A 72,089-nucleotide genomic window follows, 5' to 3' on the forward strand; every position below is an offset into this window, starting at 1 on the left:
ACATGAGTTGTCCGTGCGGTTGTGATTTGAAATGTGGGCATGAGGTGCCATGGATATATAATGATTATGATAAAGGCACGTGAGTTGTCCGTGCAGTTGTGAAATGAAATGTGGGCATGAGTTGTCGTGAGAAAATGAAGATTTTATTATTGGCACGTGAGTTGTCCGTGCGGATCTTATATTAATATATTGGCACATGAGTTGTCCGTACGGTTGTGAAATAAATATGGGCACGAGGTGCCGTGAAATTATGAAAGTGGGCTAAGACCCGTATTTAATGATTTTGAGACGAGATGTCAAAGAGTGACTTTTATTTGAATGAATTATATTTGAAAGATTTTTATTGAAAAATTTATATTCAAAGATTTTACTTGAAAAACTTATACTTGAAAGATTTATACTTGAAGCTCCTACATTTTAAAAATATATATTTGAGGTATTTGATTAATTGGTGGTACTCGTGTTCCTTATTTTTTTGAGAAATATTTACGGTGTTCTTGTGGCCTTGATGTTTATATCATTGATTGATTCTTGTTGCCATCATTACTATTTGTTTTCCATTATTATCATATATTGCTATGCTACACAGTGTATTTGATTAGTGAGTATCTTGACTATATCTCGTCACTACTCCACCGAGGTTAGTCTTGATATTTACTGAGTATCGATCGTGATGTACTCATACTACACTTCTGCATATTTTTGTGCAGAGCCAGGTACTAGAGATATTGGACTAGAGCAGAGTTAGTGTGTTGATCGCAAGGATTCAAGGTAGAGCTGTTTGGTCGTCGCAGTCCCTTGGAGTCTTTACATTTTATTGTACTGTCAATTATTATTCGAACAATATTGTATATTCGATCCTTGGGATCATTTCATGTATTCAGTTAGAGTTCGTGACTCAGTATTACCAGTCTTAGGAGGTTATTTGAATATTTCCGCTATTGGATTTGAGACATGTATTGAATTCAAAAAATAAATGGCTTGAATTGTTATTATGATCGGCTTACTTAGTCTTAGAGACTAAGTACCATCACGATGCCTATGGTGGGATTTTGGGTCGTGACGCAAACGTGAGATAAAATCATCTCAAATTTAATTTCGATATTAATCATCTCTTATCCCTTGTACCAAACGAGCCTTTAGTACAATTAGACAAGTATCACTAGGCTTTTAATGAAAACAAGGAAAAAAACATATTGTTATGGAATAATATGAAACAAAGTAAAATAAGAGAAATTTAGAGAGATAATTAATAAACTTTTTTTCATCTTACAAATGGGAAGGGAGCCTCCTATTTATAGAAAGAAATAAACTTGGTCCCCAAGTAATAGCTTGATCCTAACTAGATAGTCTCATAGTAACTAGGATAGTTCCTACAATTACATTGGCCTCTAAGTATTTAGCTTGCTCTCCAAGTAACTCTATAATGAATGGACATACATAATTAATGATATTTATAACACTCCCCCTTAGATGTCCTTTAATAGATGATGCGCCTCGATAAAACCTTACTAAGAAAAACCCAGTGGGAAAAAATTCTAGTGAAGGAAAAAGAGTACACATATCTAATAATACGCATTTCAAGCTGCCTCATTAAGAACGTTGCCAGAAAAACCCACTGGGATAAACTTTGGCTAAGGAAAAAAGAGTGCAGCCCGTATTTATCTCCCACTGATAAAAATATTACTTTATTTCTCAAAGACGACACCTTTCAATCTTGTACAACAACTTTTCCAATATTGAGGTCCGTAATGCCTTAGTGAATAAGTTCGCGAAATCACTTGAATAAATTTTTTGAACATTTATTTCACCATTCTATTGAATATCATGCATCTCAAAAAGAACTTTAGTGGAATCTGCTTTATCCTATCTCCTCTGGTATATCCTTCTTTCAATTGAGATAAGCAAGCAGCATTGTCTTCAATATTATTGAAATCTTCTTTTCAAAGAAAAGTCACACATCTCCTTCATATGCAAATAGATTATTTGTAGAATAAACTTCTGGTAATGTCCTGTATTTGCATAACTAATAAAACCTTGACAATATTTGTTAGGATAAAACAAATCTACATCATTGATTTTCTTTTGCAATGTATTATCGATCTCATTCAAATATCTCCAAGTGAGAGTAATTAAAACTATACCATGCTATTAAATTGCCATGTGCTCATAGCTTTATCAAGATAAATAAGTGTACAAATCGCACTAGATATGATGCTCTAGGCCGAGAAATATTTATCATTTGATGAGGTCTTAATAGAGCGTTTTCGTAACCATTGGAGTACTCAATGGAATGTCTTTAGAATTTTTTATGATTTTAGATCTTTCCAAAATCATTCATTTCAAATTATTCAGTAGATAATCTACTGCTTTCGAAACTCCTCAAGAATTCAAGTAATTATGATACACAAGAATGTTGTCGAATCATATCCAAATTATTTTATAAATACATAAGTATAAAGTGGGACATTTTTGTACCCTTAGTTTTTAAGGCAATTATATCACATACGTCCTGATTGTTTCAATCGTAAGAATTTCTAAAGCTTTATTAAATAAATTTTACGGGAACCATTATATGCTTCAGAACAGGACTAATCCTTCAAGGGTTTTATATAAACTTTGTTTTCTAGCTAGCAATATTAATAATGACAACAATCCACGATACACATATTATATTTTTCATATATTGCAAGACTCTACCTGAAAGCCATTGCATCCACCGCAAGAGAATTTATTTCCATATAATCAATACCAGGACATTTGTAAAATATCTTGTGCCATAAGTCGTCTTTAAATCTAACGACTTTTATTTTATTTTTTATACAAACACTTAACTGTGCCCCATAGGCTTTATACTTTCAGGTGTTGGGACAATGAGCCAAAAACTTCACATTTTTAAATTGAAGCCAATATAATTGCATCGCATTTTTTTTTTCTTTTTTCCCTTTTTTTGGCCAATCATTTATCTGTCCATATTCTCTGACAGATTTGAATTCAAGATCCTCGTTATCATTTATGAGCGCTACATTATTTCACAATGTCATCGACAATCATTTATTATCTGTTCCAACCTCCTTTTTTCATAAAGATATAACATAGCGATATCTTCATTCATATTTTCAGGTACCTGAACCTCTCCTGATATTTTATGAAGTGTTATGTCACGTGATCTTCTAGATCACTGCCTCCTTATTATGATCATTTTGATCATTTTCTTATCTTATTTATCAAAAATTTTATTTGAAACCGATTTATCTATACGCTTTAAGCGTACTATAGACTTTGTCATTCTGACTTATTCTAATAAGTGCATTTGCAGTAAGAATATAGTTACCTTCTTTGGGTCAGCAAATGCGTCTGCCATATTTTGCAATATATTGCAGATGAATTATCTTTTTATGAATTTCAAGTTTATATTATCTTTTCCGAGGATCTAGATGTACAAATGATAATTTATTCCATATAACTTTTTCTCAATTGTTTATCATGCCCCCCCTCATGTTAGAAAACTAACTTGATTCCTCAACTTTGAAATCCACCTTTGTGCGTTATGGTATTAATCAAAATATACACAACACATCAATAATAATAAGATGAAATTATTTGGTTCCTGACCATGGACCGCTTGTGAGGGAGAATATAATATACGTTAGTATATAGCGTATATCAAATTGATATATATAACTTTGTTCTCATAAGAAATAGTTTAGCTATTAAGTGGAGGCACTCAATAAATTATTTTGCTAAACCAACTGTGATTTAAACCAACTTATTAAGATGAATTGGCTTGAATAAAAAATCTGATAATTATGCTCTAAATTAAATTATTGAGCAAGAAACCCGGCATTCATGTTGTGTGTTACATAATAAACACACATGTAACCATTTCATAGATGTATCTTTATAAGGTTTACATGGCAGGTGAATGGACCCATATTCATCTTTGATAAATTCCATAATTTAAGGGATTCGATCCCAATTTTAGTAGGTATAATAATCATGAGAACATGCAACACAAGAGAATTCATGAAGAATCTTTTTTAACACTTACCCATGTGAATTCTCTTTTATTTTTGCACATCATACTTAAATTAACATGGCTAAACCAATTATGCCAATTGGATAAATTATCAATATTGATAAACTTCAGGTTTATACTATGACATGTGCAATTATCAATAAACTCCAAGTTTATTATGATATGGGTTTTTATATCGATAAACTTCTACTTTATTATGACATTCTTTTATTTGTGTAGTACAAACTGGAGAATAAAGCGGGTAGTTTTTCACATACATATTACCCAGCTATAAGTTGTAGTAATAGAAGATATTAAATCTTTCCTTTATTTATAGTCTCAATATAACCAACCGCTTTTGCGAATACTTTAGAAACTAAATAAGTTTCTTTGATACTTACTACGACACAATACCTTATTGATAATCAATTTTATTTCTCCAAAATAGTATAATTGGCTCTTCCAGAGCTCTCAATTAATTTTGTACTACCACATATTCATCAACATTCATATGGTGGATATCTCTTTCGAGGAGAAAGTTATGCCATTATGGTTATGGTCAAGATCATTATACGCAAGATATGTTGCTTCCATTACTTTTGCCTGTAATAACCACATTGCCATAATATTTTGGTATAATCATAATAGGTATGTGATCAATGATCATCATGCCATAATAATAAAATTATTTTCTTATTTTATCTCAAATCACCTTCTAGAGGTGAGTGTGGTATATTCACTATCACTAGCACGTTCATATTCTTCCAAGAATGAATATATATTCATACATCACATGTTGTCACATTCACATCATGAATGGACCATAATCATCTATATATGCCTTACAAAATTTCATGTCAAATCAATGATAAGCATTACTTCACAGAGTGAAGGATTATTTTGAGAATCTTTATTGTTCTCATTACCACAATGATGATGATTATAATTTCGTCTATTGCCACGTCTACATCTATTGATACCTTCACAGTAATAATTTTATCTTCTTTCAGACTTATCATATATCGCTACCACATTCTCTTGAGGCAAATTCAATGGGACGAGTTTCCTTATTTTTTATTAAAAGAGAATTATTTTGCATCATCTATCATTGTCACGACCCCAATTCACCCTCCGTAGAATATCGTGATGGAACCTAGTCTCTAAGACTAGGTAAGCCTAATAATTTTTCGGAAATGCTATAATATAAAACTAAAGTCAAATTCTCAACACATGAAATAAATATAAAACTGCAAATCAATAGTTACAACTCCCAAAACCCGATGGAAATAAGTCACAAGCTTCTTGTAATGATCCGAATGGTCGTTTTGAGCACTAGCGCGTTGTTCGGTGGTTTGAAGCCTTGAGCAATTTCACTTCAGGTATTACGACTTGTACGTGTGGTCAGGATTAAATTTCGGGAAGTTCTGAGTAGATTTGGAAAGGAAATTCTAATTTCGGAAGCTTTAAGTTGGGAGAATTGACTTAAGGTTTGACTTTTGAGTAAACAACCTCATAATTGAGATTTGAAGGTTCATATAGGTTCTTATAATAAATTCGGACTTAGGCGTATATTCGGGTTGAGTATCTGATCACCCGGGAGTATTTCGGCGTTTATTACGGAAAGTTAACATTTTGAAAGTTTAAGACTTTCATAAGTTTTTTTTGAAGTGGATTTTGATGTTATCAATGTACGTTTGAGATTTCGAGCCTGGGAATAGTTCCGTATGGTTATTTTGGTCTTAGGAGCGTGTCCGGACATTGATTTAGAGGTCTGTAGGTCACTTCGGCGTCAATTGGCGAATGTTGGAAATTGGATGATTTTTGGAAAGTTTGACCGGGAATGGACTTTTAAATATCGGGGTCGGATTTCGATTCCGGAAGTGGGAGTAGGTCCGTAATGTCAATTATGACTTGTGTCGAAAATTTGGGGTCAATCGGACTTGATTTGATGCGTTCCGGTACAGGTTATAGAATTTTGAAATTATAAGTTTGATTCGAAGCGCGATTCAGGATTGTGATGTTGTTTGACATGGTTTAAGGCTTCCACTAAGTTTGTATTGTATTTTGGGACATGTTGGTATATTTGGTTAAGGTCCCAAGGGCCTCAGGTGGATTCTGGATGGTTAACGGATTGAATTAGGCCTTATGAAAATGCTAAAGCTGTTGTCATCTGGTGTAACCGCACCTGCGAGGTTTTGGCTGCAGGTGCGGGGCCGTAGAAGTGGCCCAGGGGTTGCAGAAGCGAAGCAGGTCATCCAGGGGAAGGACCGCAGGTGCGGAGTTTTGGCCGCATCGGCGCAAGCGCAGAAGCGAAGAGAAGCGTTGGGCGCAGAAGTGGGAGAAGGCTCAGGAGCTGAAGGTGGCTTGCACCTGCGATGTCGCAGAAGCAGGGAGTGTTTCCGCAGGTGCGAGGCATCATGTTTGAGTGATTTTACGCAGAAGCGGTGGCGTGGTCGCAAAAGTGACGCTGCAGGTGCGGTTATTGTCCCGCAGGTGCGAAAATATCACTGGGCAGAATCGTTTTAAGAGCGGGATTTGGCTCTTCTTCTCTCATTTTTCACTTGGTTAGGTGATTTTAGAGAGATTCAAGGAGGGATTTTCATCAAGCAACACAAGGTAAGTAATTCCCATCTATTACAAGTTAAATACATGGATTCTATAAGGATTTAAACATGAAAATTAGTAGGAATTTGAGATTTTTGGTAGAAAACCTAGAAATTGGTATTTTTGGATTTTGACCGCGAAATTGGACACGAAATTGGGAATAAATCATATATTTGAGTTCATAGTGATATGGGTAAAAAGTTTTTTCGAAAAGTTTTGGAATCCGGGCGTTGTTGGCCCGAGGGTTACTTTATCAATTTTTCGAGCTGAGTTGAAAATTATTATAAATTGATTTATTATGAGTATTAGAGTATATGTTCATGGAATTTCACATTTATTTACTAGTTTTGGAGCGACGGACACCTGTTTGAGTTGTTAGAAAATCGTTGGAGCCGGTTATGGAACTTCGGAACGAGATAAGTCTCTTTTCTAACCTTGTAAGGTGGAATTAACCCCATAGGTGAATTGATTTAATACGTGCTTCTATTTGTGGGGGTTGCGTACGCACGAGGTGACAATAGTCCGTATGTATCTACTAATTATGATTATGTCCGAGTATTCTTTGACCCAAATCATGTTATACTTGTGATGTTTGCATTCTACTTGTTAATTCAATTGCTTATATCATATTGGAACTTGATAAAGGAATTGTAAAAGGTTAAACTTTATTTACTTGAGTTTTGGATGGGTCACTTGACCGTTAATCAGAATTGGTGTTTCTTTGAATATTAGCCTCCTAATAATCTTGAATCGATTATTTATAAAGTATTTTCTCTTCTCGTGGAGCAGGCCGAACGCCTCAGTAGTAGATAGATGCATCTATGGTTCGTGCCGTTTGAACCTTAGGAGTGTAGAGTTTATATATTTGTATGTTAGATCGGGTCGTACGCACTCGGCATAATTCGTGCGTAATAATTCTTGGAGTCCAATTATAATTAATATTGTTTCATTGGCTTGAGAGATTAATTTGTTAAATGATGGAAATTAATTTAGGATTTACTATCAGTGAAAGCATTGTTTATTTATTTCTTGTTATTGAGTTTTCCACTGTATTTACATAATCCATGCTTAATTATAATTTCGGTATTTTATTTTTAGCCCATAGTAAGTGTCGAAGTTGGCCCCTCGTCACTACTTCTTCGAGGTTAGACTAGATACTTACTGGGTACACGTTGTTTTATGTACTCATGCTACACTTGCTATACATTTTGTGAAGGTATATATATGTCTAGTGGTCTTGTGGGCGCAGAGGGGCGGCTATTGCGGGGAATTAGGTGAGTTGCATCCCATGTTATGAGTTTGCATCACACAGAGTCTCCATCAGAGTTATTTATATTCTCCTTTCTAATTTGTATTCCAGACAGATGTTGTATTTTATCATATTTCCTAGTTGACGCTCATGCACTTGTGACACCGGATTTTGGGGGTTCCTATTGGATGTTTAGTATAGTAGTTCACGTAATTATCATTATTTCACCCTGTAAATTCTATTTCATACTATTTTATTAATTGAAATTATTATTTCAAAAGGAATAAAAATGAGTAATTAAGTGGATCAATCATCGTTGGCTTGCCTGACGGCGGCGTTAGGCGCCATCATGACCTATAGTGGATTTTGGGTCATGACACTTCTAAGAGAAAACACTATGTGTCTCTATACATCAGAGTCTAAAGAGAATAAGGAAAACAACATAGTAAGGATAGAGATGGACTCCGAGGTCTATGGAGGCTGGCAGATATACCTTGAAGTCTCCACGTGCGGTCCAACTCACTGGTATCTGGTCTGGTGGGAAGAACCTAGATCTGCACAAAAAGATGTGCAGAAGTCTAGTATGAGTACAACACTACGGTACCCAGTAAGTGCCAAGCCTAACCACGGTAGAGTAGTGACGAGGTCAGGTCAGGGCCCTACTGGCTTAAAAGAAAAGTAAGGCAGAAGATATAATAATATTTTGAAATGACTGAGAATTTAAACAATAAGAAGTTTCAGAAAATATCAGCACAGTAAATAGAGGTAAACAATTGGGGCACTCCCGAGGTACCGCCTCATAATCCCAAATGTAAATATACACGACAAGGGCGATCTCCCGAGGTACCGCCTCGTAGTCCCAAAGTAAATATGCAAGACAGGGGGATCTCCCGAGTAAACGCCTCGTAGTCCCAAAGTAAATGTGCAGAATAGGGGGATCTCTCGAGTAAACGCCTCGTAGTCTCAAAGTAAATATGCAGTACATGGGGATCTCCTGAGGAACCGCCTCATAGTTCCAAAGTAAATATGTAGTACATGGGGATCTCCTGAGGAACCGCCTCGTAGTCCCAAAGTAAATATGCAGCAGATAATCGAAGGAAACACGAATTTACAGCAAGAAATCTTGTAATTAAAGATTTAATTCAAATCAAGGAAAACATGTAATTCAACTAAGCATGTTGCACAAATTGCAAGTAAGAGTTAAGGCACGTATACATGCGATACTAGGCTAAACATGATCACTACATATGCTAAGGCAACTCAGTTAAGGAATTTAAAAGAAGACAACCCAGCAAGAATCGAAAATTTCCATAATTAGCCCGTGTACGCACTCGTCACCTCGCATACACGGCGCTCACGTATCACATATAGTTACAATGGTACCAAATCCTAAGAGGATTTCCCACACACATAGGTTATACAAGTCACTTACCTCAAATCTCGCTCAATCAATTGATAAGGATGTCTTTCCCTCGATTTTCCTACTCTGAATGGCCCAAATCTAGCAAAAAGCAATTATATATCATGAATACAACTACAAGAAACTAATTTAAATAATGAAACTACGATTTAAGCAAAGAATCGCAAAATCGCCCAAAAAGGTCAACCCGGGCCCACATCTCGGAATCAGGTAAAGGTCACAAATTATGAACACCCATTTGACCATGAGTTCATCCATACCAAAATTACTAAAATCTGACACCAAGTCGCCACTCAAATCCTCACATTAAACTCTCCAAATCCCTAGCCTCAAACTTCCAAATTCCACCTTAAACACACATAATCTATGTGGGAAAATCAATGGGGAAATAAGATTATTGATCAAAAATAAACACAAGGGACTTACCTCAAGAAATCCCTCGAAAATGCTCTCGAAAATTGCCAAACTCGAGCTCAAAATGTCCAATAATGATAAAAATCATGAACCCTTGCTTTTAAGTGTTCTGCCCAGCATTCTCGCTTGTACGGTCACATTAACCGCTTCTATGGAACCGCTTTTGTGGTCCGACCCTCGCATATGTGGAGGCCATTAAGCTGCCTAACCGCTTCTGCGGTCATCACCCCGCTTCTGCGGGCGCGCTTCAACGCAACAAAACCCGCTTCCGCGGACCGGCCTCAAACTCCAGCGTCCACTTCTGCGACCCTCCAAGCTCAAGTGTGAGTCCGCACCTGCGGAACACCCTCTGCGTATGCGCTCCACATATCCCAGTCCAAACCTTCGCGTCTGCAAAACACAGCCCGCACCTGCGATCAAAGCTCCGCGGGTGCGGTTACACCAGCAGAGTCCTGCTTCAGCCATGCACCAAGTCCGTTTTCGATCTGTTAGCCATCTGGAATCCAGCCAAGGCCCTCGGGACTTCAACCAAACATACCAACAAGTCCTAAAACATCAAAAAAATGCTAAAAACACAAATTGCGCATCGATTCAAGCCTAATGAACTTTAAAATTTCAAACTTCTATATCTGATACCGAAACTTATCAAATCGTGTCCGATTGACCTCCAATTTTGCACACAAGTCATAATTGACATTACGGACCTACTCCAACTTCCGGAATTGAAATCCAACCCCGATATCAAAAAGTCCACTCCTGGTCAAACTTTTCAAAAATCATCAAATTTTTAATTTTCGCCAATTGACGTTAAAATGACCTACGGAACTCCAATTCAACAACCGAACATGCTCCTAAGACAAAAATTACCCTACGGAGCTATTGGAACTGAAGAAACTCCATTCCTGAGTCATCTTCACACAATTCAAACTATGGTCGATTCCTATGACTTAAACTTCCATTTCAGAGAATATGTGTCCCATTTCACTCCGAAACCAAAAACAAAACTTACCGGCAAGTCACAAGACCCAAAAATGAAATAGAGGAAGCAATAATTAGGGGTTCGGGGCTAATACTCTCAAAACGACCGGCCGGGGCGTTACATCCTCCCCCTATTAAAACACACATTTATCCTCGAACGAGTATAAAGACATACCTGAAGTGGTGAAAAAATGAGGATAACTGTTGCGCATATCATGCTCGGTATGCCAAGTCGCCTCCTCGACCGGATGACCCCTCCACTGAACCTTCACTGAAGCGATGTTCTTTGACCTCAACTTTCGAACCTATCTGTCCAAAATGGCCACTGGATCTTCAACATAAGATAAATCATTATCCAACTGGACTGAGCTGAAGTCTAACACATAAGATGGATCGTCATGATACTTCCGGAGCATGGAAATGTGGAATACTGGATGAACTGCAGAGAGACTATGTGGTAGTTCAAGTCTGTAAGCTACCTCTCCAACCCTCTCAAGAATCTCAAAAGGCCTGATATACCTAGGGCTCAACTTGCCCTTCTTTCCGAACAAAATAACACCCTTCATGGGCAAAACCTGGAGCAAGACCCGCTCCCTAACCATGAATGCAATGTCGCGAACCTTTCGATCTGCATAACTCTTCTACCTGGACTGGGCTGTACGAAGTCGATCCTGAATCAATTTAACTTTCTCCAAGGCATCCTGAATCAAGTCTGTACCCAATATCCTAGCCTCGCCCGGCTCGAACCAACCCACTGGAGACCGGCGCCGTCTACCATATAAAGCCTCATACGGTGCCATTTGAATGCTCGATTGATAGCTATTGTTGTAGGCAAACTCCGCAAGTGGCAAGAACTGATCCCAGGCACCCCCAAAATCAATCACACACGCACGAAGCATATCCTCCAATATCTGAATAGTGCGCTCGGATTGTTCGTCCGTCTGAGGGTAAAATATTGTACTCAACCTGTCACGACCCGAAATTTCCCACCGACGGGACCGTGATGGCGCCTAACATTTCACTTGCCAGGCAAGCCAACATTAGAGAATCATTAAACTAATTCCTTATTTCCATTCAGTACATAACAATAATTAACTAAAATGAAATATAATAAGTGTGGAATATCATAAAATTATATTAATTACTACCACCAGGATCTGGAGTCACAATTCATGAGCATTCTAGAATTTACTACAAGTAATAGTCTGAAAGAAATACAACTGTCTAAAAGAAAAAAACAGTAGGACATAAAAAGATAGACGGGGACTTCAAGGTCTGTGAACGCCGACATATGTACCTTGAGTCTCCGGACAGCGAACCAATAGCAAATATCGATCAACCAGAGCCGGTATCAAATTCTACACAGAAAGTGCAGAGTGCAGTATCAGTACAACCGACCCTATGTACTGGTAAGTGTCGATCCTAACCTCGGCGAAGTAGTGACGAGGCTAGGACTGAACCAGTCCCTGTACAATTTAACAGTGTATACGCAAATAACAGGAATGAAGAACTAAACAGAAAATGTCGGGAGGGGAGACATACTGAGGGGAATACAAGATAAAGAACTACAACAGAATGATCACCGGAGCAGTCAATATACCATGAATCAACAGGAATAGTGAATTCAGTAAAGAAAACTGCACGGCATCAAGATTAATCTTTGCGTTCGCGAGAGGACCTTCGCGAACGCGAAGAAGGATATGACAGACACCAGAATCTGTAGAAACTAGATTTTTCCCAAGTCTAAAACATCCCGTGGCCTATCCGAAACTCACCCGAGCCCTCGGGGCTCCAAACCAAAAATGCACACAAGTCCAAAAACATCATACGAACTTGCTCGCGCGATCAAATCGCCAAAATAACACCTAAAACTCTAAATTTAGCAGCAAATCAAATGAAATTATCAAGAACACTTTAAAACTTCTAATTTCTCAACTGGACATCCGAATCACGTCAAATCAACTCCATTTCTCACCAAATTCCACAGACATGTCTTAAATATCATAATGAACCTGTACCGGTCTCCGAAACCAAAATACGGACCCAGTACTAATAATGCCAAACATCAATCAATTCTTAAAAACAATTAATTTACAGACTTTTAATTTTCATCAAAAATTCATAACTTGAGCTAGGGACCACCGAATTCGATTTCGGGCATACGCCCAGGTCCCATAATTTGAAACAGACTTACTAGGACCGTCAAAGCACAGATCCGGGCCTGTTGACCAAAAATATTGACCAAAGTCAATTAAAATCAACTTTTAAGGCAAAAATTCTTATTTTCATAAGTTTTCAACATAAAAGCTTTCTGGAACCTGCCCGGACTGCGTACGCATATCGAGGAGGGTAAAAATGAGATTTTTAATGCTTAAGAGCACAGATTCGAGTTCTAAAACATAGGATGACCATTTGGGTCATCACATTCTCCACCTCTAAAACAACCATTCGTCCTCGAACGGACATAGAAAAATACCTGGGCTGGTGAAAAGGTGGAGATATCTACTCTGCATATCGGACTCGGACTCCCAAGTAGCTGCCTCAATCGGCTGAACTCTCCACCGCACTCGAACTGAAGGGTAACTCTTTGACCTCAACTGACGAACCTGCCAGTCTAGAATGGCCACCGGCTCCTCCTTGTAAGTCAAATCCTTGTCCAACTGGACAGAGCTGAAATCTAACACGTGGGACGGGTCACCTTGATATTTCCGGAGCATAGACACATGGAATACTAGATGAACTAAGGATAACCCTGGAGGCAACGCAAGTCTATAAGTTACCTCTCCCACTCTCATGAGGATCTCAAATGGCCCGATATACCTAGGGCTCAACTTGCCCTTCTTCCCAAACCTCATAACACCCTTCATGGACGATACCCGAAGCGATATTCTTTCTCCAACCATGAATGAAATATCACGAACTTTACAGTTAGCATAACTCTTTTTCCTGGACTGAGTTGTACGAAGTCGGTCCTGTATAATCTTGACCTTGTCCAAAGCCTCCTGAACTAAATCTGTACCCAATAACCGAGCCTCCCCCGGCTTGAACCACCCAACTGGTGACCTGCACCGTCTACAATATAATACCTCATAGGGAGCCATGTGAATGCTCGACTGGTAGCTGTTATTGTAGGCAAACTCCGCTATCGGCAAAAACGGATCCCAAGAACCTCCAAAGTCAATAACATAGGCACGGAGCATATCCTCCAAGATTTGAATAGTACGCTCGGACTGCCTGTCCGTCTGAGGATGAAATGTTGTACTCAACTCAAACTGCGTATCCAACTCACACTAAACTGCCCTCCAAAAGTGTGAGGTAAACTGCGTACCTCGATTAGAAATGATAGACACATGCACACCGTGAAGACGGACGATCTCACAAATATAAATATCTGCCAACCACTCCGAGGAATAGGTAACTGCCACAGGAATGAAATGCGCTAACTTAGTCAGCCTGTCCACAATGACCCAAACTGTATCGAACTTCCTCTGAGTCCGTGGGAGTCTAACAACAAAGTCCATAGTGATACGCTCCCACTTCCACTCAGGAATATCTAACCTTTGAAGTAAACCACCAGGTCTCTGATGCTCACACTTTACCTACTGGCAATTTAGGCACCGAACTACATAGGCAACTATGTCCTTCTTCATTGGTCTCCACCAATAATGCTGCCTCAAGTCCTGATACATCTTGGCGATGCCCGGATGAATAGAATACCGGAAACTATGGGACTCCTCAAGGATCAAATCACGAATTCCATCCACATTAGGCACACAAATACGACCCTACATGCTCAAAACTCTGTCATCTCCAACAGTAACCTGCTTGGCACCACCGTGCCGCACTGTGTCTCTAAGGACAAGTAAATGAGGATCATCCTCCTGCCGATCTTTGATGCGCTCAAATAAAGAAGACCGAGCAACTGTACAAGCTAGAACACGGTTGGGCTCAGAAACATCTAACCTCACGAACTAGTTGGCCAAGGCCTGAACATCCAATGCAAGCGGTCTCTCACCAACTGGAATATATGCAAGGGTACCCATACTGACTGACTTTCTACTCAAAGCATCGGCCACCACATTGGCCTTCCCGAGATGATACAGTATGGTGATATCATAGTCTTTCAATAGCTCCAGCCACCTCCTCTGCCTCAAATTGAGTTCCTTCTACTTGAACAAATACTGCAAGCTCCGATGATCAGTGAATACCTCACATGGCACACTGTAAAGATAGTACCTCCAAATCTTTAGCGCATGAACAATGGCTGCCAGCTCTAAATCATGAACAGGGTAATTCTTCTCGTGAACCTTCAGCTACCGTGAAGCATAGGCAATAACCTTGCCACCCTGCATCAATACCGCACCCAGACCAATACGAGATGCATCATAATATACTGTATAAGATCCTGAACCTGTGGGTAACACCAATATCGGTGCCGTAGTTAAAGCTGTCTTGAGCTTCTGAAAGCTTGCTTCACACTTTGAAAAATTTTCATATAACTTCTTCTCTCTCAAGGTCTGAAGCATAGTCCTCAGGTATTGCTCATGATCCTCCCAACTCCGGGAGTACACAAGAATGTCATCAATAAACACAATGATGAAGGAGTCAAGACGGGGTTGGAATACACTATTCATCAAGTGCATGAATGATGTTGGGGTGTTGGTCAGCCCAAAAGACATCACAAAAAACTCGTAATGACCATACCAAATCCTGAAAGCAGTCTTCGGGATATCTGGCTCCCGAATCTTCAACTGATGATAGCCTGAACGTAAGTCGAACTTAGAGAACACTCTGGCACCCTGAAGCTAATCAAATAGGTCATCAATACGTGGCAATGGATACCTGTTCTTCACTGTAACTTTGTTCAACTGACGATAATCGATACACATTGACATAGAACCATCCCTTTTCTTCACAAATAAGAGAGAAGCACCCCATGGTGATACACTGGACCGAATGAAGCCCTTATCGAGAAACTCTTGCAACTGTTCCTTTAACTCCTTCAACTCTGCTGGGGCCATACGATAAGTTGGGAGAGAAATAGGCTGAGTGCCCGGTAACAAATCAATGCCAAAGTCAATATCCCTGTCGAGCGGCATGCCCGAAAGATCTGTCAGAAATACATATGCAAAATCCCTCACTACTGGAACTGACTCGATGGTAGGAGTATCAACATTAACATCTCTCACATAGGCCAGATACGCATCACACCCCTTCTCCACCATTCACAGAGCTTTAAGAAATGAGACAACCCTGCTAGGAACACGATCTAAAGTACCTCTCTACTCTAGACGTGGTAGACCTGGCATAGCCAACGTCACTGTCTTGGAATGAGAATCAAGGATAGCGTGATAGGGTGACAACCAGTCCATGCCCAAGATAACATCGAAATCCACCATACTAAGCAATAATAAATAGGCTCTAGTATCAAAAACACTAAGAACAATCAAACATGACCGATACACACAGTCAACAATAATAGAATCACCCACGGGTATAGATACATAAATAGACGAACTCAGGGTATCATGGGATACACCCAAATACAGGGCAAAATAAGATGACACATAGGAATAAGTCGAGCCTGGATAAAATAAGACTGATGCATCTCTATGACAGACTAGAACGGTACCTTGATGACAGCATCATATGCAACTGCCTCCGTCCTAGCTGGAATGGCATAATATCTAGCCTGGCCTCCCCCTCTAGGGCGACCTCTACATGTCCGACCTCCACATCTAGCTGGCTTTATGGGTAGGGTGGTAGCTGGTGTTGTAGCCATAGCCTGAGGACCTGGTGGAGCATGCGGTGCCTGAGAAATCTGTGGAGGTGCACCCGTCCTGAATCTGGGGCAATCCCTCACCAAATGACAAGTGTCACCACACTCAAAATAATTTCTCGGAGGATGTGGATGCTGCGACTGGCTCGGGGCTAATCGACTGGACTGATCGCTGGAAACAACCTATACAGGAGGTACACTAGACACTGGCGATGCATAATAAGGATCCTGGGGCCTAGTAGTGTCCGGAGCACTACTGGCGACTGGAAGTGCTAAATGAACAGGGCGACCAATATAACCCATGCCCTGACGAACTGCTGCTGGGGCGCGAGTACCACTGTAAGTTCCAGACTCTCGAGAGCTCTTGGCCTCTCTCTCCTCTCTATCCCAAGTCAGCATACCCTCAAACCTCCTAGCAATCCCTACTACCCGCTGGTACGCAATATCCATCTCCAACTCTCGGGCCATGCTCAATCTGATACTGGGGTTGAGCCCCTCAATAAACCGACGAACCCGCTCTCGAACAGTAGCAACCAAGGCTGGTGCATGCCTAGCCAAATCACTGAATCGGACCGTATACTCTGACACAGTCATAGAACCTTGGTGCAACATCTCAAACTCTGAGCGCCATGTATCTTCGAGACTCTAGGTAACATACTACCTCAAGAACATATCTGAGAACTTAGTCCAAGTGAGTGAAGTTGTCTCAGCCGGACTATCCAACTCGCATGCACGCCACCACTGATAGGCTTCTCTGCAACACCCATAGTATGGAGGATATGGTGGCACGCCTCAAGAAAATCCTGGGCATCCTCTGACACCAAGCCACTGAAACTAGGAGGGTGGTACTTCTTGTACCTATCGATCCCGAGCTGCTCCACTTCAGAAATAGCTTCCCTAACCTCAGGTTGACCTGGAGCTACCGGCTGCATCGGTATGATCTGTAGAACCTAGTCGACCTGAACCCGCTGCTCTGGTACCATCGATGTGAGTCTGTGCTCCTCCCCAGGCCTGAGATGTGGCAGGAGCAAGTGGTATCAATCCTGCCTGAGCCAAGGTACTAAACATGCTCAGAAACTGGGCTAGAGTCTCCTTGAGGGCTGGTGCAGTAACATGCATCTCAGTTGCTTGCCCTCCAATTGGAGCTATTGGTGGATCCTCTGTAGAAGCTCGTGTAGGGGCTCTGGTTGCACCATGTGGATGTCGTCGGCCTCTACCCCAGCTCCGGCCTCTCGCAGCTCTAGCAGGGGGAGCGGGTGTCTGGTTATCCGATCCAGTTGTGCATGTCCTCACCATCTATGAGAATAGAAAGACAAAAATTTAGAATCTGAAACCAAGATCTCGCACGATAAGGAATCAAAGAAGTGAAGCTTTTCCTAACAGTTCCATAGCCTCCCGAAGATAAGTACAGACGTCTCCGTACCGATCCGCGAGACCCTACCATACCTGCTTGTGACTCATAACACCTATGAACTTAGAGCTCTGATATCAACTTGTCACGACCCCAATTCACCCTCCGTAGGATGTCGTGATGGAAGCTAGTCTCTAAGACTAGGTAAGCCTAACAATTAGCGGAATATCATAATATAAAACTAAACTCAAATTCTCAACACGTGAAATAAATATAAAACTGCAAATCAATAATAATAACTCCCAAAACCCGGTGAAAATAAGTTACAAGCTTCTAAGAGCAAATACTAAGTGTCTCTATACATCAGAGTCTAAAGAGAATAAGAAAATCAACATAGTAAGGATAGAGGGGGACTCCGAGGTCTTGGAAGACTATGTTGGCTTCAACTCTGTGGTGGAGATGTTTGGAATTCATTTTAGCATATGAACAGTATACCCTGGCGCCTGGTGAGAGCTTGATAGGTGCTGCTTGGTATTTGTCAATGATAATTAGATTCACATACACTAATATGAGAAGGAAGCATTTAACTTATCATATTGTAATAGCTAGTTCATTAGATTTTAAATTTTCTATCTTTTTAATAGCTAGTAGTTTCATGCAACTTCTATTTTGGTTTGGACATCTTATAAGTTTTGGACCCATTTTGGGATTTTATTTATATGTTAGCCACTAGGCAAGTGTTGCCGAGTGGTATAGTTGCTTAAAAGAATAGTGAAATGCCACCCTTATATCCGTATAATATCAACAATGGAATGCGACCCTTATACGCTGCACAACAGTAACTCAAATCACACAACAATGTACATAGAAAATTATCACAACAACACCACATAATCAACTCGTATTTACAAATTGTCCGTAGGCCACAAACTTTCCAAAGGTACAACGAAATCAATTAATTTTACAGCGAATAGCCCAAGGTTCCACACAACATATATGAAACCTCAAAAACAACAATAATGGTGGAAAAATAGCTCAGCATAGGATCATGCCTTCTTTAATCCAAATTTTTTATAAATATATTAATGCCTCTTTTTAAATTTATTTAATTAATTATTTACAGGTGGAAAATCCATAATGTAATTATTTCCACAAATGTCAACTCAACAAACACATGGGATTTACATAAAATCAGAGTGGCAACCACACCAAATTATCAAATAAAAATAAATTCTACAAACAGGGATTGAGGCATGAAAAATAGAGGATTTAATAAGTGCCAACAATTTTTTAATTTAATATATAAAATGCCTAAAACTTTAAACCAATACATTTTGCACATATAAGCCCGAGTACGTACTCGTTACCTCGCGTACACGATTTTTCACATTTCATAAATGGCACATATGACTCAATGCCTAAGGGGTAATTCCCTCACTCAAGGTTAGGCAAGATACTTACCTTTACAGAGTTAGGCCGATATTCTAAAATAGCCTTCTTGTGTGAAATGATCTGCAACGGCTCAAATCTAGCCAAATAAATTATATAACTTCATTAAAATTCATCAGAAATAATTACGGATAATATAACATGGACTTAAAATTTCACATTCAAAAGTCAACCCAAAAGTCAACGCGAGGCTCGCCTCTCGGAACCCGACAAAATTTTTACGAAATTCGAACACCCATTCCGATACGAGTTCAACCATACCAAAATTACTAAATTCCGATAATAACTCGGCCCTCAAATCCTCAATCCTAACTTTAAGGATTTTCACAATTTTTCTAACTTAAAACACCAATTAAATGTTAAAAATAACAATGGATTCGGGTAATTTAACCAAAATTGAGTTAGGAATTCTTACCCCAATATTTTCCCTTGAAAATCTCCCGAAAATCACTTCTCCCGAGCTCTAAAATTGTCAAGAATGAATAAAATGACCAACTCCCGAATATAAGCGTCTTTCCAGGCAACTCGCATCTGTGAAATGCGACTTGCCTCATTATTTCCAACCAAAACAAAAAGCAGTACCAACTTTCAGTAAATCGGTCATAACTTTCTTTACAAATGTTCAAATAATGAATGATTTACCTTTCTGGAAACTATAATCAAATGGCTATAACTTTCATGTTTAGATAATCTCGAAATTTCTTATATATTGCGAGATATAAGCTTCCAAAGTAAGCCATGTGCAATAAAAATTTCTTGCGATGTACACTGCCAGCCAAAAAGACTGCAGTACCAGTCTTCAGTAAATCGATCATAACTTTCTGTTCAAATGTCCAAATGATGAATGGTTTACCTTTCTAGAAATTAGATGCAAAGGGCTACAAATTTTCATTTTAAATCATTTTCAAATTCCTTACAGATTGCGAGATATAAGTTTCCAAAGTCAACCCTGTGCAACAGAAATTTCTCGCGATGCACGCTGCTGTAGCCAAAAACCAGCAATTACAAATGGCCTAGAAATGATCCGAAACCACTCTAAAACTCACCCGAGCCACTCGAGACCTTGTTCAAATATACCAACAAGTCACATAACATAATACGGACTTAGTCGAGGCCTCAAATCACATCAAACAACACCGAAATAATGAATCGCACCTCGAATCGAACTTATGAATTTATGAAATTTCTTAAATTCTATATCTTGTGCCGAAACGTATAAAATCAATTCGAAATGACTTCAAATTTTGCATGCAAGTCATACATGACATAATGGAGTTGTTCCAATTTTTAGAATCGAATTCCGACCCCGATATCAATAAAGTCAACTCTCGATCAAACTTTCCAAAAATATTCTACTGTATTTTCCAACTTTCACCAAAATGCGCCGAATTGTCCTACAGACTTCCAAATCCAAATTCAGACATACGCCTATGTCCAAAATCATCATACGAAGCTATTGAAATCATCAAAACTCCATTCCGGAGTCGTTTGCACAAAAGTCAAAACTCATGTTAACTCTTTTCACTTAAGCTTCAAAAATAAGAATTGTTCTTTCAATTAAATTCTGAATCTTCCGAAAATCAAATTCGACCACACACGCAATTCATAATACATATCACGAAGTTGCTTGGTGCCTTAAACCATTGAACGTGATGCCAATTTGCAATACAACAAGTCGGGTCATTACAGTTTGGTTGAGATAAAATCGCGGTATAATTTATCTCAGGATTAGTTATCCCGGGATTGTAGTGTATTATTTTTATCCTTATAGGAGAGTGGATTAACAATACCAAAATAATTAATCTGGGATTGTCACGACCCAAATCGATTGGCCGCGATGGGCACCCGGTGCCTTACCTAACCGAACACCAACGTAACGTATATTTCTTATCATACCATAATAGGTAAATGGGCTAGAAGGGCCGTCATGAAATAAACAGAATAAAATATAAGGGAATACTAAATATAGGATGACCCGACATGATATAGAAACTTATACATGTGACATACGGGCTTATAAGGCCGACATGATCATTTGTATACTCAAAACATAGGCCGATAAGGCCATACAAGTATCCATATACATGACATTTGTCTACAAGCCTCTAAGAGTACATAAATATCATAAAGGTCGGGACAGGGCCCCGCCATACCAATCAATACATGTCCAAATCATACTGACCAAATAGGAAACTCCGTAGCAAGTGGAGTGCACAAACACCTTCCGCTGAGCTGATAGCCTGCTAGGAGAACTCTCAACCTGTCTATCGGGACCTGCGGGCATGAAACGCAACACCCCAGGCAAAAGGGACGTTAGTACAAATAAAATACCAAGTATGTAAGGCATGAAAGTAGTATATAAAAGACATGAAAGAAATATGGAGTAAAGAAGTCAACCTGTAATTCTGAATAGCTGTGTGAATCATGAAAAATTTATAATGTCATGCATGTGCGTGTAAATGTCATACCATGCATAGGTATATGCGTACATAATATCATCAAGCCCCTGAGGTCATCCCATCATATCATCTCAGCCTTTGTGGGTAAAATCATAAACGTATACCAGCTGATCAGGTGGTGGTGCATATATAACGCTATAACCTTTCCCCTATATACATATACTATACGCGTATATAATGCCATCTGGTCATGGGTCAATATACATGTATAAATGAATACAATGCATAATGAAATAAGTCAATAAGATCTCTCGAAATGTCATGAGACCCATGAACAGATGATATGATGTACGACATATGGGGAATCAAGAATATAGGTAATCCTAGTACTTCTAGGAATAGAATTATTCGCGAACGTGGCGTGCTTGATCGTTTCGTTGTATCATATGGATTATGCCAAAAGTAAAGAAGGAATAGACTTAATATACCTTAACTCCATTGAGTCCTTAATACCTTCCAAGCAATTCCTCAAACAACTCAACTCAATCTACCATAGCACAAGGAGATTCAAAATAAGTGTTGAGTAAAGGCTAAGTCCGCAACTTAAACTAGTAGCTCGTTTATGTATATTTGGGCAGCATTTCCCCTGTAACAAGAGCCTCCTCCAATACCATATACCAATAACAATGACCAGAGAAATCCAGCAATACATAATTATTAATAACAAGACACCATATAACAACAACAAGTCACAACTATTTCACGACGAGCTACAAGCCCAATTGGAATCCGTATACCCCATATCACCCCTTATAGATTTATTACTTTAACTTACTAGTATCATTAACATGATAATGAAGTCATTCATTAATGATTCCAGCCTTATACCATATATTTATAATAAATAAAATAATCCACAACTCCAACTATCCTCAATTAGCAGCTTTATTCACTAGTTTATGTCTAATCCATCCATTTAACTTAATCAACATCAAGATAACCTTAAGCACATGAAAGAACACAATATAATTACCTCCTATAGTGGATTCAAGTCGATATCCATGTTATATATAGCTTACAATATCCCAACACACCCCGACTAATCCACTATAGGAGGTAATTATAGACTATAGTAGCGTCAAACACCCCGAAAATATTACAAAGAACGACTAATCCACCATTTCGCCATTATGTGGTATTTTTTCACACCATTTCTCCTCCAAAACTCCATTAAACAGTAGCAAAATAGACAGCCCAAAAGCAACACGAAACAGCCCACAAAATAATCCACTACAAGTCAAATAACTCGAACTCACGGCTTCCGATCACCGTCCCGTGAGTTCTAACTATTAGAAAATGAATTTATCAACCTTTCTTGATATTTAAAAGCTTAAATACAGAAAGTAGGCATATTATTAACTATTAAATATATTCCAAAACTCAAACTACAAAGAAAAAGAGAGGCGGTATAGTGATACTTACGTCATAGGGATCGTTTTAATGTTATCACTTCTTGATTTCGTGCCTGGGATCCCTTGTAGAGAGTTTAAGGGTAAGGTTAGGGGTGTTATTTGGTCGTGCTCTCTGGAAAAATGGAGAAAGAGACGAGATAAGGGATGTAAATATCCCGTTTTTTTAAAAGTCAAAAAGGTGCTACTTGGCACCCTCGCATTGGCCCTTCTTCAGATGCTTATATTGTTTTATCCGAACGTCGTATGAACTAACGGTTAAGAGCGTCGGAAACTACATTCCAAGACCTTCAATTTGGAATATAATATGTCCCAAAAAGACCCCATATAGCACACGAAATTTATTTCTCAAAAAGCTTCATTACAAGACAAATTCTTAGTCGATTTTTTCGCAACTTTAATCCGATTTTTCCCAAACTTTATATTTCATATCCAAACATCATATATAGTCATATCATGACTTTAAACTCATTTAAAATATGATTAACAAGTCTCATATTAATCTCATCTTACTTAAGATTTCGGTAAACCTTTCTTATACTTGTAAAAGGATTTCGTCTTTTTTAGCTTACATTAGATAATCCTATAATGACAGTGACGTCTGAAGTACGAGGTGTAACAATATGTCCCCTTAGAAATATTTATCCCCAAATGATAACTCTTAAAGGCTTGCGAAAATGGGGCGTAACATCATTAAATCACTTTATATACTTTCAAAGAGGATCTCATTTTCAAGCTTACATCAATTGACTTACGACGTACGTTCACGTACAAAAATATGGGGTGTAACAGGGATAACTTATTTCACTGCCAAACGGCACCTAAGGCTGCTAAATAGGCAATGTGACATTATCATGCTATAATTTTAACTTGTTCCAGAAGAACTTGAAGATGTCGGAAGAAATCGCACCGCAATCCCTCGAACTTCAAAAAGTCAAGCAATAAGATTTTTAGTTTTTTTAATAAGGAGACAAGATCAATATCTAAAGATTTGAGAAGAAATGAGGGGGAAAGCGTAACAGAAAGGTTCAACATCATTTCCAATTTTTTCTTTCCTTAGTTTCTAAAAATATTAAAGAAATATACCGTCAATTTTAATTAAATATTTTTGGTTTAATTTTAAATGCTAATTGCTATATTAACATATAACTAAATAATTTAAATTGATTTAAAATTTTTGAGCTACATGATGCATGGGTCAAGTAGATTTTACGTTTCTATTTTTTGAAAATAGATTAAAAGTAACCATACCGAAAATAGAAAATGTAAGTTCCTAGCTAAGTTGTTATAATTATATATTCCATACTGAAAATAGCTCTTACTAAGATATTTTCTGAAGTACCCCACCCAGGGCGGATGCACTCCTAGCGAAGCGGTGTCGCACGACACCGCTTCGTCGAATTTTTTATTAAATATATTTATTAATACAGTGAGAAAGTGGATATGTAGTAAAAAATGACACTACTTGACATAAATTGTCTCTTGGTGTATCAGTTATGTACTTGATTTTGTTCTAAAAGACGAGAGTTTCGAACCTCAACTAGCACATTCTTTTACAAATATTTGATAGAGTCTGTATGGTTAAAATATGTGATGAAGTAGAATTGAACCCATGACCTTTCTAACTTGAAATTCAACAAATTAAACTAATAGAATAAGAATACTTTTTGTATAAAAGTATAATAATTGAAGTTATTATTGATGTACTACTATAAATTTTGACACCGCTTACAAATATTCTTGCGTACGCCTCTGACCCCACCCATTGTTTCAGGGTTTTTGATGGGATTTTGGGAGTATTTCATATTTATTCTAGACATCCTGTTATAGGTTAAAAAGTTCAGATTTACAATAGAAACAATTTTAGGATAGGGTAGTAATATGATAAATCACATTTAGAATGTACTCCAAGTTAGGGGTCTACATAGGTCGGATTGGTTCGGATTTTTCAATTATCAAACCAATAGTGTCTGATTTTTAAATCTATAAATCAAACCAACAAAGTCGCACTACTAGAAATCCGTTAAATACCGACCAAAAAAACCGACCAAAGTTGATCGGTTATGGCCAATTACCGATCAAAACGTGATCATTTATGTGTGAACGGTATTTTGACGGTCGGAAAGGCATACCGACCAAAGTTGATCGGAAATTACCGACCAACGTTGGTCGGTCTATTAAATTCAAAAAACAAAATATTGCAAAAAAAAAAACCGACCACAGTTGGTCGGTTTTTAAATTATGTAATCAAAAGATTCACCATCTGAGAATCGAACCGGGGTCTGTACTGTGGCAGGATACTATTCTACTACTAGATCATTGGTGCATTTTATTTTAAGACTATCTTTTATTTGATTTATACTCTTTAATTGTATTTTCGCACGAAAATAACCGACCAAAGTTGATCGGTTTTATTAAAAAATAAAATTACCGACCAAAGTTGGTCGGTTTTTTAAAATGACCGGCCGAATTAACCGACCAATTTTGGTCGGTTTTTTTAATATTAATTAAAAAACCGACAAAAGTTGGTCGGATTCTTAAAAAATAAATTTTGCGGGACTCAAAAATAATTTTCCGCATTTTTGCGCCAAAGAAAACCAACCAAAGTTGGTCAGTTTCGTAAAAGAATTTTTTTTTAAAAATATATATTTTGAAAAACCGACCAACTTTGGTCAGTTTTTTGGCCGGTCTTTTTACCGACCAAGACCTTGGTCGGTTTTTGCCGAATTTCTAATAGTGTCGGGTTTTTCAATCTCGATTTTTCTTGGGTTTTTTATTATTTTTTTCGGTTTTTCGAGTTTTTTCCCGGTAAAGTCTTCATAGCACAATATATTTAACTTGTGCGCTCCAAGTATTTCTTAAGTCCTAGTAAGATACAACTATATAATGTATTTTCAATAAAGTAACACAATAATATGAGATAAGTCATAGCATTATAGTAAATATTCTATAACAAAGATAATAAAATTACATAAAGCAAATATTGCTAATTAATAAGGTATAATTAAAATTAACATAATCTAAAAATGCTATATAAGTCATGCTAAAATAAGTATAAGTACTATTAATTAGGTAACTAAGCACCAAAGAAAAGGATAAACTAAGTTATGTATTTTTATTATAAATCAGTATAAAACTAAAAATAGATATTCAACACTATTTTCTAGTGTTGAATTGAATTTCTTTTGTTAGAATTAGTATTGATTTAAACTTTGTTTGAGTTACTACATTTATGGGCTATTAAATTTATTTAATATTCAAGAATGTTAAGTTCAAACTTGAAATAATGTGTAAAAGATAAAACAGTAAAAAAGTTTAAGAAATATTTTTATACATTACAGTAAATATTTATATGTATAAAATATTTTTTAAAATAGATATACTATCGGGTTGGTTTGGTTTCAGTTTAATTTTTTTTAGTTAAAAACAAACCAAACCAATTATGGTCGGTTTTATTTTTCCAATAACCAAATCAAATCAAACCAAACCACATCGTTTTTTTTTTTGGTTTGACCCGGATTATCGATTTGGTGCGGTTTATCGATTTTTTTTGTACGCCCCTACTCCAAGTAACTAGAAAATTAAAATTACTCCCTTCATCTCAATTTATGCGATATTTTTTGCATATTGAGAGTCAATTTAATTAATCTTAGAAGATAAATTGGATTGGATTTACTTACTATTTTACAAATAAAACTTGGATATTAAAAAACTATACAGAAAATGTTATAACATGCAATTCTTCCCATGTCAATTTGATGGGAAAATACATCTTAAAATGATGATCAAAGTTCACATAATTTAAATTTCGAAAAGCAAAAAATATCATATAAATAGAGACAAAGGGAGTAGTATATTACATGCTTACAATGCATCTCTAGCTTTTCAAAATATGAATAATTCATTTATTGAAAGTTTATCAAAATGAACGTGCTTAACACGGGTCAGATAGGAAAGATTTGATCATATAGCAAAAGCAGGACCGGCTTTTACTATGAGCACACGCTTTAGGCCCCTAATTTTTGGGGACCCCACTTTTTAACCTACTAGTTTATTTTAAAAATATATAAATTACTTTCAAGTAATTTTTTATACATATTTTGATTAAAAGGACTTGATTCTTTTCCAAATGTATATGTTACTTATAGAATAATATCAATAGTTCATGTAACAATTGTCTAGGTAGAAAGAATTTTCTTAAAATTAGAAATGATTTTAATATAAATAATGTTGCTAGAAAGATATTGAATGAATTAGTTATATTATCAATTAAAAAGAATTATTAGAAGAAATCAATTATAAAACAATTATTCATATTGCATCTCAAAATGTAAGAAAAAATTAATGCTCTCAGTTTGGCGTTAGCCCCAATTGTGTTGAGCCGCCCTTGAGCAAAAGTCTATTCCACACCCAACCGCTCTCATTAAAATCATATACTAGCAATATAATATTGACCAAATTTCCTATTTAAAGGAGCCAAAAGCATACAAGAAAATCATCCAAAAAAAAGCAATTGCTCCTTAAAATACCTTTCTTCAATTCACTTGAATCATGGCTTTTGGTGCAAGTCATGTGAGCTTGGCACTTAGCCTTATGGCTCTTGCCCTTGCTGGCATCTCTATATACAAGAACACACATGTAGCCACAGTTATGAAAGATTTTGATACGAAAATAGAGTCAGAGAGCAATATTTTGGAGCAAAATTCAGACATGTTATCTCAGGATTTTTGCATATTTGCAGCTGTTGGATCAGTTGTGGCTGAAGCCATTAGGAGAGAGAGGCGAATGGGTGCGTCTCTCATTCGTCTCTTCTTCCACGATTGCTTTGTCGATGTAAGTTCTTTCGTGGTTTATATGTTTTTGTATCCGGTATATCATAATGTGAAAGAGTGGTTTTTTGTATTTAGTAATTTATTAGTCATGTTGTCAATAGCTAATTTGTTTCATTATTATGTCTATTGTCTGCTTAACTTAATTAATAAATATTGGTAACGAGGTGTCGACCGACACCCGTTCGTCAGAAAATTACACTGTATAGCTCGATAATTTTTTAAAAAAATATGTATATATACTATATAATGACACTCCTTGACTTCTTGGTAAATTTATTTTTTTATATTTTGACTCCCCTTAATAAAAATTCTAGTTCCGGCACTGACCTTTTAGATGAGATGATAGTAATTTAGTATAAAAATTCTTCTATACTGTAAGAAGTCTTAAGCATTTTGCACTTCTTACATTTTTTTTTTCTTGTTACTGTTTCTTTGGCCTTTCTCTATCTAAAAATCAATTTAGGTAATATTCTTGCACTGTATGAGAACATGCACCTTTTAGTACTATCAATTAGTAATTAACAAGGGTTAAAATTGAGAGGAATTAGCATTATAAAAAAAATAAAAAAATCTTTCACTTCACCATAGCAGAAACCTCGCTAACCTTCTCAGACAGATAATTAGTCTAACCACAGGGATCCCATCCTGCTTACCCACCTACCATAAACGATTACTAACGGACTTGGAATACAAATGAGATAAAAAAGGCCATCTTTGAAGCAAAAAATACAAGTTATCCCTCATTGGCTGAATACAATAATAGAAGTGTTTTTATGCATTTCTTTTACCTCTTGAAATAAAATTGTTGGTGGAAAATTTTGAAGACAAAGTCAAATATTACTAGCTATATATATAGAGTAGTATAGTGGAAACATAAATTCTTTAAATTTAAGGACAACAATGAGAAAATGTTACTTTTGTGTACATGCCTACTTGCTTAATTAGTTTCCCCCTATCTTTAGGTACGTAGTCAAGTAGCCTGTTTTATCATATAGTAATATTGTTGGCCTAATATTTGACTTGTGATATTATATTAATTTAGGGATGTGATGGGGGAATTCTTCTAAATGATATTCCTGGAAGATTTCAAGGAGAAAAAACTTCACCACCAAATGATAATTCAGTAAGAGGCTATGAAGTAATAGATCAGGCTAAACAAAGGATAAAAAATATGTGCCCTGGCGCAGCTGTTTCTTGTGCAGATATCCTAGCCCTAGCTGCCCGCGACTCTGTTGCTATGGTAAGTTATTATTATTATGATTCATATGCTAGAATATGAGTTGAAGTGATATGAAATATGAGTTTAAGTGATATGAACTGACGTGTAAATATAATATTTTTTATTTATAGTTTATGTGTCTTACTCCCCTTTTAGTCTATCTAAAAGGAATGTCACTTTCTATACGAGCACTAATTTTTTTGTCAATATTATCTTAGCACAAATTAAAGGAGGTGTTGGTGGGTGGGGGGGAAGGCACTTGTTGCGATTCATAAATCACATCTACCTACTCTAGGAAATAAAAGAGTAACTTGTGGAAGTCACAATAAGCAGCTTATGACTGCTTTAAACAACGTGGACACAATATATATTTGATGTTGATGTGTTGTCTTACGTTCTTATCTTGGATTTTTGCACCGTCAAAAGGGCTTAGTTGACTTAGAGATATTGTCCATCCAAACATTTTAAAATTTTCAACAAAAGTCTAACATTCAATTCAATCATTGCAAATAATTTTTTGCCATATCGGTAGGTCCCTAAAATATAAGTACATATAATTTTGCATAATATGTGAGATTAATAATTGAAAAATAAGGCATGCAACCTACAACATATTTAAAATATGAAAGGGCCATATTTGCCTCTTTATAATAGAAAATTAACAATATTTATCCCCGTTTTACTTTCTTAGTATAACTATCCCTATCATCATACTTTGATATCATTTTTGTCCCCCGCACGTTAAATAGCTTGATCTCATCTTAAAAAAGACATGTAGCTGGCCTTGATTGGATAAAAAAGAATCGCTTCCTTATAATCAAACCCAGCCAACCCATACTAGTAGCATGTTTGGCCAGAGGCGGATTAAGAATTTTGAAACCATGGGTGCACCACCTACTTTAACGTAAATGTGGTGCTTGTCAATAATGTTGTTCGAACATTTGGTGATTTATAGCTTATTATTAATTATGAATATCATTTAAAGAGACATACAATATATTTCTTAAACCATTCAATTCTTACCATGGTAAAATATCTTACAATGGTAAAATAGACTGCAAATGACAATTTGATATAATAAAAATTTAAACTTGTGCAAAAAGAAACACGAAAAGTATCAAAAAATTATTAATATATGATAAATTCTTTTCACGCGAACCCCATTTTATTAAGTAGATTCGCCCCTGGTTTGGTCAAGATGCCAAAATCAACTTATCTTGAGAAGTGTTTTTTCTCAAAAGTGTTTTTTTCTTAAAAGTATTTTTTCTCAAAAGTGTTTTTCTCAAAAGTACTTTTGGTGAGAAGCAATTTGTGTTTTTATAATTAATTTAAAAAGCACTAATGAGGAATAATTAGTGTTTGACCAAGCTTTTAAAAATTATTTTTAAATATATTTTTCTCAAAAGTATTTTTCAAAAAAGAACTTTGGAGAGAAGCTACTTTTTTCTGTTTCACCAAAACTGTTTCTGCTTCTCCTCAAAAGCACTTTTTACCTTCCAAAAGCTTGGCCAAACATTTCAACTTTGAAAAAAAAAATACTTTTAAAAAAAAAAAGAGTACCTTTAGGATAAGAGAAGCTTGGTCAAACAGGCTATAAATATGAATATTATACAAAAAAAATGTTATGTTATCAGCGTATATACTTTAAATTCTTACGACAATTCTTTTCATGTTAATTAGTTCAACGTTTTTGGGAAAAGTAATGTGTAATCATATTGTTTATTATGTTTAATCAACAGTTGGGAGGAATACCATACCCAGTGCGACTAGGCCGAAGAGACGCAAGAACTGCAAATTTCACAGGCTCATTAACACAACTTCCTGCACCATTCGACGATCTCAACACCCAATTAAAGAAATTCCGCGCAAAGGGAATGTCGCCCAGGGAAATGGTAGCGTTGGCCGGAGCACATACGATAGGTTTCGCGAGGTGCGTTACAATGTGTGACGACAACAATATCAATCCAGCTATGAAATCAACACTAAAGTGTAATTGCCCTGTCAATAACAACGACACCAATTTGGTACCACTAGATTTGGTAACTCCTAATTTTTTCGACAAGGCTTATTACGATGATTTAAACAGGAATCAGGGACTTCTTTTTTCGGACCAAGTGCTTACAGGGAATAGTACTACAAATGACTTTGTTCGAAGCTATAGTAACAATGGTTTTCTTTTCTTACGTGACTTCAATGCTGCCATGACTAAAATGGGGGACTTGCCTCCCTCTCCTGGCGCTCGATTGGAAATTCGCGATGTCTGCAGCAGGGTCAATGGGAATTCGATCGCGGACATGTGAAAAAGGAAAGAAATTTTAAAAAATAAAATCTTTAAAATTTTCAACTTCTATTTTCCTAAATAAACAACGTATGGTTGACTTCTTGAATGATAATCTTTTTATTGTTGTTGTGATTATGTTTGTTTTGAGTGGAGGGTTTATCAGAAACAGTCTCTTTATCTTTACAAGGTAGGAGTAAAGTGTCAAACCTCACTCCTACGTACCCTTTGTATTTGGTTATACATGTAATACAAAATAACGGAAATGTCCTTGTCCATGGACTGTGAGCGCACTACCTTACATTTGCAATTGTTATTCTACTTTTTCATTTTTCTTTTGGTTTTGTTTTTGCAATCATTTCCACAGCTTTATTCTTTGCTTATTATTTTTAGGGCAGGTAATTACCTAACCTGCTAGTTTAATTTGTTTCGTCAAAGACCCCTTAAAAAAATGGAATCTTAAAGTTACTTTACTAACAATTTCAATACTTCGGAACAAAACACTATATATTAATTGCCTGTCAAAAGAAGAACGAAGTGTTAGTTTTTCAATAATTTTGACCACAAATTATGACGTAAGCTTCGAGCTTATGCGGGTACCCATCCAAAGTGCAATGAAAGTCACCGGTCTAGACCGTGAGCTTTAACCATTTGAAGAAGAAGATTTAAAAAGGGTTTTGGATGGGGAGGGTGGGTTTGATTAAAATGGATCAGGTTTTAAAATTAATCTAAGGCCAGCAACGTGTCCTTTTTTTTTAAAAGGTGGGACGAGTCATTTAACATGAGAGGGACAAATATAACAAAGTACAACGGTAGGAATTTAATTTTCAAAAAGTAAAACAAAGGTAAATATATATGATCTTTTTAAAATAATACAGGAATAAACAACGTTGGTTTCTTTTGTGATCTAGTTTTATTATTTCATATTACTAAGTTGCATGGCTTGTATCTGCCATTGAGGGGTATATTATGAATTGACCAACATGACGATGACACATGTCCTCCCTTTAAATAAAGGGTATATTTGAACCCAAAGTATAACTGCAGGGGTATAGATAACCCAATAGTATATATAACGAGGGATATTCTTAGATCATTTTTGAAAACATAGGGATATATTTGGACCTTTGCCGTACCAAACAATGAAACACTCTTTGTCCACGGCTGGTATAATATGATTAAATAATTGTAAAGCATATATAACTCTGTCTCTTGTATATATATCCAAGGTACCAATTAGCTGGTCAAGACTTCAAAAAATTGATAGGTTATTAATCAACAAGAGTACATTTTATAGATTATATATTTTAGATTTTACAATAACAACAATGTTAAGTTAGGTTGATATGTAGTAATAATTTATAATAAATATACTTAAGTCTCTGGCATTTACTTTTCAAGACTTAAGAAATTCATTTGTTGAAAGTTTAGCAGTAGGAACGTGCTTTAGTGGAGGATAACACTGTGCATACAACGAATGTTAATTTTACACCTAACGGTTCTTATTAAGTCATCATTTAAAATAGCAAAAAAGTTGACGTAAATTCAATCTCAGTTCCTAATAAACAATCCAAATTGCATAGTATCCAAGAGAACAAGAAAAATAATCCACAAAAAGAATTTCTTCCTAAAGAGAAGTAAAACTCCATTTTTTCCATAGTTTCATGATAAGACATGTGAGCTTGGCCCTGAGCTTTTTGGCTCTTATGCTTTCTGGAATCTCTGTTTTTCCCACTAAAGCAAAATTTGTTCAAGATTTTAAAAAGATTATTATGGAGCAATTTACTGGAGCAGTAGTGGTGACAAAATAGTTAAAAGAAGCAGGTTAGCTCAGCAACTGTGCATCTTTTCGACTGTTCGAGCAGTTGTGGCAGAGAATATCGGGCCAAAATCCAAATAGGCGAGCAGGAGCACTTCTAGTTCGCCTCTTCTTCCATGATTACTTTGTCGACGTGAGTCTTTCGTCCTTTTTCTTGTTGAATAATGATTTTAAAGCTTAATCTATTAAAGGAGCGCACTTTTATGTTTGAGTACGTGATCATTTTATCTAAAAGTTTAAGCTGTTGATCAATAGAGTACAATTTATTACTTACTTATGTCTTCCACATTTCTCAGCAATCATTTTTACTGAACCAATTTTCTACATTTTTTTCCTAAAAGTATGATGCTATAACTCACTATGATATAAGAATGTAATTATAATAATTGGGATCTTTACACTGATAGCCACTGCCAAATTTATCATACACCATTATAGTTCTTTAATTTTAGACTTCTACATGTTGTTCGGGTCTAACATTTATACATACATCGTGTGATAATAATTGGGATATTTACACAAATAAGCGGATAGATTCATTGTTTACTTTACCTAGCTGATATCCATAGATTATATACTAACTATAATAGTTATGCATATATTATACATAAATTATTTGTATTATACATTCGCCGGCTATTTTTAGTTTAAGCGGTTGAGTTGGTGATTATTTAGGTTAATTCTTCATAAGTTTATTTTAGGGATGTGATGGGGGCATTCTTCTAGATGATATTCCTAGAAGTTTTCAAGGAGAAAAAACTTCGCCACCAAATAATAATTCAGTAAGGGGTTTTCAAACAATAGCTCGCGATTCCCTGGCGCAGCTGTCTCTTGTGCAGATATTCTAGCCATTGCTGCTCGCGATTCTGTTGTTCTAGTAAGTTACTCCCTTCGATCCACTTTAATCGATTTTTTGGTATTTTTCTTGTGCTTCACAATATTTGACTTTTTCAGATATCAAGAAGGAATTAACTTCTTTTTTCCAAAGTTGTCTTTGGAGTAAAGAGTCTAGGAGTATTTGTTATATTTTTAATGAACAAATTAAGGTTAATATAATTATTTTTATTCTTAATTAATGTTAAAATATGCATTCCTTAATATGTCTGAAAACAACCAAAAAAATCAATTAAACTAGATCGGGGGAGTAATGTTTTGGTAGTAGATATTTCATTTATACCGAGGCTGTGATGTGTAGTTGTCTAGCTGTACTTTCTTTGTCTCAATTTATGTGATGACGTTCTAAGAGTCAAAATTTTAATTTTTATCATAAATTCAGACATAAAATCTTTACGTTTTTAAAAATAAAATTTATATTTTCGAAAACTACATAACAAAGTATTACAAGTCACAATAACGAACAGTTCATAATACTTAAAAGAAATATAAAAAAATTACAGTCAAAGAAAAAATCGTCTGGCTATTGATATTCGAACTGCATCACGCGAATTGGGAGATAGAGAGTATTATATTGCATGATTAGCGTATCCGGTTTTTGAATGGCATAGCTACAACAAGATGAATCAATTATATAGGGCTTATGGCCTTAGAGATATCAACAATTCATGAAATTTGCAACGATCATTTCCATTCTAATTAGTCTAAAACTTTCTTGAAAAGTAAGAGGTTGTGAGTTCGAGTCACCCCAAGAGTAAGGTAGGGAGTTCTTGGAGGGAGGGAGCCGAGGGTCTATCGGAAACAACTTCTCTACCCCAAGGTAGGGGTAAGGTCTACATACACACTACCCTCCTCAGATCTCACTAGTGGAATTATACTGGGTTGTTGTTGTTGTTTCTTGAAAAATAACTTTCTTAAATCTGGAATATGATAAATTGTATACTTCTTCCGTTTAAAAATACTGTCTTAGTTCGACTTGAAATAAAATTTAATAAAGAAGGGAAGTCTTTTGAGATATGTGGTCCTAAATAAGTTATCACATTTGTATGGTTGTAAAACTTCTGAAACTTGTGGTCTGAAACCCGTCATAGCATTTGTGCGGCTATAAATCCTCCCTATTAAGGAAATATTAAAAGGTAATGATCTTTTTAAACTGACTAATAAGGAAATAGTGTGAATCTTTTTTACTGAATCATGAACACTTGGGAGGACCATCGTACCAAGTGCAATTAGGACGAAGAGATGCAAGAACTGCAAATTTCCAAGGAGAATTAAACCAACTTCCAGCTCCATTTGACAATGTCGACACCCAATAAAGAAATTCAGAGCAAAAGGTATGACAATCAGGGAAATGATAGCGTTACTCGGGGCACATACGTTAGGCTTTGTCAGGTGCACGACCCTGCGCGACAGCAATAACGCTAACTTTGTGATACGAGCTACCTTAGGTTGTACTTGTCCCAACAATAACAATACCAACAAGGTGCAATTAGATTCAACTCCCGGGGATTTCGACAAGGTTTATTTCGACAAATTGAATGGGGGACAGGGGTTACTTTTATCCGATAATGTGCTGATGGGAAATAGTACGACTGCTGCCATTGTTCGAAGCTATAGCGATAACGTTACTCTTTTCTTTCGCGATTTCAGCGATGCCATGATCAAACTGGGAAACTTGCCTCCTCGGGCTGGCGTTCCGTTGGAGGTTCGTAACTTTTGCGGTATAAGAACAAGAGAAGCACAAAAGCTGATATGTTTATTGAATCAAAGCAACCTTTAAATACAAGAGTAAAAAACCAATTCCCTAAACTAACTCCTCTAGAAGATGAGGACTAAATTACTTGCTAAACAAACTCCTTGAATAAGGAGATTTATTTGAGAAAATAAAGGACTAACAAAATTCTAACTACAAGCTAAAGAATTGGTCAAAGCAGTAAAGTAGCAGGTGGTTAACTTATGCTCTAATACGCCCCCTCAAGTTAGGCAGTGTGTAACTACGCCTAGCTTGAATAATTGTCTGTCAAAGGCTGGCTTTGGTAGCGCTTTGGTGAGAGTATCCGCGACCTGATCTGCAGTATGAATATGAACAATGCGAACTTGATTCTGTTGGACTTGCTTGCGAACAAAGTGAAAGTCCACTGCAACGTGTTTCATGCGGCTATGGAATACTGGATTTTCGCAAAGATAAGACGCACCAACATTGTCACAGTAAATGGTTGGTTCTTGTGGAAGTGAAACATGTTGTTCATTTAGCGGATTCGTCACCCAATTGTTTCAGCAAGTGCACTTGCAACCGCTCAATAATCTCCTTCGGTTGATGAGTGAGCAACTGTTCTTTGTTTCCTGAATGACCAGCTCACAGGAATTTGGCCAAAAAGCAGTATGTAACCAATAGTGGAGGCTCGATCACTCGCATATCCAGCCCAATCCACATCAGAATACATGTGTAGCTTGAAATCATTAACCTTTTGAATGCGAAGACCAAACTGAATTGTTCCCTGAAGATACCTGAGTACTCGTTTCAGTGCTTTCCAGTGCACTTCAGATGGGGAGTGCATCAATTGAGACAATTTGTTCACAGAGAAACTTATATCTGGACGAGTGAACGACAAGTACTATAATTTTCCAAGGACTCTCCTATAGCGAGTGGCATCAGTTGGTTCCGCTCCATCATTTTGATGAAGCACTTCATGGGAACTCATTGGAGTTTTTGCACGATTCCAGTCTTTCATATTTTCTTCAGAGAGGATTTCACTGATGTAATTGGACTGTGATAAAGTAATTCCATCTGCAACACGAAGCACCTCAACTCCGAGAAAAAAGTTAAGGTTTCCGAGATCCTTAATGGAAAAACGGCCAGCAAGACAATGGATAGCATGATTTACATATGAGCTATGGCTCCCAGTGATGATGATATCTTTGACATAAACCAGCAGATACAACATGTTGTTCGACACTTGCGAATGAAAAGTGATGCATCTGATTCAGACTTGATAAATCCCAAATAGAGAAGGAACGTCTTAAGTTCATTGTACCAGGCCCGAAGAGCTTGCTTGAGTCCATATATAGCTTTCTTTAGGTGACATATATGTGAGGGGAACTGCTCGTCTTCAAAAGCCGGAGGTTGGACCATGTAGACTTCTTCTTCTAGGTGACCCTGCAATAACGCGTTGTTGACATCAAGCTGATGTATGGGCCAATTCTGCTAGACATCAATCGAAAGCACCAAGTGCATAGTATTCGGTTTGACAACCAAACTAAATGTGACGTGAAAGTCAATTCCAGGGCGTTATGTAAACCCCTTTTCCACAAGACGAGCCTTGTAGCGATCAATTGTCCCATCAGTTTTTTTCTTTAACCTGTATAACCACTTGCAAGAAACAATATTTTTTGTGGGGTCATGTGGTACCGATTCTCATGTCTGATTATTCAATAATGCATTAAATTTACTTTTCATTGCTCTCTACCACTATGGGTGTTTGTTAGCTTGTTCAAATCTGGTAGGGGTGATGGTGGGGGATAAGTTAGCCATGAAGTCAAGGATTATTTTCGGTTTGTGAATGTTGTTCTGTGAACGAGTCACAACACGATTTGGAGGAGGGAGAAAAAGTTGGTGTGGTTCTGTGACTGGAAGGGGTTCAGGGGAAGGTTGTGAGGGTTGCGGAGTTGAGGCAGTGGTACGAGCAACAATGGTTTGGCCAGTAGATATCATTTTTGTCGTTCTGTGACTGTATACAATTGGAAAAGTTGGTGATTGAGGCTGTGGGACTGAGGTGAATGGTTGTTGAGAATATATAGGTGTTGAGGAAGGTGAGGTTGGCCACTCATAGAGACTATCTCTACTCCGACCGTGCACCAACAAATTTCGTGTTTCCAGGTCCTTCACAGAAAAATGAAACGAAAAGCATTCAATAGAGGTTAGGTTATCTTGACAAAATTTAGAGACAGAGAGTAAGTTGCGTTTAATGCTAGGAGCACATAGAGTGTTAGAGAGTTTAAAAGCATTATTTGATGCATGTAATTGAGTTAAACCAGTGTGAGTTATTGGTATTTTGTTACCATCACCCATGGAGACCTGCTACATGCCATTGTATTCCTGCAAGTTGTAAGGAATATCAGTTATGTGGTGAGATGCTCTAGAGTCGAGGATCCAAGGATTTGCTGATGCGTGCATTCTCGAAACATAGTTGACCTTGGCCTCAAAATGATTGTGAGATTTGAATTTGCATACACTTGAACCATGACCTGGTTTGTTGCACAACTAGAAGCGAACACCATCATAAGAGTTGTTGGTGTTCGAAGATCGCGCGCCCTTGATTTTGTGAATTAAAGCGATTGTTGTATCACCATTGTTGGTTGCTGCCATTGTTATTGTTGGAACGACGATTGTTGCGATTGTTCGAGTTTTCAGATTTGTTTAATGTAGCAGAGTAATATGGCTAGAAGATTTCTTTGACTCTTCATGTTTAAGGAAAAGCTCATGATCAAGAAGCTTCTGATAGAATTCTTCATATGTAATAGTGGAGTCACGAGCACGGATTGTAGCAGAAATCTCATGAAACTATGGTCCTAAGCCACTCAGGATCAAAACAATGAGTTCAGAGTTTGAGACTGGGGCACCAGCAATAGAGAACTCATCAGCCATGGATCGAATATTTTGCAAATATTCAGTGATTGGTTGGGAGTCTTTTGTGAGTCGCGCAAGTCGATCGCGAAGACTAAAAATTCTGGTTTGGGACTTGTTCACATATGCAGTGTGCAATGCATCCCAGGCTTTTTTTGCTGAATCAGCAGCTGCAATAGTAGTGGCAATTGTTGGATCAACAGATGCCATAAGTGCATTTTGGATGAGTTGGTCTTGATGAAACCAAAGAGCAAACGCAGGATTGGCACTGAGGAATGTGCCAGTTGTGATAGTGCGAGATGGAGCTGGACTTGACCCATCTAGATGACCATAAATATCATGACCATGCATAAGCATGGAAAATTGCGTCTTCCAAGTTGCAAAGTTGTGGATGCCTTGTAATTTTGTTGGCAATTGTGACGCATGATTAAATTGGACGACCATCACAGCACTATTGTTATCAGCATTAACAACTCCAGTAGTGTTGGCCATTTTGTGGAGGGTGCATGGGAGAGAAAAAAGATAGTATCTTACTCGTTAGAGTTTGTTGAGGATCTTAATACCATATAAGAACAAGAGAAGCACAAAAGCGGATATGTTTATTGAATCAAAGCAACCTTTAAATACAAGAGTGAAAAATCAATTCCCTAAACTAACTCCTCCGAAAGAGGAGGACTAAGCTACTTGCTAAACAAACTCTTTGAATAAGGAAATTTATTTGAGAAAATAAAGGACTAATAAAATCCTAACTACTAGGTAAAGAATTGATCAAAGAAGTAAAGTAGAAGCTGGTTGACTTATGCTCTAATATGCGGTAGGGTCAATGCTAATTCCATCGCAGCCATGTGAAAAAGAGAAGAAAGAGATCTTCTAAAAACTAATATATATATATATATATATATATATATATATATATATATATATATATATATATATATATATATATATATATATATCAAATAAGTATTAAATATTATTTATTTAAAAGATATTTATTATTTACACACACACAAATATTAATAAATTTATACTTTAATTATTTTAAAATTATTTTTTCGACCGAAATCGATCGGAAATATTTAATTATAACTTATTTCTATTGGTTAATTAAAAATATATAATTTTTGTCTTGGGCGGGAATTAATTATTTCAAACTTTCCGACCGATTTCGATCGAAAATTTGGAAAAGTTTTAATAAATAATTATTTTTGTACATTATATACACGTATGACCAAATATTTGATCAATTTCCGACCGAAATCGGTCGGAAAGTTGGAAATATTTTAATAAATAATTATTTTTGTAGATTATATACAAGTATAACCAAATATTTGACCAATGTCCGACCGAAATCAGTCGAAAATTTGCAAAAAGTTTAACTAATAATTATTTTTGTATATTATATACAAGTATGACCAAATATTTGACCAATTTTCAATCGAAATCGGTCGGAAATTTGGAAATTTTTTAATAAATAATTATTTTTGTACATTATAGACAAGTATGACCAAATATTTGACCAATTTCCGATCGAAATCGGTCGGAAATTTTATTTTTTTTACTGTGAGACAATTTTTGTTGACTTTTGCGACCAAATACTCGGTCGGAAAGCCTTGGACGAAAATCACCTGATTTCTAGTAGTGATTCCAATTTCCAAAAGTAACAATGAATGTATCTAGTTTATTGTTTTATATTAATAAGTTGCTTGGCTTGTGTCTGCCGTTGTCCTTGGTCTTACATGTAATACAAAAAAAATAGAACACTCTCTGTTCATGGCCGCTCTATCTTTGCAAAGTCTGTGTTTAGTTATGACTATTGGAAAATTGTTAAGTAAACAATTAAAGAAAACACGTAGGCAAACGAAGGTTGTAGCAAGAGCACAATGGGTTTCTTTGAGTTAATTAGGACATGCATTGACAACTCAAAAGTCTGTTGATTAAATCTTGCTTCCTTTAGTTGTAGCTATTTATATGCCATTCAAAAGCTAGATCTGATGATCATCATGCATACATATGTAGATGAAATGTAAATAAATTAACTTACAAGGTCCACAGCGTCACGGGCAACAATGGCTAGAATATCTGCACAAGAGACAGTTGCGCCAACACATCGATCTTTGATCCTTTGTTTAGCTCGAATTTCTATTTCTACTTATTTAGCGGGCGTTTGGACATAAGAATTGTAAAATTTCGGAAAAAAGTGAAAAATATTTTCAAGTGAAAATGGTATTTGAAAACTAGAGTTGTGTTTGGACATGAATATAATTTTGGGTTGTTATTGAAGTTTCGTGAGTGATGAAATTTTGAAAAACAGCTTTTTGGAGTTTTTCAAATTTTCGAAAAATTCCAAAATTCATCTTCAAGTGAAAATTTGGAAACTTGTGGCCAAAGCTTCCACTATAACTCTTCACACCAAAGCAAGACTGGAGAAGATGACCATTTGTGATGGCTGCCAACGTAGTTGGACTCACTGTTTGTTTGCTCATCCTCTTCCTCACTCTGTTTTGCGCAGTTCAATTTTCTTTTTACGGCTGCTGGGTGATTCATTTTTTCTTCCTCCTGTTGTTCTCCGTGTTGGGACTGCTGAAAGGTAAAATTTACGAGTTCTGTTGAGAGGTGAGACTTGCCTTTGCTGAAATTTCATGTTCGTTGTTGTGTGCTATTCTGCTGACAAGTTCGACTTGGTTCTTTTAGTTAGCTTTCTGTTTCATCTTGATAAATCTTATGACTCTAATTGGCTTATTAACTGACATGTAACGAACTATATATATGAATTAAGTTGTTAGTTAAAACTGACATAGGATTCATGGCAATTCGATACTATAAATGAATTCGGGATGAGGTGCATTTTTTTGGTTTTAATATTTAAAAAGCGATAACCAACTTCTTGACATATTTTATTGGGTTTTCCGGAGTTTGATTTGGATTAAGGTTTGGAAAATTGGATAAGCGAAGAGAAATAAAGAGAAGAAAGACTTGCACATCGGAAAACGGGGAAGGGACTCTATGTCGCGGAATTGCCGGAGATTGATGCTGACTTAAAGGGGGTGGCAGGAAAGGAATTGGGAGTTGAAGAGCTTGGAAAGATTTGAGACTCCAGATGCTGAAATGTTGAAGAGGTCGAGTTTTTTTTGTGTGGGCCACGACAGATTTATTTTATTTAATTTCGATTAGCTTTGGGATATATGTTACCTGGAAGAAAATTATTATCACATGACAGATTGGTCAAGTCATTGCAAAGAAATAAATTTAACTTTTGGAATACATAAGATTGGTATGGTCGTGTAGCTGCATTAGATGACGTGATCGTAGCAACAGATTTATCAGCTCCTAATATACTTATATGTGCTTACGAAATTTACTCTGAGATCGAAAAAGTAGTAGTTTGCAAGGAGATGCTTGTATGTGCCCCTATGATTACTTTGTATTCGTCGATTATCGACAAACTGAATATTGCTGCTGCTGCATTTTTTCTTGCTTCCATTGTTTTCCCACATTGGAGAATTTCAATTAAGCTGTCGATAACACTAGTAGACATAATCAGGATCTTGTTATTCTCATGTATTGAAAGGTTGAGCAATGATGTGACTGCATTCTCCCAGATTCTTGGATCACGGGAACCAAGCAGAGTTATCATAAATGGATAGCTCCAGACTCAGCTATGCTTCTACGATTATCCATTCCAGTTTTCGCAAGCAATCTTAGATCATACGCTGCCTGTCTTTGTATATCTGGAGATCCTGTTGCCAGTTTCCCAATTAAAAACTCTAATGTCATTTCCACAACATCTGTGGCAGCTTTAGTAGCAAAGATGTAGTCAATTGCCTTGTCACATTTCTTAATCTTATTGCTGCTGATACCTTCTGAATCTGAAGGAGATAATGTAGGTTCTGTTGTTGGGATGTTGTTCTCTTGGCACCATTGATGGATTAGACTTTTCACTGCATAGTTAGGTATGAGAGCCATATGTATCAGCCTCTGACCACTTTTTGGACAAGTGTGGTGCCCTGAATTTATCCACTGAGTGCTTGAATTTCGATCATAAGTATGGCCTGATGCTACTATCACAGGGTCACTCATCAAGTCAAGTGAAATTGCAAAGTAGAATTCATCAGGAATGTCGGAAACCGCTGAATAACACGAGGAGAATTGATCAGCACGAGCACTCAATAGTTCCGGCTGCTTCAAAGTTTGCTTAATCATAAGGTGTTCTGCTTCCAAAATTGATGCTTTAAAGTTTGTCTCCAGATTGTATCAACCAGCTTGAAAGTGCAATTTTGTTTTTTGCAAATGAATATGACATGCATACAAGAATTATTATTTTTGGGTTTTTACTGATTGAATATGATATTGCATTCACTTGTATGATCTGCTTGTATATGTGCACCTTCATTTTGGCTTAGAGCATTCTAAACTTTGGTTCTCAAAGTGGAAAAGAAAAATATTAGGAGCAAGATATAAAGTAGTAGGAGATGAAATGTAACTTATTGTGCAAAAGATGTTTGGCTTGTGAACTTACTACAGAAACACATGTTCACAACTTTATCTGGCAAAAATGTATCCATCTTAAATTGGAAATTGCAATTTGAAGAAATGATAATCTTACACCTCCACCGGCCCCTTCCTTGGCAGGCTACTCGGCATTTTAGTTCTAAGAAGATTCCATGGTATGTTCCTCTATGAATAAACAGTTTGTTCTATTGGATTAACTTTTCCCATCTGGATTTCATCATTTGAAATGAATTGTCTTTGCTATTTCTCTTCAGCCATCCTCAACTTGTAGGTACTCTAGTCGAGATATCAAAAAACGAAGGGTGAGTCACTATCTTAAACAATTCAAGTTTGCTCATGGAAGCTTAGATATTATAGTTACAAGATTGTATGAGGTAAACCGCTTGTTTCTTTTATCTATTTAATTGGCTTTCTGTGCTTGTTAGCATTATTGGTGTCTCTGAGAATTATAAATGAGTTGCATTTTTGCTTTCTATTTTGTTGCTTTGGTATCTTTACTCGACCACTAATTGATTGCATTATTGGACATACATATGATTTCCACTAACTGATAGTACTTGCAAATGCGATTCATTGTCATCTGAGTAGTATTCACTTTCAACTTCTTTGTCGCCTATCCGTTAAATCAATATAAGGTTATTGAATAATACTTTCAATACAACAGTTACGTGGTTCAACGCCAGAGGATCAGATAACTTCTCAAATCTGAGCTCGCCTCATATTTGATAGTCATATTAACTTTGCCAAATTTTGGATTGTGTTAGATTTGATAATGTTACAAGTAATTTCGGATGAAAAGGGGGTTGTGATGCCTCCTACCATGGCAGTTAGCAGGGTTCTATAAGCACTTTCGACTGTCTTCTTTGACGTTATTTGGCTTTTATATTTTCACTTGGCATTATACATACAGCCAGGAATTCCCTCATATTCAAATTCAGAGATTTTAACTTTTTAGTCAACGTTGAACATTAATGTGAATTTGCGAAATGGATGAATATAGAAGAATGAAGATGTCTGTAAACTGCTATAATTATGAGTGCAGAAATAGCTTATGACCTATTTTGTATCGTAGCTACCTCATTGCCTGGATTCTTTTTCAGCCACTCCCCCAGCTGATTCCTTGTCTTGCTTCATTTTCTTTCATTGGATTGGAATTTGGTTTTCGAGAAAATAAAAATGCATCTTCAAGAAAACTTCTTTTATCATGCCAATATTTAGCAAGGCTTGGAAGTTGGTTTAGCCTTTTGCTGTCGAGCTTTCTACGGTGAACTTTTAACTTCATTTTTCTTCTTGCTAGTTTACTTCAAATGGTGTTGGAGATAGGTAATCACAATGGCTGAAAGACACACTTGAAAATAGTGAAAGCAAATGGTGCCTTGTCAAAAGTCCTACATCAGTGGATGACAATTTTGAATGGGAATTTCACCCTATAAAAGGAGGCGTAATATTTAGGATTTAAGTACACCTCTCATTTGCCTTTTTTATCTTCTTAAGGCAAATTTGTATCTTCTCTCTTTAGCATTATTTCACTTGTAATTTTGGAGTGGAATAAAATATTGATTGTGTCCGAGGAAGTAGGCAAAATTGGCAAAACCTCGTAAATTCTGGTGTTATTTTATTGTTGTCTTATTGTCTTGTTTATTATTTAGTGGTTGTCATAATTTTTGGTATAATAGTTGTGACTCATTCACACTATATACATTTGGCTTCCGCAACAATTGGTATCAGAACCAAGGTACTGTCTAAGTATGCTCTGTGGTTACAACATAGTCTGATCTTCCACATCAGAAAAGATCTATCTGGGTAACTGAGTCAAGGTTCTGTCTGAGTATGCTCTGTGGTTGCAGCTTAGTCTGATCTTCCACACCAAAAAGGAATTAATCTTGATTTGTGTCGTCAGCTATTAAATAATATTTGTGTCAAAATGGAAGACAATAAACAAGAAGAATCTACATCAAGTGTCAATAATACGTCATTGTTGGCATCTTCGCTTATGACAAGAATTGTGTCAAATGCGAAATTTGCGGTAGAAATTTTTGACGGGTCAGGACATTTTGGGATGTGGCAAGGTGAGGTTCTAGATGTTTTTTTTCAACAAGGGCTAGATCTTGCCATTGAAGAAAAGAAGCCAGATGTTATTGGAGAAGAAGATTGAAAAATTATCAATCGTGTTGCTTGCGGTACCATTCGATCCTACCTTGCTAGAGAGCAGAAATATCCATACACAAAGAAAACTTCTGCAAGTAAATTATGGAAAGCACTGGAGGATAAATTTTTGAAGAAAAACAGTCAAAATAAATTGTACATGAAGAAGAGACTGTTTCGCTTCACCTACGTTCCTGGTACCACAATGAATGAACATATTACCAGTTTCAATAAGTTGGTCACAGATTTGCAAAATATGGATGCAACTTTTGATGATGGTGACTTGACCTTGATGTTGTTGGGGTCACTTTCTAATGAGTACGAGCACCTTGAAACTACTTTACTCCATGGAAATGACGAAATTTCTCTCAGAAAAGTTTGTTCGGCTTTGTACAGCTATGAACAAAGAAAGGGAGAAAAACAGAAGGGCGGAGAAGGAGAAGCACTAATTGTGAGGGGTCGTCCTCAAAATCAAACGAGGACTAAGAAGGGAAGATCCAAGTCGAGATCTAGACCCAGCAAAGATGAATGTGCCTTTTGTCGAGAAAAGGGGCACTGGAAGAAAGACTGTCCGAAGTTGAAGAATAAGGCCAGACATAACAATGGAAAGGCCATTATGGATTCAAATGTAGCTGATTGTGATGATTCAGACTTCTCATTAGTTACAACAGAGTTATCAACATCATCAGACATATGGTTGATGGACTCGGCTTGTAGCTATCATATGTGTCCCAACAAGGACTGGTTCGTAAATTTTCAAGAAGGAGAATATGGAGTCATCCACACAGCGGATAATAGCCCTCTTACCTCATATGGCATTGGTTCAATAAAATTAAGGAGCCATGATGGAATGATCAGAACATTAACATATGTTCGATATGTACCGGGTTTGAAGAAAAATCTCATCTCTGTGGGAGCCCTAGAATCAAAAGGGTTCAAAATCATTACAGAAAATGGAGTGATGAGAATATGCTCCGATGCACTAGTGGTAATGAAGGCCAATCGAAAGAACAATAACATGTACCTCTATCGTGGTAGTACAGTTATTGGGACAACAACAGTGACATCCAGTGATGACAAAGAGGCAGAAGCAACCAGGCTATGGCACATGCGCTTGGGACATGCTGGAGGGAAATCCTTGAAAGCTCTATCTAATCAAGGATTGTTAAAAGGCGTAAAGACTTGCAACTTGGAATTTTGCGAGCATTGTGTCAAAGGGAAACAAACAAGGGTAAAATTTGGTACATCGATCCATAATACTAAAGGCATTTTAAATTATGTACACTCTGATGTTTGGGGTTCTTCCAAAACACCTTCATTGGGTGGGAAGCACTATTTTATAACCTTTGTTAATGATTTTTCCCCAAGAGTGTGGGTGTATACAATGAAGAGGAAAGATGAAGTGTTGGGAATTTTTCTCAAATGGAAGACAATGGTAGAGAATCAAACAGGCAGGAGGATCAAGTGTATTCACACAGACAATGGAGGTGAATACAAAAATGATCATTTCAATAAGGTCTGTGAAAATGATGGCATCGTCCGACACTTCACTGTCAGACATACACCACAACAGAATGGAGTGGCAGAACGTATGAATCGGACTTTATTAGAGAAGGTACGGTGTATGTTGTCCAATGCTGGCTTGGGCAAAGAATTTTGGGCTTAGACAATTACATATGCATGCCACCTCATTAATCGTCTACCATCTGCTGCTATTGATGGAAAGACACCATTTGAAAAATGGTATGGAAAACCTGCTGTAGATTATGACTCTTTGCACGTGTTTGGCTCAATTGCATACTATCATGTGAAAGAGTCAAAATTGGATCCGAGAGCAAAAAAGGCTATATTTATGGGGATTACTTCTGGAGTCAAAGGATACCGCTTATGGTGTCCAAAGACAAGGAATATTATATTCAGCAGAGATGTTACCTTTGATGAATCTGCCATAACAGATAAGGTGACAGTTGAAGATGTCAAACAAACTGGTGGTGCATCAAAGCAGGTGGAGTTTGAGGGAAAATTTATTTTTCCTACACAAGAAGCAGAGGAGGAAACTCATGAAGATTACCCTCTGGAAGAAGAGCCAGTAGAGAGGGAGATTCCAACTCAGGAACCTCGACAACAACTTGAATCAATAGCAACCAGCAGGCCAAAAAGGACAATAACGAAACCTGTTCGTCTCATAGAGACGGTTGCTTGTGCAACCTCAATTGTAGCTGATGGTGTTCCTACCACTTATAAAGATGCAACCCAAAGTTCAGAAGAAGATAAGTGGAGGATTGCCATGAATGAAGAAATGCAGTCCCTTCATCAGAATCATACATGGAAATTGGCCAATCTCCCGAAGGGAAAGAATTGGGTGCAAATGGGTTTTTGCAAAGAAAGAAGGATTTCCTAACCAAGAAGATGTTCGCTACAAAGCAAGATTGATGGCCAAAGGATATGCTCAGAAGGAGGGAATTGATTACAATGAAGTATTTTCTCCAGTTGTAAAACATTCCTTTATTAGAATTATGTTGGCTTTGGTAGCACAGTTAGATTTGGAACTAGTTCAGATGGATGTAAAAACTGCGTTTTTATATGGAAACTTGGAGGAGAAAATCTACATGAATCAGCCAGAAGGATTCAAAGTTGCTGGAAAAGAAAATATGGTATGCAAACTTGAAAAATCGTTGTACGGATTGAAACAATCTTCTAGACAATGGTACAAGCGATTTGACAAGTTTATGTTGCGGCAAGGGTACAAGAGAAGCAAATACGATCATTGTGTGTATTTGCGCAAACTTAATGATGGTTCCTTTGTATATCTTCTCCTATATGTTGATGATATGTTGATAACTTCCAAGAATTCGAAAAAAATTGATAAGTTGAAGATTCAACTGAAGGAGGAGTTCGAGATGAAGGATCTGGGTGAGGCAAAGAAAATTTTTGGCATAGAGATAATAAGAGATAGACGTTCAAAGAAACTCTGTTTATCTCAGAAAGAATATTTGAAGAGAGTACTACAGCGTTTTGGCATAGATAAGAAGACTAAGCCAATTAGTACACCACTTGCTCCCCATTTTAAGCTAAGTACTACTATGTCGCCAAAGGATGAAACTGAACAGGAGTATATGTCAAGGGTACCATACGCAAATGCTGTTGGTAGCTTGATGTATGCAATGGTTTGTACGAGACCTGACATTTCACAAGCCGTTGGAGTTATTAGCAGATATATGCATAATCCAGGAAAGGAGCATTGGCAAGCTGTGAAATGGATTCTACGGTATATTCATAGTACTGTAGATGTTGGGTTAGTTTTTGAGCAGGAAGGCAATCGGTCTGTAGTTGGATATTGTGACTCAGATTTTGCGGGTGATTTGGACAAACGAAGGTCAATGTTGCGACCAAACACACTCACGCAAGTATACGCGGTCGTCAAGTAATAAAGTGACTAAAAGTCGGATGTCGAACCCACGAGGACTTATGATTAACTATTAACTAAATTAGACTATCCCAATTATCTAAATAAGAATTAAATCTAAAAATATTTTATTCTAACTAATTAAATAAGAAAAATATAACTAATAAACTTTGAACAGAGGAAGAGCAGATTTTAATGATATCAATGTAATGAAAACGATCTAGGGTTATGGGCTATCTAACAATCCTATTGTATTCTTCAATTGAATTGACCGACTAATTTATCTAGCTTATTAGTTGACAGGGTTAATATTGCTCATAAGAATCTGTCGAGTTCTTACTCGCCTATTCAGGCTAACCTAACGCCTATATGTCTATGGAGTTAGAATCAACAAGAACGCATTTATAATTCCTGTAAATCAACCAAGCAAGGCAATTAGGTATATGTCTATCCTAACCACGAATCCGTTCCCCGATGCCCGAGTTCAAGAACTTGCCCTACTCAATCCTATATGCAATATAGAATTCCCACTTTCGAGTTCAATTCTAGATTCGTAGATAATATTCAATTGGTGATCAAGCAATTAAATAATTAAGCGCAAGATTGAATAAATAAACTAATATGATAAATCAAGAAGTCAAAATCAATATCCGAATAACAATAGTCATGAAAGAACCATAACCCTAGAACGTGAAGTTTAGCTCCACATAGACATGGTAGCCAAACAACAAATCATACAAAGAAACATAAAAATTACTAAGTTTGGTGGGAGAAAGATGAAACTTGATGAATTCCGGCCTCCACAGCTTTTTCGTGGCTTTTTTCCCTCTTCCCAATATGTTCGATAACCTAAAAGAGGCGTTTTTAGCTTATATATTGCGTACAAAAGTCGTGGGCCAAAGCTCTCCCATTCCTAGTCCAATTCGGCTTCAGGGATTGATGCTAAGGTGGATGCGACGCATCCACCTTGTCCTCCATTTCAATTTTTTTGCCTGCGAAGGTGGATGCGACGCATCCACCTTGTCCTCTATTTCTCAGCTTCGCACGCGATGGCGGACGCGATGGCACAACTTCACTGCTAAGGTTGCATGCAGGATGATGTTTTCCTAGGTTGGATGCGACGCATCCAACCCTTCTTCCTCTAGCTAAACCACCTTTTCTTCATATTTTGCACTCCGAACACCTTAAATCGTCACACATAACTTAATTAGTCATCAAACCAATAATTACACCATGTTGGGTGTTTTAAAGATTAAATAACATCAAAAAGTGGTTAAAGCATGGGTAAAGTAACATTAACACATATCGAAATATGCCAAACATCACTACCCCACACTTAAACCTTTGTTCGTCCTCGAACAAACCATCCTATAGTAGACGAAACAAAATTAAACTCTTATCGTTCAAAGCACACTACATCTATGACCATGATTATTTGCTACAATTAGGCTCTAGACTATGCATCAACACACTTCCCTTTTCTTAGGCCCTTCTTTAAACATATTCGAACAAAGACAACATGCTCATAACAATCCTAACCTCAAAAACCGACTCAATGTCACAATGCACTCATGGCTTGAACAACCAACATCATAGAGAAGTCTAATAACGTTACCTATCCCTCGTGAAACCATGTGCCCTCACAACAAAAGCAAAGAGAGTAGAATCAATCCACACATTCGAATCTCATGCTCACAAAGAAAATCGCTCACTCTCACAAAAAGAAGTCGCATGCATGCAGTTGGTACCATAGGCTTGCCCTTAATGTAAATCTCTACTAATGTAAGCTCGCTCGATCTAAAATCAATTAGGACTTTTTTCATGGTTGTAATGTGGGCTAAGGGACGGGTAGGATATATTTTAGGAATAGTGACTCAACTTCCTAAGCACTTTAACACATCATCAAATAACTTAAGCGCAAATTCTTCAACACCACTTCAATTTCACAAATAATATCACCCCAACAATATTTCCTCTTTCTTTAAGCACTACTTTAATTCATACCCACTAGCAAGAACAAGATAACCATTTATTCATTTATATTTTTCTTTCTTCTTTTTTTTTTTCTATATTTTTCTTTCTTTCAATTTCCGCTAGTGGTGTATTATTTTACAGAATAAGTGCACCCTTCTTTCTTTCATTGGTTCCACTCAAAAGTCACCCCACACTTAGTCCCTTCTTACTTCTTTTAGCGCTCATCTAACAATTAAAGTGCTTTAAGAGGTAAAAGGATCAAAACAATGTTGATTAAGAATAAAAAGGGTATAGGCTTGTAATGTGGGTACCAAATAAAAGGTCTACAGGCTCAAAAAGGGTTAACTAGGGATAGATTTTATTTGTGATAAGCAATAAGCTCAAAAAGATCAAAGAAAGCCTAAAATCATTTTTCAAACCGAGCATCACCTAAAATTTCGCTTCAACTCACATACCGGGCAAGTTCTAGACACAAGTACATTACATGGACTACACAAAAACCTCACCACACATGGCACATGACTCGCTAAGGACGGTCACATTCCGACTCTCAAACAATGCAAGTATTCACGGAGCCACGAGATATTAAGCATTAAGCGCAAAGTGAACACAAGTCAAGAAAATGAGAAATAGGCGCCACAAAACATGCTATCCGTTTTAACAAGGCATCATCAATAATTTCAGAGTGAGAAGGGAAGATATTACATATGTAAAAGCTTAAATATGCCAGTATCAACCAAGTCAAGGGCACCTAGGTTCATCATTCTTCCTCCTTTTATTCCATACATTCCTACTCTACTCTAAAAAGAAAACAAAATTATCCGGTTCAAACTACATCCCATGGAAAAGAACCGAGGCACAAAGAAAAACCACAGGGGATTATTACTACCTAAAGAAAGCTAAAAGATATATTTTGAATTTTTTTGTTTAGACTTTAATCCCTCAAGAAAACTGTCTAGGAGATCAATCGTCGGGAAAAGTCCAATTTTTCTACTTTTTCGTTTTTTTTTTTTTTTCCTTCACCAAAGCTACTACACTTAAGAATGAGTACTACAACTAAGCTAAAATAGCACAGAAACTTATCCAAACGATCTCCTCACCCCACACTTAAAATTTTGCAATGTCCTCAATGCACATTATAAATAATAAGAGGGTAAACGAGACTCCCTGGTAGGCCAAAGGCCGAAACAATAGCGGCTCACGAGGTACTCAGACTTCCCCCAGGCATCGTCCTTTGTGTGGGCACCCCACACTTAGTCCTCACCATCTAGCTCGCTTTTGCACTCTTCTAATGGCTTTGCTTCCTATGCTCATAATCCTACAAAACAAAAATAAATACTACAAAAATAATATAATAAAAACAAAAATAAAAGAAGGTAGTAAAGCTGGGTTGCCTCCCAACAAGCGCCTAATTTAACGTCGCAGCACGACATGAGCTACTTTTTGCCTCCACCTCGAACTTATGAATTGCACCCCTAATTTGGCTTCAAGCTTTCTATTATGCTCCCAAGGCGGTGAGACAAATTTAATTGGGCCAAGCAACCAATATCGCGTTTTACACTTCTTGGCCTTCGGATGAGGTATGTAATTTTGTCTCTCTGGCACGACAAATTCAAGAATGTAAGCACCCCGTTCCTCATCCATTGGCTCCTCCAAAGGCTCAGATGACTCGATTTCCACGTCATCATCCAAACACAATTTTGAAAAATGTATGGAATGGGGACCAATACACCCTAACTTTAGAATTGTATTACTCTTTACATCCTCATATGTACAAACACTAGAGTCTTCACATATAATATTATTTACTTCCTCACATGACTCTAGAGTGCTTTCCTCGACATGGACATTATCAATACAAGTATGGACGAATGATTTACTCTCTCTTTTTAGCTCCTCAATTTGGCGTATAAGCTCCTTTTCAGCTTCACACAACTCAGAACTATTTTGTTGGGCGTTAGACGCATCAACCTTTGCAATTAATTTAGCTCCCAAGTCGTGAATATCAGTGCCAAAATTTTCAATCTCCTGTCCCAGTTCAGCTCTTCCTTCTATAAAGTGTCTCGTCCTATCAGTAATTTCCTCACGTTGAGCCTCATATATTTCTAACTTTTCAGCTTGTTCCACTAGCCATGTTTGGCTCAAAATCTCCACTTTTTCAAAATTTTCCTTTTCTTGAAACTCGCTCTCTTCATTCAATTCTTCCATATTAGCCTTCATTCTTGTGATTGTTGCCGTCATTCTTTTCATATCTTTTTTGAGTTCATCATGTTGCTCTGCTACTTGCCTCATAATATACCTAATATATGCATCATGTTCCATATCCTGCACTTCATTGCCCCTATCAAACTCACAAACATTGTTAGAAAGATCATAATAAGGGCTCTGAGAAGGATGAAAAGAATTAGAACAACCATCCCAAAGGCTATCTTGACCACCACACATATTACAAATATTCCACTTGAAGGATTGAGATTGTGCGCACAACTCGCTCCTGGGAACATTCTGACAATTTTTCCACCAGTGGGGTCCTCCACAATATGGACAAGGATCATCAAAATAAGAATAACCGTCATTCGAACAATTTTTATTCCAAGATGCCATGCTAAAATAAATAAAAAATACTAACTAAAATAAAATAATAAAAAAAACATGAATAGATAAAAAAAAATGTCTAATCTAGAAAAATAGCAAATTTCTAAGTCCCCGGCAACGGCGCCAAAAACTTGTTGCGACCAAACACACTCACGCAAGTATACGCGGTCGTCAAGTAATAAAGTGACTAAAAGTCGGATGTCGAACCCACGAGGACTTATGATTAACTATTAACTAAATTAGACTATCCCAATTATCTAAATAAGAATTAAATCTAAAAATATTTTATTCTAACTAATTAAATAAGAAAAATATAACTAATAAACTTTGAACAGAGGAAGAGCAGATTTTAATGATATCAATGTAATGAAAACGATCTAGGGTTATGGGCTATCTAACAATCCTATTGTATTCTTCAATTGAATTGACCGACTAATTTATCTAGCTTATTGGTTGACAGGGTTAATATTGCTCATAAGAATCTGTCGAGTTCTTACTCGCCTATTCAGGCTAACCTAACGCCTATATGTCTATGGAGTTAGAATCAACAAGAACGCATTTATAATTCCTGTAAATAAACCAAGCAAGGCAATTAGGTATATGTCTATCCTAACCACGAATCCGTTCCCCGATGCCCGAGTTCAAGAACTTGCCCTACTCAATCCTATATGCAATATAGAATTTCCACTTTCGAGTTCAATTCTAGATTCGTAGATAATATTCAATTGGTGATCAAGCAATTAAATAATTAAGCGCAAGATTGAATAAATAAACTAATATGATAAATCAAGAAGTCAAAATCAATATCCGAATAACAATAGTCATGAAAGAACCATAACCCTAGAACGTGAAGTTTAGCTCTACATAGACATGGTAGCCAAACAACAAATCATACAAAGAAACATAAAAATTACTAAGTTTGGTGGGAGAAAGATGAAACTTGATGAATTCCGGCCTCCACAGCTTTTTCGTGGCTTTTTTCCCTCTTCCCAATATGTTCGATAACCTAAAAGAGGCGTTTTTAGCTTATATATTGCGTACAAAAGTCGTGGGCCAAAGCTCTCCCATTCCTAGTCCAATTCGGCTTCAGGGATTGATGCTAAGGTGGATGCGACGCATCCACCTTGTCCTCCATTTCAATTTTTTTGCCTGCGAAGGTGGATGCGACGCATCCACCTTGTCCTCTATTTCTCAGCTTCGCACGCGATGGCGGACGCGATGGCACAACTTCACTGCTAAGGTTGCATGCAGGATGATGTTTTCCTAGGTTGGATGCGACGCATCCAACCCTTCTTCCTCTAGCTAAACCACCTTTTCTTCATATTTTGCACTCCGAACACCTTAAATCGTCACACATAACTTAATTAGTCATCAAACCAATAATTACACCATGTTGGGTGTTTTAAAGATTAAATAACATCAAAAAGTGGTTAAAGCATGGGTAAAGTAACATTAACACATATCGAAATATGCCAAACATCAGTCAACTACTGGTTATGTGTTTACTTTTGCAAAGGCACCAGTTAGTTGGAAGTCTACGTTGCAGTCAACAGTTGCTTTGTCTACAACAGAGGCAGAGTACATGGCTATTATAGAGGCTGTGAAGGAGGCAATTTGGCTTCAGGGGTTGCTAAAGGAGCTTGGTATTGAACAAAAAAATATTATAATTTTTTTGTGATAGTCAAAGTGCTATTCAATTAGCGAAGAACCAAGTTTATCATGCAAGGACGAAGCACATTGATGTTCGGTATCATTTCGTATGAGAAATCATAGAAGAAGGTGGAGTCACGGTGAAGAAAATTCATACTACGGAGAACCCTGCTGATATGCTAACAAAAGTGGTGGCTGCGGTCAAGTTTCAACATTGTTTGGATTTGATCAATATTGTTGAACACTAAAGATTGAAGATGAAGACACAACCAAAATTTGTTATTGAGAGAAAATTGAAGATGTGGAATTTTGCCAAGGTGAAGATTTGTTGAAATTGTCAAAAGTCCCACATCGGTGGATGACAATTTTGAATGGGAATTTCACCATATAAAAGGAGGCCTAATGTTTAGGATTTAAGTACACCTCTCATTTGCCTTTTTTATCTTCTTAAGGCATTTGTATCTTCTCTCTTTAGTATTATTTCACTTGTAATTTTGGAGTGGAATAAAATATTGATTGTGTCCGAGGAAGTAGGCAAAATTGGCAAAACCTCGTAAATTCTGAAGTTATTTTATTGTTGTCTTATTGTCTTGTTTATTATTTAGTGGTTGTCATAATTTTTGGTATAGTAGTTGTGACTCATTCACACTATATACATTTGACTTCCGCAACACCTTCAAGCTGCATTATTTTACTCCAAAGAGAAAATATGATAATGCATTGCCTCAACAGTTGTGACCTGACCTCCCTATGTGACTAAAGTGAGCGTAAATGTAGGTGCATTGCTGCCGGAATTCATCCACTGGTAGCTTGTGAAGAAGATACTACTCTAACGGAACTAAAACACGAGTTACAGTCTTTACATGGCGTAACTGAAATATGGAGTGGTAAGTCAAAGTTTTAATGCTATCTCCAAGAACCTGAGGAATACCTTAATGCCGGATACCATCTTCCTCTGCAAATCTATTTCTCAATATCCACAAAATCTAAACATAGACCATGGGCTTTGATCTTGTGGTAAGAGCGCAACACGTGGTGTACATTAGGTGTACGCCACGGGTTCGAATCTTGCCGAAGATAAAAGCTCGGATTTTAAGGGGAAAAGGGTAGAGGGACGGGCACATTATCTTGTTTATATAAGAAACTTAATTAACTTATATTGTTCTTGTTTTGCTTTTTCCTGTTTAGGATGCATATATAAGTGGACAGGATTGTGCTGACAATGTTGAGAAAAGGCCTATTGCAAAATCCAAAACTGGAACTGCCAGATATAAAGAACCTTTGCTGACTATAGTGAATCAGAACTTGCCCTACTCTATGTGAGTATTTCTCTTGATATTCAGTAGACTTTTGAGACTAAGTCTACCCTTTCTACTATCATTGTATAACACATTCTCTTAATTTTTGATTTTCTTAGGCAAAATGTAAATGGATTCCTACTTCACAAAGTCAGTGCTCTAGAGATTGTGAGTATCTTGCATCTGGTTCAATATTTTACATAAACACCTTATATTATGTTTTTGATGTGATAACAATTAGTATTTCTAGCAGGTATCCTACTTAGTCACCTTGGAAGGTGATGTTGTGCAGAATTTTTTCTCCATCAAAGAGGCGAAGAGATTATGTAGATATACCGCGAATATTGATGTTTGTATTTGTTATTGTCATAAGGAGATCCAATCAATTATTGGTGATGAATCTTACCTTTTTCCCTTCTTCGGAGTAAGGGGGGAGGGGAAGAAAAGGGACCAAAAATAGTGAATTCAACATTCGTGCTCACTACTAAAAAAGGGGGAAAATCGACCGAAGTTGGTCGGTAATTAGCAAAATCGACAGATTCGTGGCGGTAGGTAATTGTAAGGTCGGTAGAGCTAATCGACCGACTTTGTTCGGTATTTTCCGACCGATTTCGGTCGGTCAATTAAATTCCAAAAAAGAAAAAATTACCGAAAAATAGACCGAAATAGGTCGGTATTTTAATTATGTAATTAAAAAATACACCATCTGGGAATCAAACCGAGGTCTGTACTGTAGCAGGATACTATTCTACCACTAGACCGTTGATGCATTTTGTTTTAAGACTGTTTTTATTTTATTTATATTCTTTAATTGTATTTTTGCGCGAAAATAACCTATCGATGTCGGTTGATTTATTAAAAAATAAAATCACCGACCGAATTCGGTCGGTTTTTAAAAATGACCGGCCGAATTAACCGACCAATTTCGGTCGGTTTTTTTAATATTAATTTTAATTTATTTTAAATAAAAAACCGACCAAAGGTGTCGGTTTCTTGAAAAAAAAAATCGTGGGACGCAAAAATAGTTTTCCGCATTTATGTGCCAAAGAAAACAGACCAAAGTTGGTTAGTTTCGTAAAAAAATAATTCGGTCTGTTTTTTGACTGTTTTTTTGACCGACCGATTCCGCGGTCGGTTTTTGCCGAATTTATAGTAGTGGATCAAGTTCGAATTAATATTCACCATTTTGGGTGCAAAGTGGAGAGGTTCAATAAAAGGCAAAACGTTTTGATATAGGGTGTGTTTTAGTTGGTCAGTTTGCTTTCAACCTCTTTGGTTTGCCTTTGTAACTGAGTATCCTACATGCTATAATTTGATGCAGACTGCTAGCAGACAACGATCTATATTGTCCATATTTTATAATTTGTGGTAATTTTGGTGGTTTTGCTCTTTGAGTATTTGCTCGAGGAGGATGCTCAATTTAGGGGATGGACTACTGGCGTTTTGCATCACTTCTTGAGCTCTTCAGAGTGCTTTTGAAATGAAAATATTTGAGAGTTTTTTCATCCTGGCCATCAAGAAGAACGATTAACCACTGTTTTGTGGTAGGAGTGTAGATCTTTAGATATTAATGTTGTCTTTCTTGTTAACTTTTGATGTGTACCAATAGTTGCAGTAGTAGTCATTTGATCTGACTAATAAAACTTTTTTATTTTAATCAACTTTAAATACTGCAATTGGGTTGAAATTTTGAGTTTGTCACATTCTTAGTTTAACAAGTATTAGCAATTTTGAAGAAGGCCGTGTGTTTACATGGTCATTTTATCTTTCCTTTAATTATTTTGGCAGTGGATATTGAAGGAGAAAATGTTTGTTAAGAAGAGGGTGTTAAGGAAAGTATTGGTATTTGGAAGGTCAAAGTGGGTTGGAAAATAAAGCAGGTGGCCATCAAGAAGAAGATGAATTGTTGTGAACTCTTTTCTTCTGGCTTCTGCATAGTTATGTTTTGTTATTAGGTGGTAAAAGTGTAGATTTGTCAAGACCCGGAAATCCCACCCTCAAGACCGTGATGGCACCTAATATTTCACTTGCTAGGCAAGCCAACGATATAATCGTTTATCCATTTTTAACAGTTCAAATTAAATAATAATAAAGAACCGAAATAACTGAAATAAATTCTGAAATAAAGTGTGAAAAAACATAACAACTGAAATATCTAAAACAACCCGAAATCTGATGTCACAAGTGCACAAGCTACTAGAATATTACAAATAAAGGTCTGAATAAAAGTAAAGCTGTCTGAAAGAAAAAAAATACACATCTAAGATAAAGGAGGAGCGGACTTCATGGCTGTGAACGCCGAGCAACTGTACCTCAAGTCTCCACACTGATAGTCAACCCGAGCAATCTACTGACCACCGCTGGGACAAACTCCAAAATCTGCCCAAGAAGTGCAGAGTGTAGTATGAGTACAACCGACCCCATGTACTCTATAAGTGATGAGCCTAACCTCGATGAAGTAGTGACGAGGCTAAGGCGAGCCACTTACAATAACCTGTACGCAGTATAAAATAATGACATGTAAGGAACATACGGAAACAAAATAAGGAAGTTAACTCATGAAAATAACTCAGTTCTCGAAGAAAATTAGTAAATGCCAGAAATACCAATCCTTAGAGTCTCGTATGAAATTACCGAAGCCAACACAACACAATACGGAATAGAAACATATAAACTGTTGCGGCGCGCAACCCGATCCCACCGTACAACACTATCCTCCCTCATTCCACCATATAAATATCAATAACAATAAGTACATATATATGTTGCGGTGCATAACCCGATCTCATCATATTGTCAGAATCAATACCGTAATCACCATTATTTCACCATATCAATCCACCCTTATTTCACCTGTTGCGACATGCAACCCGATCCCACTATATCAATATAAATTGACCCTTATTTCACCATATCAATCCACCTTTATTTCACCTGTTGCGGCGCGCAACCCGATTCCACCATATCAATATAAATAAATCAATGAGTACAATCAAATTAATAACTCGAATCACAAGAATCTCTACGATTAAGGAATATGAAACAAAACTAGAAAGAAAGTCTTGTGCCAAATTGGGAATTCACTATAATTAATATTAAGCAGTAAGACAAGTCAAGTAAATGATAATTAAAGGGTGCAAGTAAGTCAATTAAGGCAAGCAACAGTCAATCATGGAAGCATGGGAGAATCTAATATTTTTAACACTAGAATAATAATTGGCAAGTAGCAAGTAAAGGCAGGGGAAACATTTAAGGCATGTAACAGCTAAGGCATGGAATGAAACAATTAATGAAATACGAAAAGCAGGAAAACAAGTATTTTGGCGGCATATATACACTCGTCTCCTCGCATATACGCTGCTACACATGAATTTTACATAGCACACAGCTCAAGTGTTCCTAATTCCGTCAAATCAAGGTTGAACCCAACACTTACCTTGCTTCGCAATCCACTCAAAATTCAATCACGGCCTTGCCTTTCGAACAAGCCTCCAAACCAACCAAATCTAACAAATTATTAACCGAACGATTCATATTAATCTTTAGAAACTACTCACGAATGAAAGAGGTTCAATTTAGATCATTATTGAAAAAGTCAACAAAAGTTAACTCCAAGCTCGCTTGGTCAAAAATCAAGGTTCGGACCAAAACCCGATTACCCAGCCACCCCCGATCCCGGTTATGCAATTCAATTCAAAATTTGACCTCAATTCGAGGTCTAAATCCCAATTTTACAAAAATTCCTAATTCTACCGAAATCCTTAATTTCTACCATGGAAATCGTAGATTTAAGGTTGAAATCTTATGAAATGTAATGGGTAATTGAAAGAAAGTAGGTTAGAGTGACTTACAAATGAATTTAGGAAGAAACGTGCTTGAGAAAATCACCTATAAGATTTTTAGGGTTGAGAATTTGGAAGAATGAGCTAAAATCCTATTTTCTCAGCTTTTGTTCAGGCGCAGATGTCGCAATTGCAACCTGGGGTTCACAATTGTGAACCCCGCAAATGCGAGAATGCATTCGCAAATGCGAAGAATTCACACCTCTGTTGCCATCGCAAATGCGAACAATTTGTTCGTAAATGGGAACCTGACACTATCACAAATGTGATAGAAATCTCGCAAAAACGAGAACCTAGTCCCCAGCCCATGCTCACAAATGCGATGCTGTGATCACAAATGCGAGGCTCACAATTTCGAGCCAGCCCTTGCAAATGCGAGATCTGCAGTTCAGCACCAGATGACAACTTGCACTAGCTATGATTCTAAGTCAAAAACCACTCCGAAGCCTATTTGAAACTCACCCGAGCCGTCAGGGCTCCAAACCAAATATGCACACAAGTCCAAAAATATCATACAAACTCGCTCACGCGATCAAAACACCAAAATAACATCTATAACTACGAATCAGATACCAAAACGCATGAAATTTTCAATGAAACTTAAGAACTTTCAATATTTCAACCGCGCGTCCGAATTATGTCAAATCAACTCCGTTTTACATATAATTTTGCAGATAAGTCATAAATATAGTAATGAACTTATACCAAATCTTGGAACCAAAATCCGGACCCGGTAGCAACAAAGTCAAACTTAGAATTTTTTTAAACTTTGAAACTTCTAGCTATCAACAAATTGCGATAATTCCAGCTAGGGACTTCCGAATTCGATTTCGGACATACGCCCAAGTCCCAAATCACGATACGGATCCTCTGGGACAGTCAAAATACTGATCCGGGTCCATCTGCTCAAAACGTTTACCGAAGTCAACTCAAATGAGTTTTTAAGGCACGATTTCACATTTTTATCAAATTTTCACATAAAAACCTTCCGGAAAAAGACACGGACTACGCACGTAAATCGAGAAAGGCTAAACGGAGATAATCGAGGTTCCGAAACATAGAATTTATGGTTTAAACTATAAATGACCTATCGGGTCATCACATTTTCCATCTCTAAAATAAACGTTTGTCCTCGGAGGGACATAGAAAAGTACCTAGACTGGTGAAAAGTTGTGGATATCTGCTCTGCATGTCCAACTTGGACTCCCAGGTGGCTGCCTAAATCGTCTGACCTCTCCACTATACTCGAACTGAAGGATAACTCTTAGACCTCAACTGTCGGACCTGCCGATCTAGAATAGACACTGACTCCTCCTCATAAGTCAAATCCTTGTCCAATTGGAATGAGCTGAAATCTAACACATGGGACAGATCATCGTGGTACTTCCGGAGCATGGGCATATGGAACATCGGATGGATTGCTGATAAAATAGATGGCAATGCGGGCTTGTAGGCCATCTCTCCCACTCTCTGAAGAATCTCAAACGGTCCGATAAACCTAGGGCTCAACTTGCCCTTCTTTCTTAACCTCATCACACCCTTCATGGGTGAAACCCGGAGCAACACCCTCTCTCCGACCATGAATGCAACATCAGGAACTCTACAGTCGATATAACTCTTCTGCCTAGACCGAGCGATGCGAAGTCGATCCTGAATAATCTTGACCTTATCCAAGGCATCCTGTACCAAATCTGTACCCAACAACCGAGCCTCCCCCGGCTCGAACCATCCAACTGGAGAATGACATCGCCTCCCGTATAATGCCTCATAGGGAACCATCTGAATGCTCGACTAGTAGCTGTTGTTGTAGGCAAACTCCGCAAGTGGCAAGAACTGGTCCCAAGAACCCCCGAAATCCATAACACAAATGCAAAGCATATCCTCTAATATCTAAATAGTGTGCTCGGACTGTCCGTCCGTCTGGGGATGAAATGTTGTGCTCAACTCAAACTGCGTGCCCAACTCACGATGTACTACCCTCCAGAAGTATGAGGTGAACTGCGTACCTCGATAAAAAATGATAGACACGGGCACACCATGAAGACGGATGATCTCGCGGATGTAGATCTCATCTAACTGCTCTGAAGAATAGGTAACTGCCACTGGAATGAAATATGCCGACTTGGTCAGCCTGTCCACAATGACCCGTATCGCGTTGAACTTCCTTTGAGTCTGTGGGAGTCCAATAACAAAATCCATAGTGATACGCTCCCACTTTCACTCAGGAATCTCTAGCTTCTGAAGCAAACTACCAGGTTTTTGATGCTCGTACTTAACTTGCTAACAATTTAGACACCAAGCTACATATATAACTATATCCTTCTTTATCCTCCTCCACCAATAATGCTGTCGCAAGTACTGATACATCTTGGCGGTACCCGGATGAATGAAATGCCGGGAATTATGGGCCTCCTCAACGATCAATCCACGGAGCCCATCCACATTGGGAACACAAATACGACCCTGCATCCTCAAAACTCCATCCTCTCCAACAGTAACCGGCTTGGCACCACCATACCGCACCGTGTCCTTAAGGACAAGCAAATAAGGATCATCATATTGGCGCTCCCGGATGCGCTTATACAAGGAAGACCGAGCGACTGTGCAAGCTAAAACATGTCTGGGCTCTGTAACATCTAACCTCACGAACTGATCGGCCAACGCCTGAACATCTGAAGCAAGCGGCCTCTCACCAGCTGGAATAAATGCAAGGATACCCATACTTACTGCCTTTTTACTCAAGGCATCGGCCACTACATTGGCCTTCCTGGGATGATACAAAATGGTGATATCATAGTCTTTCAATAGCTCCAACCATCTCCTCTGCCTCAAATTGAGATCCTTCTGCTTGAACAAATACTATAGACTCCGATGATCCGTGAATACCTCGCACGACACACCGTAAAGATAGTACCTCCAAATCTTCAGCTCATGAACAATAACTGCCAACTCTAAGTCATGAATAAGGTAATTCTTCTCATAAACCTTTAACTATCGTGATGCGTATACAATCACCCTTCCATCCTGCATCAACACTGCATCGAGCCCAATACGAGATGTATCACAATACACCGTGTAAGATCCTGAACTGAGGGCAACACCAACACTAGCATTACAGTTAAAGTAGTCTTAAGCTTCTGAAAGATCAACTCACACTCATCTGTCCATCTGAACAGGGCACCCTTCTCTGTCAATCTAGTCAATAGGGCTGCTATGGATGTGAACCCCTCCACGAACCGGCGATAATAACCCCGCGAATCCAGGAAACTCCGGATCTCTGTAGCTGAAGTGGGTCTAGGACAGTTCTGAACTACCTCTATCTTCTCAGGATCCACCCTTATGCCCTCTGTCGATACAACATGTCCCAAAAAGGCGACTGAATCTAACCAAAACTCACACTTTGAAAACTTGGCATAATTGGCTATCTCTTAGAGTTTGAAGTACAATCTGAAGATGCTACTCATGCTCCTCTCGACTACGGGAGTAGATCAAGATATCATCAATGAATACAGTCATAAAAGAATCCAAGTAGGGCTTGAGCACCCGATTCATCACGTCCGTGAATGTTGCTGGGCAGTTGTCAACCCAAATGACAGCACTAGGAACTCATAATGCCTATACCGAGTCTGAAAAGCTGTCTTAGGGACATCTGATGCCCTAATCCTTAACTGATGGTAGCCAGACCTCAAATCAATCTTCAAAAACACTTTGGCACCCTGAAGCTGATCAAATAAGTCGGCAATCCTCGGTAACGAAAACTTGTTCTTGATAGTGACTTTGTTCAACTGCCGATAGTCTATACACATCCTCATCGACCCATACTACTGCTTCACGAACAACATGGGCGCACCCCAAGGCGAGACACTAGGTCTAATGAGGCCCTTATCAAGTTAATCTTGCAACTGCTCCTTCAACTCCTTCAAATCTGATGGGGCCATACGGTATGGCGGAATAGAAATAGGTTGAGTGCCCGAAGCCAAATTAATATCCCTGTCGGGTTTAATCCCCGACAGGTCTAGAGGAAACACTTTTGGAAATTCCCGAACAACTGGTACTGAATCCATGGATGGAACCTCCGTACTAGAATCACGGACATAGGCCAAATAGGCTAGACACCTCTTCTCGACCATACGTCGAGCCTTCACATAAGAAATTAATCTACTGGTAGACTGGCCAGATGTCCCCCTTCACTCTAATCGAGGAAACCTCGGCATGGCTAAGGTCGCTGTCTTGGCGTGACAGTCCAATATAGCATGATAAGGTGATAGCCAATCCATACCCAAGATGACATCAAAATCTACCATATCAAGAAGTAGAAGGTCTACACTAGTCTCAAGACTCCCAATATTAACAACACACGAGCGATAGACATGATCTACAACAATAGAATCTCCCATAGGCATGAACACATACACATGAGCAATTAGAGAATCACGGGGCACAACCAAATATGCAGCAAAATAGGAAGACACATAGGAGTAAGTGGATCCCGGATCAAATAGAACTGAAGCATCTTTATGGCAAACGGGAACAATACCTGTGATATCAATGTTAGATGACTCGGCCTCAGGCCTAGCTGGGAAAGCATAACATCGGAGTTGGGCCCCACCACTCTGAACTACATCTCTGGAAAGACCTCTAGCTGGCTGGCCTCTACCTCTAACGGCCTGACCTCCACCTCTAACAGCCTGGCTCCCACCTCTGGATGCCTGACCCCTGCCCTTAGCTGGCTGAGCGAGCGATGGAGCAACCGATTATGGAACCATGGCACGAGAACTCTGTTGTGGCATGTCGCCCAATAATCTCGGACATGACCTCCAGATGTGCCCAAAACCACCACACTCTAAACACCCATCTTGCTGTTGTGGCTGCTAGAACTGAAGTTAACCCGAACAAGCCGGATAACCACGGTGATAGCTCTGAATCATAGGCGAACTGATAGGAGATGATGGTGCACTGTAGACTGGCTGCCTAAAATAAGGCACATAAGGATTATGACCTCTAGAAGAATTATGAGATGTCTGAAGCGATAAATGAAATGGCCTGGTAGGATGGCCTCTACCAAAAGCACCCCTGCCTCCAGATGAGGCACCGTTGAAACTACCGGAATGACGGGGCCTCTTATCAAACAGCGAACACCTCTCCTGAGCACGAAACAACTCGATCTGTATGGCAATATCAATGACTGTCTAGAAGGAAATATCACTCCCTGTCTCCTGGGCCATCTGAAGCCTGATAGTGTAAGCAAGTCTATCAATAACTCTCCTCACTCACTCCTTCTTACTAGGAAGAAATATAGTGGCATGGCGAGATAAGTCCACAAATCGAGTCTCGTATTGGGTGACTGTCATACCACCCTACTAAAGTCACTCAAACTGATGTGATACTACTTTTTCAGGGTGACAGGGATGAACTTCTCCAGAAATAGCTGTGAGAACTAATCCCAGGTAAGTGCAGGTGATCCATCTGAAATGCGAAAAAATCAACCTTATTGGTCTCAACTATACCCATGTTCCGCAGTACCTCGTGGCAACGGTGCAAAATATCCTGTGGGTCCTCATAAGGTGCGCCACTAAAATGAACAAAAATGAGCTTGGTGAACTTATCCAACCTCAACATAGCCTCAGAAGACAAAGCGGGACTATCACCGGCCTGTGTCGCAACAACCGGTTGAACTACCCCAATTGGCGGGGTTGCTGGAGTCTGAAACTGGGAAGCCACCTGGTCTGGGGTGTGAGTAGCGGGAGTCTGTGATCCTCCCCCAACCCGAGAGATGGCTGGTGCCACCGGAAAGGTACCGGTCTGGGCCACACTCTCGATAAGGCCCACCAAATGGACTAGAGCATCCTGAAGCACTGGAGTGGCTATGAACCCCTCCGGGACCTGAGCTGGTCCGACAGGTACAGTATGATTTGGAACTTCCTCCTATAAATCCACCTGAGGCTCCACTGTGTGTGCTGCTTCTCGAGCTTTAGGCTGAGCTTTGCCTCTACCTCTACCTCGGCCTCTGGTGCGACCTCGACTTTTGCCCCTATTCATATCTGCCACAGGGGCTCCGGCTCCTATCCCGCGATAGATGCAGTGCGTGTTTTCTCCATCTGCGAGTGAACAAGAATTGAAAGGTTCAATCATCAATGATAGGATAAAATCACATGACAGAGTAAGAAGGAAGTGACATTTTTCCTAAACTCCATAGCCTCTGGAAGATAAGTACATACGTCTTCATACCGATCCTCCAGATACTACTAAGCTTGCTCGTGACTCGTGAGACCTAGGCAACATAGGGCTCTGATACCAACTTGTAAGGACCCAAAAATACCACCCTAGGGACCGTGGTGGCGCCTAACATTTTACTTGCTAGGCAAGCCAATGTTAGAACGATTTATCCATTTTTAACAGTTCAAATTAAATAATAATAATAAAGAAACTGAAATAAATTCTAAAGTAAAGTGCGGAAAAACATAACAACTGAAATATCTAATACAACCCCGAATCTTGTGTCACAAGTGCACGAGCTACTAGAATAATACAGATAAAGGTAGGAATCAAAGTAAAGCTGTCTGAAAGAAAACAAAGTACACAACAAAGATAAAGGAGGAGGGGACTTCAGGGCTGCGAACGCCGAGCAGCTGTACCTCAAGTTCCACACTGATAGTCAACCCGAACAATCTACTGACCGTCGCTGGGACCGACTCCAAAATTTACATAAGAAGTACAGAGTATAGTATGAGTACAACCGACCCCATATAATTTGTAAGTCCCGAGCCTAACCTCGACAAAGTAGTGACAAGGCTAAGGCGAGCCACTTACAATAACCAGTACATAGTATAAATAATGACAGGAAAGGAAAATATAAAAACGAAATAAGGCAGTTAACTCATGAAAATAACTAAATTCTCGAAGAAAACTAATAAATTCCAGAAATACAAATCCTTAGATTCTCGTATGAAAGTACTGAAACCAACACAACACAATAAACAATAGAAACACATAAACTGTTGTGGCACGCAACCTGATCCCACCGTACAACACTATCCTCTCTTATTCCATCATATAAATATCAATAGCAATAAGTAAATATATATGTTGCGGTGCACAACCCGATCCCACCATATTGACAAAATCAATATCGTAATCACCCTTATTTCACCATATCAATCCACCCTAATTTTACCTGTTGCAGCGTGCAACCCGATCCCATTATATCAATATAAATTAACACTTATTTTTGCCATATCAATCCACCCTTATTTCACCTGTTGCGGCGTGCAACTCGATTCCACCATATCAATATAAATAAATCAATAAGTGCAATAAATTTAACAACTTGAATCACAAAAATCTTTACGATTAACGAATATAAAGCAGAACCAGAAAGGAAGTCTCGTGCCAAATTGGGAATTCACTATAATTAATATTAATCAGTAAGACAAGCCAAGTAAATGATAATTAAAGGGTGCAAGTAAGTCAATTAAGGCAAGCAACAGTCAATCATGGAAGCATGGGAGAATCTAATATTTTTAACACTAGAATAATAATTGGCAAGTAGCAAGTAAAGGCAGGGGAAACATTTAAGGCATGTAACAGCTAAGGCATGGAATGAAACAATTAATGAAATACGAAAAGCAGGAAAACAAGTATTTTGGCGGCGTATATACACTCGTCACCTTGCATATATGCCACTACACATGAATTTCACATAGCGCACAGCTCAAGGGTTCCTAATTCCCTCAAATAACGGTTAAACCCAACACTTACCTCGCTCCGCAATCCACTCAAAATTCAATCACGGCCTTGCCTTTCGAACAAGCCTCCAAACCAATCAAATCTAGTAAATTATCAATTAAATGATTCAAATTAAACTTTAGAAATTACTCACGAATGAAAGAGGTTCAATTTAGATCATTATTGAAAAGTCAACAAAGTCAACCCCGGGCTCTCTTGGTCAAAATCTGATGTTCGAACCAAAATCCGATTACCCATTCACCCCCGATCCCGGTTATATAATTCAATTCAAAATCCGACCCCAATTCGAGGTCTAAATCCTAATTTTACAAAACTCCCTAATTCTACTGAAATCCCTAATTGCTACCATAGAAATCCTAGATTTAAGATTGAAATCTTATAAAATATAATGGATAATTGAAAGAAAGTAGGTTAGAGTCACTTACAAATGAATTTAGGATGAAAAGTGCTTGGGAAAATCGCCTCTAATTTTTTAGGGTTGAGAATTTGAAAGAATGAGCTAAAATCCCGTTTTTTCAGCTTTTGACTAGGCGCAAATGTCGCAATTGCGACCTGGGGTTTGCAAATTGCGAACCCCGTGTATGCGAGAAAGCCTACGCAAATGCGAAGAATTCACACCTCTGCTGTCATCGCAAATGCAAATAATTTGTTCACAAATGCAAACCTGAGACTATCGCAAATGCGATAGAAATCTCGCAAATACGAGAACCCAGTCCCCATCCCATGCTTGCAAATACGAGGCTCGCATTTACGAGCTAGACCTCGCAAATGCGAGATCTGTAGTTCAGAACCAAATGACCACTTGCACCAGCTATGATTCTAAGCTAAAAATCACTCTGAAGCCTATCCGAAACTCACCTGAGCCCTCGGAGCTCAAAACCAAACATGCACACAAGTCCAAAAATATCCTACGAACTCGCTCGCACAATAAGAACACCAAAATAACACCTAGAACTACTAAACAGTTACCAAAACGAATGAAATTTTTAATGAAACTTAAGAACTTTCAATATTTCAGCTGGACGAAGAAATACGTCAAATCAACTCTGTTTTGCACTAAATTTTGCAGATAAGTCATAAATACAGTAATGAACTTAGACCAAGTCCCGGAATCAAAATACGGACCCGGTAACAATAAATTGCGATAATTCCAGCTAGGGACTTCCGAATTCGATTCTAGGTATACGTCCAAGTCACAAATCATGATACAGACCTAGCGGGACCGTCAAAATACTGATCCGGCTCCGTCTACTCAAAACGTTGACCGAAGTCAACTCAAATAAAGTTTTAAGGCACAATTTCATATTTTTATCAAATTTTCACATGAAAATATTTCAGAAAGAGACACGGACTGTGCACGCAAATTGAAAAAGACCAAGTGGAGCTAATCGAGGTTTCAAAACATAGAATTGATGGTTAAAACTATAAATGGCCTATCGGGTCATCATAACATTTTATTAGATATTAATGTTTTCTTTTCTTAGTTAACTTTTTATGTGCAAAAGTAATTACAGTAGTAATCCTTTGATTTGACTAATACAACTTGTTCATTTTGATCAATTTTGAATGCTACATTGAAGCTGATTTTAGTTTAATTGCAAGTACCACTCTTGAAGAAGGCCATGTGTTACACACTGTTTCTTCTTTTCTTAATTTGGCAGTGAATTTTGATCTGGTTCTTTTCAAAATGCATTTCAGTAAGAAAAGTGGAGAGTGAAATCTTAACAAATGTTTCCACTAGGATTAAATCTCAAACAACACTTCATCAAAGCTCCTGAAACTTATGTATGTCAATCCCATAAATTGATCAAAGTACTTTATGAAATGTTATTCACTCTTTTTACAAAATAATATAAATTAAATACTATAATTACTAGCATATTAGGTTTGGGCCCAGGCTCAGCACATGCCACATCTGTAGCTCGTATTACTAAAAAAACCCTCTTATTGTGTTTGCATTTGGTGGTGAATTTATTTCTCCGGGGACATTTAGAAGAATACAACCATCACATCCCTAGATAAATAATATATTATACACACCATATATAAATTAATGTTAGATCAACAATATGTAGGATTAATATGCATCGTAAATAAGAGTTTTTGTACATAAAAATGCTACGCCCTCCGCCTCATGATGTCCCATTACATGTGACGATATTTAACGGTTGACTTTAGTGGTTTTGGTTTTGATGATTAACGAAGGAACACATGCATGAACCAGGTCCATGGACAGTGTACACAGGTCACAGTCAGGTTCAATTTAAAGGCATGCACATGCAAGGGATAAGTATAAGTGGTTATTGCTGATATTTTTTGAATGAAGATATTGCATAATTGATAAGGAGCAAGACTCCTTACTTGAAGAGAACTCTATCCTAGATAAGGAAAGATTTATAGATTGAATTTAATTAGAACTCTTCCACCAAGGAAAAGTAAAGCATCAGGTTTATGGTTAATCCTAATCCTACTAACTCTATACATATATCAGTTGTGTTATCTTTTATAGGTGACGTGCACACGCTGAAGTTAAGCAAGAGTTGAAAGCCAAATAGCAAGTTATTTTGCAAGCAATTCCTATGAGATTCAAGAGTACGAACCTGAAGCAACATGAACCAGATTGAAGAACCGGTTCCATAAAGAGTTTTATATGTCTCTTTATTTCTCATTCAAAGTGTAGTAGGCATTTTGAATTGTACCTTTCAGCTTTCTTAGAAGTAAATTATACTAGGTACCTAAGTTGTATCATTCAAGTTAGAGTTAACTTGAAGTAGTCGCAACAACCTGTGGCCTGTTGCTACAATGGTTAGAGTTAATCCTTAGATTTGCAAGAGATTGTAAACTCGAGTTGTAACTTTTTAGAGTTAACTTGAAGTAGTCGCAACAGCCTGTGGCTGGTTGCTACAAGGGTTAGAGTTAATCCTTAGGTTTGCAAGAGGTTATAAACTTTGTTGTTGGCTCAAAGTTATAGAGAAGTATTTGGGAAAAATTCTACTGGGTAGTAGGTCGTGATTTTTGAACCTTTTGAGATGGGTGTTTTTCACGTAAATATTCTTGTGTTCTTTACTTTCTACATTATTTATTCCGCAACTGTAGTGTAAGGAGTGCATAGAAGAACTAGATCCTTTGATAATCCAGTGCACGCGAAAATTGGGCACCACACAAATCATCCCTTCCTCTCTTGTGTGGTATTGAAGTATATAACATCAATTGGTATGAGAGCAGGTTATCCTTAAAGAGGCTAAAACCTTAGAAAAGGATGAAGATGAGTGCACTACCTGAAAACTATAAAGAGCAATCCAACACTAGGTCACCACTATCCAATGATCCCTACTATTTGGATGACTGATGGATGCTTCAAATATGGTATAAAGAACCACATGATCAAGAAATGTCCTATGTGGAAGTTGATTGGAAAAAGGAGAAATCTAAAAGAAGAAATAGAAAGAAGGAACCTGTTCATGATAAGAAGAAATACAACAAAGGGCTATCCAAAGCAATGGTTGCTACTTGGGAAGACAGTTCAGATGAGGACATTGATGATGATGATGAACAATCCCTTATAGCAATTCAAGAATCTGAAGATGAACCTGATAAAGAATCTGACATAAGTTTTCTGGACCTAACGGATAAAATTAAATTCCTTTCTAAAGATAGACTATCAGAACTGTTGCTAGCTTTAAATGATGAATCTATGAAAATAAATTCTTAAAAAGAACAGCTATCAAAAGAGTGTACCTTATTAAAAGCAGAATGCAAAAGCTTGGAAATAAAAGCTTGTAAACTGAAAAGGAAAATATTGTTTTGAAGAACCAGGTTCATGCACTTGATACAACTGTTTTAGAACTTATATATGAAAATCTAAAGTTAAAGTTAGGAACAGGTAAGGAAATAGCCAGAGATGAACAACTCAAACTAGAGGATGACTTAAGGAAGGTTAAAGATGAGCTATACAAAAAGGATGAAAAGGTAAGATTTCTAAAAGAGGAGTTGGCAAAGGTAAAAAATGAACTTGATAGAACACTTAATAGAATAGGTCCTACGGTGCACTTTCATGGATACAAGAACACCACAGTAGCAATAGAAAGGGACTTACTTTGGAAACTCTGCACCTAAATGGGATCC

The 72,089-nt window shown here is 37.6% G+C and overlaps 1 protein-coding gene and 1 pseudogene across 1 annotated transcript; both read left to right on the forward strand.

Moving 5' to 3' along the window:
• The first annotated feature begins 27,615 nt into the window (after window positions 1-27,615).
• Window positions 27,616-31,737, forward strand: LOC107794678 (suberization-associated anionic peroxidase-like). Its single transcript, XM_016617189.2, has 3 exons — window positions 27,616-27,963; window positions 29,005-29,202; window positions 30,921-31,737. The coding sequence occupies exons 1-3, from the start codon at window positions 27,682-27,684 to the stop codon at window positions 31,479-31,481; spliced, it is 1,041 nt and encodes a 346-aa protein (XP_016472675.2). The 5' UTR covers window positions 27,616-27,681; the 3' UTR covers window positions 31,482-31,737.
• On the forward strand, window positions 31,725-39,656 carry LOC107794679 (suberization-associated anionic peroxidase 2-like; annotated as a pseudogene).
• Window positions 39,657-72,089: the final 32,433 nt, after the last annotated feature.

This window comes from Nicotiana tabacum, chromosome 14 (genome assembly GCF_000715075.1).
Source record: "Nicotiana tabacum cultivar K326 chromosome 14, ASM71507v2, whole genome shotgun sequence".
Classification (NCBI taxonomy): Eukaryota; Viridiplantae; Streptophyta; class Magnoliopsida; order Solanales; family Solanaceae; genus Nicotiana; species Nicotiana tabacum.

What these genes read in the sequence shown, in the direction of transcription:
- LOC107794678 (XM_016617189.2), top strand. Translation starts at nt 27,682, where the DNA reads ATGGCTTTTGGTGCAAGTCATGTGAGCTTGGCACTTAGCCTTATGGCT. An exon ending in TCCACGATTGCTTTGTCGAT is followed by an intron (nt 27,964 to 29,004) that starts GTAAGTTCTTTC and finishes ATATTAATTTAG; the next exon opens with GGATGTGATGGGGGAATTCT. An exon ending in CCCGCGACTCTGTTGCTATG is followed by an intron (nt 29,203 to 30,920) that starts GTAAGTTATTAT and finishes TTTAATCAACAG; the next exon opens with TTGGGAGGAATACCATACCC.